A 53,965-nucleotide genomic window follows, 5' to 3' on the forward strand; every position below is an offset into this window, starting at 1 on the left:
ACTTTAAGGAAAACATTTATATATATTTTTTGCTCACATAAAAATAGAATGTAAATGTATGCATGAAGGGGCCTGTAATAGAATAAACTTGGACAAAAAAAGTTTGTAGAATTAATAAATGCATTTCTATAGCTTCCAAAATATTTTTTACAATGGTGCCAAGATGGAGGCACGGAGGCTTCAACACAGCGCCCCCTATCAGTCATCTAGTGTATATATATAAACTGAACAAAAATATAAAGCAACCTGCAACAATTTCAATGATTTTACTGAGTTACAGTTCATTTAAAGTTACAGTTCATAATAAATGAATTAGGTCCTAATCTATGGATTTCACATGACTGGGAATACAGATATACATCTGTTGGTCACAAATACCTTTTTTTTTAAAAAGGTAGTGGCATGGATCAGAAAACCAGTCAGTATCTGGTGTGCAACGCAACACATCTCTTTCACATACAGTTGATCAGGCTGTTGATTGTGGCCTGAGGAATGTTGTCCCATCCCTCTTCAATGACTGTGCAACGTTGCTGGATATTGGCGGGAACTGGAACACGCTGTCGTACACGTCGATCCAGATCATCCCAAACATGCTCAGTGGGTGACATGTCTGCTGATTATAAAAAATAAAAGTCTGCTGAGTATGCACCACGTGCTCTCACCACTGGTGTCCCCCAGGGCTCAGTTCTAGGCCCTCTCCTATTCTCTCTATACACCAAGTCACTTGGCTCTGTCATATCCTCACATGGTCTCTCCTATCATTGCTACGCAGACAACACACAATTAATTTCCTTTCCCGCTTCTGATAACCAGGTGGCGAATCGCATCTCTGCATGTCTGGCAGACATATCAGTGTGGATGTCGGATCACCACCTCAAGCTGAACCTCGGCAAGACGGAGCTGCTCTTCCTCCCGGGGAAGGACTGCCCGCTCCATGATCTCGCCATCACGGTTGACAACTCCATTGTGTCCTCCTCCCAGAGTGCAAAGAACCTTGGCGTGACCCTGGACAACACCCTGTCGTTCTCCGCTAACATCAAAGTGGTGACCCGATCCTGCAGGTTCATGCTCTACAACATTCGCAGAGTACGACCCTACCTTGCACAGAAAGCAGCACAGGTCCTAATCCAGGCACTTGTCATCTCCCGTCTGGATTACTGTAACTCGCTGTTGGCTGGGCTCCCTGCCTGTGCCATTAAACCCCTACAACTTATCCAGAACGCTGCAGCCCGTCTGGTGTTCGACCTTCCCAAGTTCTCTCATGTCACCCCGCTCCTCAGCACACTCCACTGGCTTCCAGTTGAGGCTCGCATCTACTACAAGGCCATGGTGCTTGCCTACGGAGCTGTGAGGGGAACGGCACCTCCTTACCTTCAGGCTCTGATCAGACCCTACACCCAAACGAGGGCACTACGTTCATCCACCTCTGGCCTGCTAGCTCACCTACCTCTACGGAAGCACAGTTCCCGCTCAGCCCAGTCAAAGCTATTTGCTGCTCTGGCACCCCAATGGTGGAACAAGCTCGCCCAAGACGCCAGGACAGCGGAGTCACTGACCACCTTCCGGAGACACTTGAAACCCTACCTCTTTAAGGAATACCTGGAATAGTATAAAGTAATTGCCTACGGAGCTGTGAGGGGAACGGCACCTCCTTACCTCCTACCTGATTTAGGGGACACAGTGAACAGTTAGGGTTAATTTCATCCTAAAACATTTCCTTGGTGTTAAATACAGTCTGTGAACAAACTTAACATGTATAAATTGATGGTTCGGATTACAGGATTCCAAGGTCATATTTTTCCATATTCTGTTTCAGATGAAGGGTTGTTCAGATTCAATTAGATCTGTGGGCCATACTTTTTTAATAGCTAGCTCAGAATATGAGCTTTCCAAAAGTTGTTTATATATTAGATAAATTCAGTCCTTTTGGGAGCCCAGATCATTTATTGAAATGTGATATACAATATTGAAATGACACCACAAACCAGATAACAATCTTGAGAAATGTACAACTTTATTGAGCTATATATTTTTGAATACATAGAATTAACATCTTACAACATTTATATATTCATGACACTTTACCATACTTGAATCGTAACAAGTACAGTGCTGTGAAAAAGTATTTGCCTCTTTTCTGATTTCTTTACATTTTTGCATATTTTTGATACTGAATGTTATCAGATCTTCAACCAAAATCTGTGTACACACATAACAATTTGATTCTTTATTAAATAAATGTAATAAGTAAGTTATGAAACACTTAATGCCCCTGTGTGAAAAAGTAATAGCCCCCTTACATTCAATAACTGGTTGTGCCACCTTTAGCTGCAATGATTGCAACCAAATGCTTCATTCAGTTGTTGATCAGTCTCACATCGCTGTGGAGGAATTTTGGCCCACTCTTCAATGCAGAACTGCTTTAACTCAGCAACATTTGTGGGTTTTCAAGCATGAACTGCTCATTTCAGGTCCTGCCACAACATCTCAATCAGGATTAAGTTTGGACTTTGACTAGGCCATTCCAAAACGTAAAATGTGTTGCTTTTCAGCCATTCTGATGTAGACTTGATTGTGTGTTATGGATCATTGTCTTGCTGCATGATCCAGCTGCGCTTCAGCTTATGGATGGATGGCCTGACATTCTCCTGTAGAATTCTAGAATTCTCTGATACTGAGCATTGTTACTCTACTGATGACAAGTAGTCCAGGTCCTGAGGCAGAAAAGCATCCCCAAACTATCACACTACCACCACCATGCTTGACCGTTAGTATAAGGTTCTTACTGTACTGCGGAATGCAGTGTTTGGTTTTTGCTAGACATAATGGGACCCATGTTCTCCAAAAAGTATACTGAAGTTAGCCAAAAAACACCTGGAAGATCATCAAGACTCTTGGAAGAATGTTCTATGGACAGATGAGTCAAAAGTATAACTTTTTGGACGACATGGGTCCCGTTATGTTTGCTCGAAAACCAAACACTGCATTCCACAGTAAGAACCTCATACCAACGGTCAAGCATGGTTGTGGTAGTGTGATGGTTTGGCGATGCTTTGCTGCCTCAGGACCTGGACAACTTGCCATCATTGAAGGAACAATGAATTCTGCTCTGTATCAGAGAATTCTACAGGAGAATGTCAGGCCAGCCGTCCTTGAACTGAAGCTGAAGCGCAGCTGGGTCATGCAGCAAGACAATGATCCAAAACACACAATCAAGTCTACATCAGAATGGCTGATAAGCAACACATTTGAAGTTTTGGAATGTTCTAGTCAAAGTTCAGACCTAATCCTGATTGCGATGTTGTGGCAGGACCTGAAATGAGCAGTTCATATTTGAAAACCCACAAATGTCGCTGAGTTAAAGCAGTTCTCAATGGAAGAGTGGGCCAAAATTCCTCCACAGCGATGTGAGAGACTGCAGGAAGCATTTGGTTGCAGTCATTGGCACAACCAGTTTTTGAGTGTAAGGGTGCAATTACTTTTTTTTTTACACAGGGCATTGGGTGTTGCATAACATTGTTTATTAAATAAACTATATAAGTATGTAATTGTTGTGTCATTTCTTCACTTAAGTTCCATTGATCTAATATTAGGTTTTGGTTGAAGATCTGATAACATTCAGTGTCAAAAACAGAGAAAATCAGAAAGGGGGCAAATACTTTTTCACAGCACTGTATGTGGACTCAGTAAAGCAATTTATAGTTTGCAGTGACTTGGAAGAAAATGGCTGACTTAAAGACACACAGAGCAAGTTGACAGCTTCTGAGCAAAGTTTGGAAGAATCATATCATGCAATGTTGCAGATAACTTTGGTATTGGACTGAGGCAAAAGCTGATGGCAGCCAAAAGCAAAGCTCTTTTACAATACACATGGAGGCGTGCATTTATAGCTGTGTTGTACACATTTGTTTGTTGATTTCCCACGGGGGCCCAGTATGAAAAATGTATGCACTCACTAATTGTAAGTCGCTCTGGATAAGAGTGTCTGCTAAATGACTAAAATGTCAATTGGATCACTAAAATGTCAATTAACAGTATATCAACCGGTAGAGACTATGAAATATCTTAATAAATCCAGTCAAAAGGTAATACAATTTGAAATGTACAGATGCAGACAATATAGCATAGCATTATATCACCAAAAATATTTTCTATAAAAAGGAGGAGAATTACACAACCAATGCTGTAATCATCTGTTCAAAATTGTGGTTTGTAAATTTTGAGCTTTTAAAATGAATTCCTCTTTAATGGGGAATATACTAATAGCTCATATAGATTTGACAACATTTGAACAACATTGAGTGAAAGGGAATAGCCTATCTTTTCCCTCTGGTTTTGTAAAATGATGAGTCAATCAAAATAATCTGTCTATAGTATTCTGTCTTAATCCTCCCAATTCACTGGGGTGAGCTAAGAGCGTGAAGAACATTAATACACGCCCATTTAATTAAAGTGAAACTTTGCCTAAATCAAACCTCAGAGGACAATTGCATTCATCAAATACTATTCCGAATGGCATTATTTGTGGATAAGTGTTTGTAGTAAAATGACATTAAAATATTGAGACACTCACAAAGAGTAGATAAATACAGGAGCAAATATTACATTGGCCAGTGACTGTTATGACTGTAAATATGTTCTTTTCCATTACATTGTCTGACAAAATGTATGTAGTTGTGAAGAATAAAGCATTTGCGTGAATTATTTTGCTTCCATAAAGCAAATGTGCCAAGCTCCGTTTTTCAATGTATCTAGTCCATCTGACAAGTCCTGGAAGATTGTGTGTCGCTACCCAGAAGGGTGCTCTCAACAGTCAGCCATATATCTGTGGTATTTCAGTGTCACCGATTAAATAACCACAGCTTCATAATGGTGTGGTATTTCAGTGTGTTACCAATATAATAACCACAGGTTCATAATGGTATTTCACTTGACAATTTACACTGTAGTCCTTTCCAAACTGCTGCTCAGTTGGGAAAAATAATAACTATTGCTGCAATCCAAAGAGCTTTTGAATATCCTTATCCAGTTTTTACACAGTGGATGGAGCCTATTAACCAAAAGCATTCTCTTCACAAAACATCTTGAGCATTTACATATCCATACAATATACACACAGATCTAGAACATATTCAGAGGTGCAGCCATGAAGAACATGTCAGAGAAAAATGTCGGTCTAATGTGTTGGTTGCGCCATAGGCTACATTCCATTTATATCTGCAACATTCTGTAGTGTTATACCTTCTGAATATGGCACAGATTTCCCAACCAACTATAGGATGAACATCCTATCATAATGCTGTGTACTGTTGCCTCCACATTACATTACATTCCTAAATGCTATCAGAGCACGAACTTGTTTGGCAGGCTTCTGCATCAGACATTTGCCAAATGTATTGCTTGTGTTTGTTTAAATTCCTTTTCAAATTGTATGATTTACAGTACAGTACATACATATATACACAAACTAGTTTACAGTACATATTCGTACACCTTTTCAACCTCTTCCTCATCAACACATCACATGCCCATTAGATATGCTGGGTTGTATGGTAAAGTTGCTTCAAAACCAAGACTCGATTGCATTGTCCAATCTGTAATCCAACTCTCCTTGACAATTAAACTAAAGAACACAGTCTTCACATCGGCACATGCACTACACCTTAGAATTGAACTTGTTTTGCTTTCTAAAGAAATGTTAAACAGTTTTATCCATACTGAAAACTACAATAACTTTCTTGTTTCTTGGCTAACAAACAACAAAAAACTCTTAGTCAACATTGATATCAAAATCTCACTATTTGAATCCAAATGTAAAAGTGACAATGGGCAATAAAACAGTCTCCAGTATTTTTTTGTTCTACTTTTAGTTGTGACTTCATTGTTTTTTGTGTTAGATATAAAGTATTCAATCCACTGGTAAATTTGGACAGGGTTCACATACTACATAACTTGTTATTGCGTAGTACAACAGTTATTGCCTAATATAAATGGGACAAGAGGCAACTTCACGACCACAACCTATTAGCCCTTCCATGGCAACATATCCATGCTTCTTATGAGAATGTATTTGGAAGAGCCACTTTCACCATCAGCGAAAACAAACCAATAATAAACATCAAATTCAAAAATCTACACTGATTATGTATTCTATGAACAAACAACCTTTTCTCATTAAAATAATATGAACACAATAACAATATTATCAATGATCATCGTACGAAAATTATATTCTTATCTTAAAAATTACATATTGAGAAGAGGGTCCTCTCATCTCATTGCACAGTCCTCTGCTCTGTTCCGTAAAATAATCTAAGGTTATTTACAACGTGCCATAGTCTTTTTCCACAATATAACACTGCCGTGCTTTACGACACATATCCTCTGCTCTGACCATCTGACTCTCTCACTCTCACACATGCATCCAGACAGCACACACTCACTCATTCACACTTACTAAGTTCACAAGATCTCGCTGCTAGGATCACACCCCAACCCACAGGTTGAGATGGTGAGAATTCATATCCAACTGCATTTGTCTACAAGTTACAGCCTCAATCCAAAAATGTATACTTCGGTTATTTGAGGTTTGAAACATCTATCCCCATTCAAAATGACGAGCCAGAAATTTCAGATGACAGTTTTATGCATGTTCACTTTGGTTTTCAACGATTCCACATACTGAAGTGCTTTAGAACAGTGGTTCCCAACCAGGGGTACTAGGACCTATCCACAGGGGTACTTGAGAAGACTCATGAGACCATAGGCCTACTGGTAAAATGTACATGATGGGGTACTTCACGGGTACTCCGGGCAGAGCAACATTCAGTTGGTGATACAGTAAACTGAAAAAGGTTGTGAACCACTGCTTTCAACAACAGTCATGGTTGATAGGTGGGCTAACTACATCAGCAGGCGATGTAACACTGTGTCTGGTGTACTCTCTCACTCTCCCCAGAATGATGAACACACATCACTCCGTACACAGTGGGGCAATTTGCACAGACTTTGTCTCTTTCACTCCAAACAGGGAGAGATGTAAACACAATTACATTACACCCAACAATACTGTACCCTGTGGCCTAGAGAGTCGTTAAACCTATCAGGGTTGTGATGTTTCACTGTGGAAGCTCAATTTGTATTGGATGCATGTCTATATACTCAATAAAAGAGAACTCGCATCTCCAGGTTTTTGGTTCCCCAAATCCCTGCAAGAATGAGGAGAATTCCTGTAAGTGCTATGGATTCCCTCAGAGAATTGCAAAACGTTGTGTGAAAATAGAACAGAAGTGCTGCATTTCTCTTTCAAACCATTGTACCATATCAGCCAAGCACAGCATTATGAAAATAAATAAATAAATACAACATGAGGATTTCCCCCAAATGCCGCCATGACACTGTTTGGATTAATCTACCTGGTACTGAACTAATCTCCCACTGCAATGCTTACGGAGATGGGAGGGATAGATGGTAAAACCTTGCTGTGGTGGAGATGGGAGGGATAGATGGTAAAACCTTGCTGTGGTGGAGATGGGAGGGATAGATGGTAAAACCTTGCTGTGGTGGAGATGGGAGGGATAGATGGTAAAAACCTTGCTGTGGTGGAGATGGGAGGGATAGATGGTAAAACCTTGCTGTGGTGGAGATGGGAGGGATAGATGGTAAAACCTTGCTGTGGTGGAGATGGGAGGGATAGATGGTAAAACCTTGCTGTGGTGGAGATGGGAGGGATAGATGGTAAAACCTTGCTGTGGTGGAGATGGGAGGGATAGATGGTAAAACCTTGCTGTGGTGGAGATGGGAGGGATAGATGGTAAAACCTTGCTGTGGTGGAGATGGGAGGGATAGATGGTAAAACCTTGCTGTGGTGGAGATGGGAGGGATAGATGGTAAAACCTTGCTGTGGTGGAGATGGGAGGGATAGATGGTAAAACCTTGCTGTGGTGGAGATGGGAGGGATAGATGGTAAAACCTTGCTGTGGTGGAGATGGGAGGGATAGATGGTAAAACCTTGCTGTGGTGGAGATGGAGTGTGGAAGACCAAGGTGAGACACTATAGCCTCGCCATTTTACTCCTCCCTCAGTTAGAAGACAACTCATCACTTATTCAAGCCTCGTCATTTTTCGAATTATTCCTTCATTGTGGTATTATACAATCAAAAATAGAAAGGGTCTAGCTAGGGGTATTGCAATATCAATGTGCATAATTTAAGTGAGTCGAAAACTTTGGTCCAAATCCGTGAAAATTTACGGGTGATGATTATTGCATTCAAAGAATGTCCTGACAATGTCCTGACAATCCTGTCTAAATTGAATTATACAGGATTGCAATTATGTCAGCCTGTAAACTAAACATCACAGTAGCTAGCTATATAAGGAAAAACAGTAAGGCTTTCTTTGCCTGTCAGCATTTACAGTATATGTGATGGTAAGAGTGTGTCTGTGACAGTAAACGCTTCTATTTAGAGGAGAGAGTGCATATTGAGCGCAAACAAATTAGAAAATAACAGTTATCCTCCTCAGCCTCGTCGCACATGTAAACAGCTAGTGACCCTCTCTCAACACTAAGTGGACCAACAATGACAATTCAAAAGGTATAAAGAAGATAAATATGTATCCCTTCATCGCACACGGAAATGTCTCAGCTTCTCGTCCTCTCGTTCATCCGTGTTTCTCCCACTCCACTCAGAAGAGCAGGCTCTGTCGTCGAGATATGCTGTTCACTGTGAGGAGAGAGAGACAGAAGTGAGAGACAGTGAGAGGAGAGAGAGATAGATCCCAGGAAGAACACTCATCCTCATCATCATCACAGGTACTTGAACAGAGACCAGCGGGAGAAGGTTCCATCAGGCTAAGAAAGGTGCTGCTGACACAGTATGAAGACATACAGCACTCACACAGTGATATGTTGACAATGTAAATAAGCAGCACTTGTGTCAAAATGCAACACAAATGCGTGTTTTGTATCCACATAATTACGTTCTAAACCATCATTAATTACCGCTGCCCTCCATGGATGTCCAAAAAATATTTGAAATAAATTAAAGTACAGATATTGGGAGCATTATGGTATTATTTGACACTAGTGCCGTATTTTCACTTTGCATTGTCAAAACAGGGCCCACAATACAAATTCAGTGTTGAAACAGATGAATGTGGGCGTGGGCCCAAAGAAAGAGAGAGCGAGAAGAGCAGGAACAAACATAGGGTTTTGATACAGGACAACTCAGTGGGTTAGGTCCCCACAAGCAATATTTCACATCAGCATTCCCCTTTGGTGTGACAAGAAGGGGAGAAATGCAAATTACTCTGCACTAATCTCAAATACACCAAGTCCTGCGAGGCCGAAATGTTTGCATGTTAAAAATATAAAACTATACGGAGTATTGCACAGTATTAACGTCAAACATAGTTGAAGTAAACTGTAATTTTCTCTTCCGCATTGTTGATAAGCTTAAAGTAGATAGAATAGCAGCAGTGTTTTAAATGAGAATGAGTCAGAGATCCAACCTCTCATTACCATCCCACTCCTCAGGCTAAATCAGGAGTTAGATTACAGGACGGTTAACCCTTCCTCTGTGATATAACAGGAACGAGTTTAGGGTGAGAGAGCAGAACATGCCTTAGAAAGACAGATGAATAATTAATGCAGGAAATTATGTAATCATGAATTTCTCATTATACAGTGAGGGAAAAAAGTATTTGATCCCCTGCTGATTTTGTAGGTTTGCCCACTGACAAAGAAATGATCAGTCTATAATTTTAATGGTAGGTTTATTTGAACAGTGAGAGACAGAATAACAACAAAATAATCCAGAAAAACGCATGTCAAAAATGTTATAAATTGATTTGCATTTTAATGAGGGAAATAAGTATTTGACCCCTCTGCAAAACATGACTTAGTACTTGGTGGCAAAACCCTTGTTGGCAATCACAGAGGTCAGACGTTTCTTGTAGTTGGCCACCAGGTTTGCACACATCTCAGGAGGGATTTTGTCCCACTCCTCTTTGCAGATCTTCTCCAAGTCATTAAGGTTTCGAGCCTGACGTTTGGCAACTCGAATCTTCAGCTCCCTCCACAGATTTTCTATGGGATTAAGGTCTGGAGACTGGCTAGGCCACTCCAGGACCTTAATGTGCTTCTTCTTGAGCCACTCCTTTGTTGCCTTGGCCGTGTGTTTTGGGTCATTGTCATGCTGGAATACCCATCCACGACCCATTTTCAATGCCCTGGCTGAGGGAAGGAGGTTCTCACCCAAGATTTGCCGGTACATGGCCCCGTCCATCGTCCCTTTGATGCGGTGAAGTTAGCAGAAAAACACCCCCAAAGCATAATGTTTCAACCTCCATGTTTGACGGTGGGGATGGTGTTCTTGGGGTCAAAGGCAGCATTCCTCCTCCTCCAAACACGGCGAGTTGAGTTGATGCCAAAGAGCTCGATTTTGGTCTCATCTGACCACAACACTTTCACCCAGTTCTCCTCTGAATCATTCAGATGTTCATTGGCAATCTTCAGACGGGCCTGTATATGTGCTTTCTTGAGCAGGGGGACCTTGCGGGCGCTGCAGGATTTCAGTCCTTCACGGCGTAGTGTGTTACCAATTGTTTTCTTGGTGACTATGGTCCCAGCTGCCTTGAGATCATTGACAAGATCCTCCCGTGTAGTTCTGGGCTGATTCCTCACCGTTCTCATGATCATTGCAACTCCACAAGGTGAGATCTTGCATGGAGCCCCAGGCCGAGGGAGATTGAGAGTTCTTTTGTGTTTCTTCCATTTGCAAATAATCGCACCAACTGTTGTCACCTTCTCACCAAGCTGCTTGCCGATGGTCTTGTAGCCCATTCCAGCCTTGTGTAGGTCTACAATCTTGTCCCTGACATCCTTGGAGAGCTCTTTGGTCTTGGCCATGGTGGAGAGTTTGGAATCTGATTGATTGATTGCTTCTGTGGACAGGTGTCTGTTATACAGTTAACAAGCTGAGATTAGGAGCACTCCCTTTACAAGTGTGCTCCTAATCTCAGCTCGTTACCTGTATAAAAGACACCTGGGAGCCAGAAATCTTTCTGATTGAGAGGGGGTCAAATACTTATTTCCCTCATTAAAATGCAAATCAATTTATAACATTTTTGACATGCGTTTTTCTGGATTTTTTAATTGTTATTCTGTCTCTCACTGTTCAAATAAACCTACCATTAAAATTGTAGACTGATCATTTCTTTGTCAGTGGGCAAACGTACAAAATCAGCAGGGGATCAAATACTTTTTTCCCTCACTGTATCTGTGTTACAAAACAAGTCACACATTCTATCCATGGCTGATATTTGGATTATGTAAGAAACAGGGCAATCGATTTCTCTTTAAATTTTTTACTGTGTGAGTTGGGCATAATTTGAATATTGATTTTCATTGTTGAGCAGGGGTTTAGTAGTCGGTGTTTTATTACATTTAGTAAAAAGTCGTTGTTTTCCTCAGTAAAAGACAGCTCATAAATAGCCAAGAGAACACCAATAATGATTCTCTGATTGTCTGGGTCCAGTGAGAGCTCCTCAGGCGGGAGGTTAAGGGAAGCAGGTTCTTATGAGAAGCTCATTCTCCATCACTACACCGACCAGTGATCAGACTGAGGTGCGCTGACTACAACGCATAATGACCAGGGGACTGAATGCTCCTGAGTCAGAGCTGAGGGCAGGCATGTCAGGTCAGAGTGTTGCTTTCAACCAATCAAACACAACCAGGAAGAACAGGGGACCAACCAGAGACATCCATTTTAGCAAATAAAACCTATAACCATTCAGAGGTGGAGTGTACTGTGCACTAGCCCTGTTGATGTGATGTGACTTGGTGTTTGTTCGAGGATAGTCTTGTATTCAAGGTGCTGTTCAGTGATGCATGCTGTTTGTGTTCATTTCTAACAAATGTCTGAGGCGAAATTGATAAAAAGCTAGCCTAGCGTACATAAATATCTGAGTACACTGCTCTTGCTACTCCTTTCTTAAAAGGATTGTGTATGAGTATGTAGTACGATGAACAGTGGGAATTTCCATTGAAAGTGAAGATCACCTAATGTGCTCTGTATGGATGTACACCTGTAAATAAATGTAAAGTATGTAAAGTACTCTTGACATAACGTAAAGTACTCTTGACATAACGTAAAGTACTCAACATAACGTAAAGTACTCTTGACATAACATAAAGTACTCTTGACATAACGTAAAGTACTCTTGGCATAACGTAAAGTACTATTGACGTAACGTAAAGTACTCTTGACATAACGTAAAGTACTCTTGACATAACGTAAAGTACTCTTGACATAACGTAAAGTACTCTTGACATAACGTAAAGTACTCTTGACATAACGTAAAGTACTCTTGACATAACGTAAAGTACTCTTGACATAACATAAAGTACTCTTGACATAATGTAAAGTACTCTTGACATAACGTAAAGTACCATTGACATAACGTAAAGTACTCTTGACATAACGTAAAGTACTCTTGACATAACGCAAAGTACTCTTGACATAACGTAAAGTACTCTTGACATAACGTAAAGTACTCTTGACATAACGTAAAGTACTCTTGACATACAATATTCTTCTAGCCTCAAAATCTAAGGAGGTGTTTTGAGAATGGTTACATTTTCATTGTTAAAAGTAGTGGGTTGATAGACTTGACACATTGGTGCATCAGAGGGGGAAAAAAGGGGATGGTTCGCAGCCTCCTCGTGAGAGAAGGAAGTGAACTGAATATACCTAAGGTGTGCCGGAACCTTAGGCATCCCTGTACGAGCTCTGGAACACAGTGATGTAGCAATTAAGTTTACATTTCGTACAAAGGAAGTTGGGACATTAAAATAAGACTTTTAGTATATGTGATGAAATACCACAGTAAAGAGAGGAACTTACCCGAGTCAGACAATGAGCTGGCTCTATCTCCGGGCTCCTTCTCCAGCTGAATGTCTTGAAGTGCAAATATTGATGTAGCTAGGAGAGGATACATTCATATTATACATTTATTTACCAATGACATGAGACTACACTGCTGTTAATAATGTTATATTTGTGTGAGTGTGTGTGTGTCATGTGTGGAGGAGTGAAGGAGTGAAGGCCAACTCACTGTCAGGCAGTGTGATCACTCTGTCTCCCAGACTGTGGAAGTATGGATGCCTCATGGCCTCCTCTGCTGAGATGCGCTTCTTTCCCTCAAACTGAAACACAGACGGAAAAACAGATTCACTCTACTGTCGACGTCTACTGTTGATAATGGCAACGAACACCTCGAAGACTATCGGGAGGATTATCTAAAAAGGTGAGATGGGAGTTTGTCAATGATGACAATGTTGTCACAGGTGTGGTCTCACCTGCAGCAGTTTGGACAGCAGTTCCACTCCTTCATTGTCCAGTCTAGGAAAAACAACAAATACACAACAAATTAAAGTAACTCTCATTGAACGAGCAGGTCTAACGTGTCATAAGCAGTCACAGTGATGAGCACTGCATCACCTGGGTGTGTGGTTCTGTAGACAGTCCGCTCTGTACCGGGGGTAGTTGTACGAGACAAATTCCTCATTGGAGGTGATTCCAGGCCAAGACGTCTCATTGGGTGTACCTGGAACAGACACAAAACACACGTGCTTCAACTCTCAAGACATTGAAAAGGAAGGGATCTTTTATGTCCTTAGCCCTCTCAATGGTGCCAAATGGCATTTTCTCCTGTTCTCCTTTCCTTCAAAAGGGCAGGTCCACACCATGGAGCAAGATGGGCAGCGACGGGGGTACAGTCTCACCTAGCAGTTTAAAGATAAAGTGCAGCTCCTCCTCCACTGTGGAGCCAGGGAACAGGGGACGGCCTGTAGACATCTCATAGAAGATACAACCCACTCCCCTACAGAGGCAAAATATAACGTTACTATAACAACTTTACTGACATTTTATAACAGAATGTTATAACGAAACTTCAATATCAACCTGATTGGCTATGAACAATAGTGTATTCCTACCACATATCTATCTGTGTTGAGTAGTCAGTGCTTCCTAGGAGGATGTCTGGGGGACGGTACCATAGCGTCACCACCTCGTTGGAGTATGTCTTGGTGGGAATGGACTTAGCCCGGGCCAGGCCTGAGACAAAAACATGACTCACTATTCACCAAAACGCTTGAAAGAAGCTTAACATTTTAACAGGACAGTTTGTGAAAGAGGCTCTTGGGGCATATTGGCTTATTACACCGGAAAAACTATTTTTGCTACCAACAAAACACTGATGTCCTTTTTTCTTACCGTACTGTTTTGTCGTTACTCTCAACAGACTATTGAGGACGTTAAACTGAAGCACTACAGATAACACTCTGGTTCCACAGAGACTTCTGAGGTGTGGTGATAAGACTCTGTCTGTACAGTTAGAGGAGGTACTGACCAAAGTCAGCCAGTTTGAGCTCTCCGCGGTCATTGATGAGCAGGTTCTGGGGTTTGAGGTCTCTGTGGAGGACTTTGCGGCAGTGGCAGTAGTTGAGGCCACGCAGCAGCTGGAACAGGAAGAGCTGAGGAGGAGAGACACAGTAACAGACAGGAGATCAGAACACTGCAAATACATGACAATACCACAGACACAGACCACCCAGAGACACAGACCACCCACAGACACAGACCACCCACAGACACAGACCACCCACAGACCCCCCAGAGACACAGACCCCCCACAGACCACCCAGAGACACAGACCACCCAGAGACACAGACCCCCCACAGACGCAGACCACCCACAGACCCCCCAGAGACGCAGACCCCCCAGAGACGCAGACCACCCACAGACCCCCCAGAGACGCAGACCCCCCAGAGACGCAGACCACCCACAGACCCCCCAGAGACGCAGACCACCCAGAGACGCAGACCACCCACAGACCCCCCAGAGACGCAGACCACCCACAGACACAGACATGACAATACCACAGACCACCCAGAGACACAGACATGACAATACCACAGACCACCCAGAGACAGAGGGGCACACTGAGACAGACCACCCAGAGACACAGACATGATAATACCACAGACCACCCAGAGACACAGACATGACAATACCACAGACCACCCAGAGACAAAGGGACACACTGAGACACAGACATGATAATACCACAGACCACCCAGAGACACAGACATGACAATACCACAGACCACCCAGAGACAGAGGGGCACACTGAGACAGACCACCCAGAGACACAGACATGATAATACCACAGACCACCCAGAGACACAGACATGACAATACCACAGACCACCCAGAGACACAGACATGACAATACCACAGACCACCCAGAGACACAGACATGACAATACCACAGACCACCCAGAGACACAGACATGATAATACCACAGACCACCCAGAGACACAGGGACACACTGAGACACAGACATGATAATACCACAGACCACCCAGAGACACAGACATGACAATACCACAGACCACCCAGAGACAAAGGGACACACTGAGACACAGACATGATAATACCACAGACCACCCAGAGACACAGGGACACACTGAGATATGAGAGGTATACTGTAGGTGAGAGAGAGCCATAGGGAGACAATGTGCAAAGACAAAAAACACCAATAAGACCCTACTAATCACTAATTACACATTAAAAAAACTATTAGCACCGTGCCAATTCATCTATTGTTAAGGAAATGTATACTTCGGACTGGAATGATAGAATTCCCTGTTTTATGATACATGCTAAAGCATGTAATGTATATCATTTGTCAAGGTATTGTAGGCTGATATGTGCCTCACCTTCACATTGTGCATGTGGATAGAGTTGCCACAGTCCTCCAGATACTGCTTAAGGTCTTTATCCTGCGTGACAAATCACAAATTATTTACACAAATGTTGACACTGGCACAAACAAATACATTTGGATTTGTTTTCATTCTAAATGTAAGGAGCCGACAGATGAACAGTGTGTGTGACGCGTGTCACTCTGTTTTACTTCTCTTTCTTTCTGTGTGGACGATGACTCACCAGGTACTCAAAGACCAGCGTGAGAGACTTCTGCGTGTGGATTATGTCATGGAGGGTCACTATGTTGGCGTGTTTCAGATCTTTCAGCAGAGACACTGGGCGAGAGAGAGATAACCAACGCATGATTAAAAACCAGACTTAACTCTTTCCATATCTGAGGCCAGTTGCAGCAGCAGCAACTGTGTGTGACTGAGGTCAATCCTGTAAATAGCCAGTGCTCCCTTGGCTTGCTCTGGTTTCCACTTTCCAACCTGTTGGGTTTTATTTTTAGCTGGCGGCCCGGGCCCAGGCCCACCCGACACAAAGGTGTTTGGGTACCGTGCCCAGTGCCCGCCCTGTGGTGGCGTGGTGGTCTCACCCTCTCTGATGGCGGTGCAGGGAGCCCCCTCCTCGTGCTCCAACCGGATCTCTTTCAGGGCCACCAGGTTGTCTGTCAGCTTGCTGCGCCCTTTGTATACCGTGGCATAGGTTCCCTGGGGGAGAGAGACAGTACTTACATACAGACTACAGTACGAGCACATAATGTAAGCAGTAAACGTACATACACTACATGTGAATAGTAGCAGAAGCAAACCTCAACACTGCCAGGACAAATGTTTGGCAGCAGAGGTTGAGAGTAAATCAACAAGGCCTGAGGGGTAATGTGAAATGTATATGTGTGTAACTGCATACCTCTCCTAGCTTATCCAGCTTCACATAGGTCTCCAGCTTCCCAAAGCCAATCTCTGACTGAGAGAAAAAACACAGTATATCTTTAGATGATTATAGAAGTCTTACCACGTGTAAAATCACAGAATGAGAACATGCTTTGTTATTCACAAATATGACAGACAGACAGACTCCAGAACATTGTTACAAACTACGAGACTGGCTTTATCCAGGAAGGTGAACTACGAGACTGGCTTTATTCAGGAAGCTGAACTACGAGACTGGCTTTATCCAGGAAGCTGAACTACGAGACCGGCTTTATCCAGGAAGATGAACTACGGGACTGGCTTTATCCAGGAAGATGATACAATGAAGGTCAATCTCATCAAGACACGTGCAACCACTTCTGTTGAGATGTCTGGCAGTGAATGAATAAGCTCCGACCTTGAATAAATATGAATGAAAGAAAATGGTGGAGGAACAGGATAGCAAGGCATAACAGCAAGGGTGAACAAAATTGTAGTGCACATGAAAATACAAGAACTAAAATGCAGGAGGGAGAGTCTTAAGAGCTTAACACAAACAGGGACAAGACAGCTCATGAAAAAAGACAGAGTGAGCATGGGCCAGACAGAGTGAGCATGGGCCAGACAGAGTGAGCATGGGCCAGACAGAGTGAGCATGGGCCAGACAGAGTGAGCATGGGCCAGACAGAGTGAGCATGGGCCAGACAGAGTGAGCATGGGCCAGACAGAGTGAGCATGGGCCAGACAGAGTGAGCATGGGCCAGACAGAGTGAGCATGGGCCAGACAGAGTGAGCATGAGGACATGGAGCAGGTTTGAGAGAGGGAGGGGGCAGTAACCTACCAGGGAGACTCTCCTTAGCCTCCGGCTCAGAGGCTTGTCAAAAAGAGGACTGTTCAGACAGAACTTCTCCAGGTAGCCGTCTGGGAGACGGATGTCCGCAGGCAAGGACAACCGCTTGTTTATATCCTAACAGAAAAGATGCAAGGTTAGAGTTTAAAGGTTAAAGGTTAGGATACAACACCTCATGTGTTATGAGAGAGAGTGTGTGTGTGTGTGTGTGTGAGAATGTATGAGTGTACCTCGGTGGATATCTTGCGTACAGAGTTGTTCCTGAGGCGGACCTTGACAGGACTGTGTACTTCATCAGAAGAGGTGGCCGAGACCTGGTCACTCTCCCCATCAGAGCCGATCTTCACATCTTCATGGACTATCTCTGTACAAACACACAGCAACACACTCAACTCCTGGTCCACATAGAAGAGTGCTAGGGTTACCAGCTCTCGATGTCCTATCGCAATCTAACTATCATAATCTTACTACTATTGACAATAACTTTTTACTCGCCCTGTGTCTGTTCACTTTCTTTATATGTTTGCTTTCTGGGAAAACCGGGGAAGCGTTTTGGTAAAAAGGCACTTGGAGTTGAGCATGCGGTGTATCTGCTACTGCCATCACAGTAAGGTTTGAGTGCTAAAGCACATCTTCCCTGATGTCTTAGCGTTTGTTTCTTCACGGTTCTCTCCCACTACAACTATTACAGGTTTCACTCACTGTTGTTAACTTGTTATACAGCACTGGTGTGATGTGCTTATCAGCTTTTACACCTACTCTCCAAACAGTATTCAAATACGTAATTAACTTAATCCCATAAGAGGACAAAGAAAAAAAACTGGCATAAACAGTGCATTCAGAAAGTATGCATACCCCTTGACTTACTGCACAGTTTGTTGCGTTACAGCCTGAATTCAAAATGGATTAAAACATTATTTTTTTTTACCCATCTACACACAATACCCCATAATGACAAAGTGAAATGTTTGCAAATATATTGAAAATGAAATACAAAAATCTAATTTACATAAGTATTCACACTCCTTTGCTATGACAATCCAAATTGAGCTCAGGTGCATCAAGTGTCCTTTGATCATCCTTGAGATGTCACTAAAACTTGATTGGAGTCCACCTGTGGCCAATTCAATTGTTTGGACATGATTTAGAAAGAAACACACCTGTCTATATAAGGTCCCACAGTTGACAGTGCATGTCAGAGCAGAAGCTATACCATGAAGTCCATGGAACTGTCCGTAGATCTCCGAGATATAATTGTGATGAGGCATATATCTGGGGAAGGGTATAAAACAATTTCTAGAGTGTTGAAAGTTTCCAAGAGCACAGTGGTCTCCATCGTTGGGAAATTGAGAAAATATGTAACTACCCAGATTGCCTAGAGCTGGCCGTCTGACCAAACTGAGCCACCGGGCAAGGGCCTTGGTCAGGGAGGTGACCAAGAACCCAATGACCACTCGGACAGAACTAGAGTTCCATGGCTGAGATGGGAGAACCTGGTAGAAGGACAACAGTCTCTACAGCACTTCACCAATCTGGGCTTTATGGGAGAGTGACAAGACGGAAGCCACTCCTGAGAAAAAGGCACATGACAGCACACCTGGAGTTTGCAAAAAGGCATGTGAAAGACTGAGATCATATGGCAAACAATTATGTGATCTGCTGGGACAAAAATTGTACTCTTTGGCCTGAATGCAAAGTGCTATGTCTGTAGAAAACCAGGCACAGCTCATCACCCATCTAACACCATCCCTACCGTGAAGCATGGTGGTGGCAGCATCATGCTATGGGGATGCTTTTCAGCAGCAGGGACTAGGAGACTGGTAAGGATGGAGTGTAAACAACCTTAGACTGGGGCAAAGATTTACATTCCAACAGGACAATAACCCCAAGCATACAGCCAAAGCAACGCTGGAATGGCTTCAAAACAAGATTGTGAAAGTCCTTGAGTGGCCCAGCCAAAGCCCAGACTTGAATCCCATTGAAAATCTGTGGAAAAACGTAAAGATTGCTGTTCACTGCCTCTCCCTATCTAACTTAAGAGCACGAGAAAATCTGCAAGGAAGAATGGGAGACAATCCCAGAATCTAGATGTGCAAAGCTGATACAGACATACCCAAGACGACTGAAAGCTGTAATCACCGCCAAGCAAAGCTGATACAGACATACCCAAGACGACTGAAAGCTGTAATCACCGCCAAATGTGCTTCTACAAAGTATTGACTCAGGGGTGTGAATACTTATGTAAATGAGATATTTCAGTATTTAATTTTCAATACATTTGCAAACATTTCTGAAAACATGTTTTGACTTTGTCATTATGGGGTATTGTGTGTAGATTGGTGAGAGAAAACAAAATCTATTTAATCAATTTTGGATTTAGGCTGTAACACAACAAAATGTGGAATAAGTCAAAGGGGTATGAATACTTTCTGAAGGCACTGTAAGTCTACAGCATTACCAGTCATAACATGACACACCCTTAACATATACACTCACGCACTTGTGGCCAGAGGTCACACACACACTCCCAGAGCAGACACACACACATTCCCCTTCCCTGTGTGGGCCAAGTGTTTTGTACCCAGGCGTGTGGTGTGGTTGAGATAGGAGCTGAGGCTGCGGCCCAGGCTGCGTGGTCGGCGCAGGGCGGAGCCGTACGACTGGAGCAGGGAGTGCATGCTGAACGAGCCTCCACCACCACCGGCTCGCACTGAACCCCGCAAACTGCCAGTGCCACCGCCCCGCACTGACATGGTCTCTGGGAGAGAGAAGGGTGGGGAGGCAGAGACACAGGGGGAGACACACACAGGAGGGAGGAATGGGGTACGGGTGGGAGACACGAAGGACAATGCAGGTGGAGGTGGGTTTGAGGTGGTGTGGTGGAAGGGGGACACAGGGTACGGCAGGGCATGATATGATGGGGGACAGGGGTACAGACATCAAAGGAGGCCAAAGCAAATGAAAGAGGAAACGGATAATGATTGGGATGAAGACAGGACAACAAAGGGGGGAGGAGGTGTAGAAAGAAAGAAGAGAAAAATAAAGAGAAAAACAAATTAAAGTAATGGATGAAGATGTATTATTGGGGAAAATGTTACAGAAGTAGTGAAAATGTAACAGAAGTGGTGAAAATGTTACAGAGGTAGAGAAAATGTAACAGAAGTGGTGAAAATGTTACAGAGGTAGAGAAAATGTTACAGAGGTAGAGAAAATGTTACAGAGGTAGGCAGTAACATTTGGCAGAGAGGAATATAGTAATGGTGGTTAAGATGAGAAGAAACAGGGAAGGAAAGACAAGAAAGAAAAAGAGCAGGTAACTTTAAATGAAAGGATCAACCAAATGAACAGGGAAAACACGTACACACGTCCATCTTTCAGAGCATGCGATTCACTTTCCAAAAGAGGTTAATACACACTGGAAGACAAAAATATATGGGGTCAATTGACACGGAAAACATTCAGTATTAGCAACAGGGTTACTGAGAAGTTTCTGAGCTGCATGAATTGGCTTCATTGTATTGTACAGGCCAGATGTGGCCCGTGCTTACCGCCTCTAATAATCTCTTATGGACACAATTGATGGTAAATTATGTTACGCAACAGCACTTTATTCATTACTTCACAAAGCCAAATTAATTTTCATTCTAAACTGTTTTTTATTTTTTATTTTATTTAAATGTTGATTGGTTTTATTGCACAAATTAGTTGTAGTTTTTTTTTTCCCACCAGGGAGTCAAGTTGAGGCGAGTAGACTGAAGTCGTTTCATTGAAACCTCCTGAGACAGCATCAATACAGCCAGTATTAGAGCACAGAGAGCCATGCTGGAAGAGACATGCGTCGGAATTAAATGAAGAATAGCAAGCAGGAACCAGAAGCGCCGTTATCCCACACACACACTCCCCCCATCCCATCCCATCATCACCAGATCCTTCAGGAGGGAGCCATATAGGATTTGGAATAGTGTAGCTAGGTCTATTTTGTGTGTGAATCTGTGCGTGATGGTATACCGCTACCACTACCCTAAACCATGTATTCCCTGTAGCAGAGAAGCCTTAGAAGGGTATAGTGTGTGCACTGCAGAGCTTTGCACAAGAGTGACACTACTCCGTGGCATGTAAAGTACTCCCACAAATGATACTGAGTCACCGTTGGTTTGAGGTCGCCCAGTCATGTGTGACATGCTTGTATAAGGAGAAAGAAATGTAACCTTTTACAGCAGACCTAATTGAAATATTTATGAGTATAGTTCTAAACATTTGGAGATTACACATTTTGTCTCTGGTAAGAATATCAGTTGAGTCACTCAATTTGAGTGCTGTGCGATAAGGGCAAAACGCTTTTCATCACACCGTTTTGTTTTTCATATCACCATTATGAAATGAAGGATAAAATAACTCCCACCTTCAGCATAATGATGGTCCAAACTAAACTAAATATTCTGCACATTGAACTACAAAGCTGTCCGCAGTTTCACTTGTTATTACTTCTTTGACAATTAGGCCTAATTGGTCAAAGATATTGCCAGATTAGTTGTTACAGTGTAATAATTAAGGGTTGTGGTAGCCTACAGTTGTATTGTGTTGGTAACTTGGTAGGCGTCAGCCGGTATTGGAGTCACTGTATTGTGTACAGTGTTTTCGGAAAGTATTCAGACCCCTTGACTTTTTCCACATTTTGTTACGTTACAGCCTTATTCTAAAATTGTTTTTTTTCTTCATCAATCTACACACAATACCCCATAATGAAAAAGCAAAAACAGGTTTTTAGAATTTTTTGCAAATGTATTTTAAAAAAAAACAGGAAATATAACATTTACATAAGTATTCAGACCCTTTCCTCAGCACTTTGTTGAAGCACCTTTGGCAGCGATTACAGCCTCGAGTCTTCTTGGGTATGACGCTACAAGCTTGGCACAACTGTATTTGGAGAGTTTCTCCCATTCTTCTCTGCAGATCCTCTCTAGCTCTGTCAGGTTGGATGGGGAGCGTCGCTGCACAGCTATTTTAAGGTCTATCCAGAGGTTTGATCGGGTTCAAGTCCAGGCTCTGGCTGTGCAACTCAAGGACATTCGGAGACAAGTCTCCAAGCCACTCCTGCGTTGTCTTGGCTGTGTGCTTAGGGCCGTTGTCCTGTTGGAAGGTGAACCTTCGCCCCAGTCTGAGGTCCTGAGCGCTCTGGAGCAGGTTTTCATTAAGGATCTCTCTGTACTTTGCTCCGTTCATCTTTCCCTTGATCCTGACTAGTCTCCCAGTCCCTACCGCTGAAAAACATCCCCACAGCATGATGCTGCCACCACCATGCTTCACCGTAGGGATGGTGCCAGGTTTCCTCCAGACGTGACACTTGGCATTCAGGCCAAATAGTTCAATCTTGGTTTCATCAGACCAGAGAATCTTGTTTCTCATGGTCTGAGAGTCGTTAGGTGCCTTCTGGCAAACTCCAAACAGGCTGTCATGTGCCTTTTACTGAGGAGTGGTTTCCGTCTGGCCACGCTACCATAAAGGCCTGAATGGTGGAGTGCTGCAGAGATGGTTGTCCTTCTGGAAGGTTCTCCCATCTCCACAGAGGAACTCTGGAGCTGTGACCATCGGGTTCTTGGTCACCTCCCTTACCAAGGCCCTTTTCCACCGATTGCTCAGTTTGGCTGGGCGGCCAGCTCTAGGAAGAGTCTTGGTGGTTCCAAACTTCTTCCATTTAAGAATGATGGAGGCCACTGGGTTCTTGGGGATCTTCAATGGTGCAGAAATGTTTTGGTAACCTTCCCTAGATCTGTGCCTCAACACAATCCTGTCTCTGAGCTCTACGGACAATTCCTTCAACTTAATGGCTTGGTTTTTCCTCTGACATGCACTGTCAACTGTGGGACCTTATATAGACAGGTGTGTGCCTTTTCAAATCATGTCCAATCAATTGAACTTACCACAGGTGGACTCTAATCAAGTTGTAGAAACATCTCAAGGATGATCAATGGAAACAGGATGCACCTGAGCTCAATTTCGAGTATCATAGCAAAGGATCTGAATACTTCAGTTATCTGTTTTTTATTTTTAATACATTTGCAAACATTTCTAAAAACCTGTTTTCGCTTTTTCATTATGAGGTATTATGTGTAGATTGATGAAGAAAATGTTTTATTGAATCAATTTTAGAATAAGGCTGTAACGTAACAAAATGTGGAAAAAGTCAAGGGGTCTGAATACTTTCCAAATGCACTGTAGGTAACTTTGTATGGGTCAGCCTGTACTGGAGTCACTGTATTGTGTTGGTTTGTATCAGCCACTGTACCGGAGTCACTGTGACTGTGCGCTGTGTCCTGAGGGCTGATGGTCTCGCTGGTCTTGTCCCCACTGTTGCCCCCCCTCAGGGTGAGGGACAGCTGCCGCTTGATCTTCCTCATGCGGTCCATCAGAGGGGGCAGCGGGGGGCGAGACGCAGAGGGTGGGGGGCGAGACGCGGAGGGCGGGGGCCGAGACGCAGAGGGCGGAGGGGTAGCCACTGTTCAATCTCTCTGAGGGCACAGATAGACAGACACAAGCAAACAAGCAAACACATTGTTAAACAGTTGTTAACCTGTCCTGTCCTGTAGGGTGAACTACTAACAAAGACTGACACATCCTAATCATTATCCGCTACAAAAGTCAGAGGATGACAGGTCACTCACTCCTCAGTAGTCAAATAAGAGAAATGTTTAGGCCTAGAGATGAGAAGAGAAGCTGCTTCATTTGGATTACAAACTGATGAGAGAACTCAGTGGTTGGATTTGACTCTAATGATAGTCTTTTGTTATTAAGGGAGCTCCCATCATTCAGACTTTGCCTATACTGGGTGTTACACAATGAATGGACAAAGCCATTGATCACGTGACACATTTACATTTTGGTCATTTAACAGACGCTCTTATCCAGAGCGACTTACAGTTAGTGAGTGCATACATTATTTTTAAAAATTTCATACTGGCCCCCCGTGGGAATCGAACCCACAACCCTGGCGTTGCAAACGCCATGCTCTGCCAACTGAGCTACATCCCTGCCGGCCATTCCCTCCCCTACCCTGGACGATGCTGGGCCAATTGTGCGCCGCCCCATGGGACACCATTCTTTCCTATGTGAAGACTCAATAGCGCATTGAAGCCAAATTAAGTCGGTAAAGATGGCGTTTCATTGAGACATAACATGCGCAGTTTGAGCTACTCTAGGAAGTGACGTTGAGGTTAGCTCAATGCTGCCCCCTCTCATTGAGTAACTCAAGTTGAAGGCTGACCAGGGTACTGCAGGCTTCCATTAGCAACTAAATTATCCTTATAACTTCTTCTGTGTCTGACAGAAGGACATACATCTAGTGTTTTAGAATCAATTATTGGTACCATGATTGTATTAAAAAATATATATATTTACACGAAGATTGACCACAAAGACTGCCATTTTTCCATTTACTATAATGGAGGATCCTGTTTTCTGCTAACAATGCCTGCAGTACCGCGGTCGGACTTGAACTTCCGTGGCTTCAATAAGAGTGGGCAGTCGTTCTCCCCTGGCATCACAGCACATGTATTGATTTCACTCTGCATTGCAATGTAAAGCAAACCGCTAGAAAACAGAGATGTTCAATGACCTTGAAAACTACATCTCAACTTATCTTACAAATAGTACTGGAAAGGTAAATACTAAAAACCAGTGGAAAACTAGCAGTTAGTCTCTTGAGCATCTGTGCGATATTCAGGACTTGGCCAACTACAAAAGTTGTGCCAAACCTCCAGAAGGCCATGTTTTTGCCTTGTGACTAATGACTCAATTTGGCACAACGATGCCCAACAGTTTCAGTTCCAAAGCTGCTCTTTTGAAGCCTAGACGCTTGGTGACCCATACAATTGCATATAGGCCTAAAAATCTACAGTAAACAAGGGAGTTCTTCTGTATGCACTCTGAACACTGACCATCCGAGGAAAATGGACACTTCTAGGCTATCTGGTGACAGTTGTGTTAGTGCTGTAGACGGCGGCGGCAGGGGGTGAGCTGGAGGGCGGACAGGGTAATCTTATGGGGCTTAGATAGCCCTGGTGTAAGAATTTCTTTGTTTATACTAAGACCCTGAGGCATGTTGAGAATGTTCTCTCATTTGGAATGTCATCATTATCACAACAATCTAAAGTGGTTCTACTGTTGGAAAGGCTATTGGGTATGTCACTGTGACTGACCATTAGCTAACCTAATCATATTTTTCACAAAGGATTCACAGAGAAAACGTTTGAAATAGTTGGAATACTTTGGATGGTGAGAGTGGTGTAAGGTTTTCCTCTCATTTGGCATGCACTGCAGGGAAATCTAGAAGTGAAATCTTAGATGAAGACACTCCGAAGAGGTACTTGATTTTAAGAGGCTATTTACTTTGTTGTTTCAAACATTAAACTTAACTTGTCTTGTGCAGTTAGGCTAAATGTAAAATAAAACAAAGTGCCTGCCTGAAGAATTCTTAGAAATATTTTTCGGCAAGAGACTTTGGGTCCTTGAAAAGCGCTAGAGCCCATTCAATTTTAAATATTAATAATATGAATAATAATATGAATAATAGTGATGAATGGGCTCTAGCGCTTTTCAAGGACCCAAAGTCGCTTGACAATTGTAGAAATAAAATTAAAAAACTAAAACACAGCAGGAGCACAGAAACTGTCCGGGTGCACTGGCATCCTCTCAGATAGGCCGAGTTGTCCCTATGTGTGTGTGTTCACATCCTTTTAAAACTGGTGCATCATGAACCTTGTTGACATAGAGGGGTGTGACCATGAGCATCAGACAGGGCTGCCTGCCCGCCTGGTACTGATGGGACAGCTCAACATCAAGATGACGTTTTGAAGGCAATGCCCAGGTTGTCAACAGTAGGTGACTAGCACCCTGGAGGTTTGTGCCTGCAGTTCATCAACAACATAGCAGCTAGGCATGTATCATTAGCTCATATGTAACTGGGGTAATCATGACAAAAACAAGCAAGAAACTAGAAATTGCATGCAATCAGGCAAATTAGCTATTCACACAGTGCAGGGGGTCTCCCCAATGCCATCCCAAAAGACCCTGAAGTTTGCTGGTTTCCCATCTGACAAACACTAAACAAACTAACTGTAGCTAGCTGACCAGGATAGGAAAATACCCGGTACGTCCATCACATTATGTACGCACGATTTATTTTGAAGGCAAATCATAAATAAGGATTTGTGACCTAGGTTTAGCTGGCTAATCTGTTTAGCTTTATGTGGTTTCGTAGCTACAATGCAAGAATCATTCTGCTAATGCGTGCAATAGAAACCAATGGTACACAACAGAAAAGTAACCGCCGTTAACAAGTTAATGATCTAGTTAGTTAGCTATAGCTACCAAGCTAGCTTCAGTGGTTGCGCACAGCTCGGCCCTTGCTAGCTAAACTACAGCTAACTCGCAACATGTTTCATTTACGCATGATTATGCATTGGAATGAAAGCGATTTAAAGTCTACGAATGATTAGAATGCGGTGATCACGGACATTCCATTGGACATGTTTTATTCTTCAACAAAGACGATGTTGAATAATTGTAATACGTGTGATTGAAGAGATTTAAAAGTGGGAGGTACAGTATCCCGATCTTTTGACATCAACAGTGGTGGCTGCAACAAGCTATCAAGTCTTTTCGGCGGTGTAGCCTACTACAGTATCTAACTAACGTAGCTATTGACAAAAAAAATTAAAAATCGTATTGTAGCTAGCTAACCAACCCGGTGTAAATACCGTTTCGCGCAACAAGGACAGATTGCTTGGTCGCTTACCCGAGGACGCGAGATCCCGTATGCCCTTGTAATCTTAGCAAAAATATCCCAAAGCCAGTGTGCTCTCCCAATAGTCTTCAGCCATTATTCTGCTGGTTGAGATACAGCACCGGTTCGCCCCTGTCTGATAGCATGCCCTGTTCGCATTCTGAAAAATTGTTCAAACGTTTTAGCAGCTGTTCAGTTCCAAATGCGGAGGGTAGTGGAGCAGCTGCGAATAGATTCTGGAGTCACTCACTCCGGCTGATTGGAGAGGTGGAGATCCGTTAATTACGCATTCGCTTACCAGCCCCAAATCAGGTCGTGTGACATTCCACAGTGTTTTTTATTCTTTCTGTTTTGTCTGGGTATATTTAACAAAGTCTCTATCAATGGAAGCTATTCAAAATTAATATAAATACCTCACATTACCCTTATAGAATAGGAAAGGCTTACAGTGGAATGACCCAAATTCCATTCAACAAGCTAAGACTGTGGACTGTACCATTGACTTGGCGCACTCGGGGGATATTGAGTGCAGGGGCGCGTTCAGCAGGACACAGCGTTTTGGAACATTCAGATAGAAATATGATCAATAGAACAAACATGCCTCACCGACTTGTAAAACAGGGACTCATGTCGGCTCTATTAATTGAATTTCTATCTGCAACGTTCGACAACTTTGGCAACTGAATGTGACCGGGGTAAGTACGAGCAAAAATCTTTGTGAATAGGAGATTGACGTAAATGTTTACATCTGCTGAACTTCTGTGTTGACCTGTAAAAACGCTAAAATACGCAATAAATAGGGTTTCAAATGAGCGTTAAACCTCTGAAGACCTTTTACATGGTAGTTAAAGGTAGGTATAGGTATACAGCTCTGGAAAAAATTAAGAAACCACTGCAAATTGTTCTTAAATCAGCATCTCTACATGTATGACAGCCATTCCATTCCAGTGTCTGTTGAATTCCAACACAGGCACACCTCATTCTACTGAATTAGGTACTGATTAGGTGATCACCTGAACCAAATTTTATTTAACGAGGAAAAGTATAAAAACCACTGCTGTGGTCATCACTATCCTCTTGCAATAGGACCAGCTGGATGGCAAAAACAGTGCTAATAGTACCTCAAAAGTAATATTAATCAAAAAATAACTATTGACCATGCCAAAAGAGTTGAAAAGGAAAGTTTTGAGTGAGGAAAAGAAGGGTTCAATTCTGGCTTTACTGGCAGAGGGATACAGTGAGCGTCAGGTTGCTTCCATCCTTAAAATTTCAAAGACGGCGGTTCATAAGAACAAGGTCAAGCAGCAGACATTGGGGACAACAAAGCTACAGACTGGCAGAGGGCGAAAACGACTCTCTACTGACCGGGATGACCGCCAACTCATTCGAATGTCACTCAACAACTGTAGGATGACATCAAGTGACCTACAAAAAGAATGGCAAACGGCAGCTGGGGTGAAGTGCACGGCGAGGACGGTTCGAAACAGGCTCCTAGGGGCAGGGCTGAAGTCGTGCAAAGCTAGTAAAAAGCCCTTCATCAATGAGAAGCAAAGAAGAGCCAGGCTGAGGTTTGCAAAATACCATAAGGATTGGACCGTAGAGGACTGGAGTAAGGTCATCTTCTCTGATGAGTCCAATTTTCAGCTTTGCCCAACACCTGGTCGTCTAATGGTTAGACGGAGACCTGGAGAGCCCTACAAGCCACAGTGTCTCGCACCCACTGTGACATTTGGCGGAGGGTTGGTGATGATCTGGGGGTGCTTCAGCAAGGCTGGAATCGGGCAGATTTGTCTTTGTGAAGGATGCATGAATCAAGCCATGTACAAGGTTGTCCTGGAAGAAAACTTGCCTCCTTTTGCTCTGACATTGTTCCCCAACTCTGAGGATTGGTTTTTCCAGCAGGACAATGCGCCATGCCACACACCCAGGTCAATCAAGGTGTAGATGGAGGACCACCAGATCAAGACCCTGTCATGGCCAGCCCAATCTCCAGACCTGAACTCCATTGAAAACTTCTGGAATGTGATCAAAAGGAAGATGGATGGTCACAAGCCATCAAACAAAGCCGAGCTGCTTGAATTTTTGCGCCAGGAGTGGCATAAAGTCACCCAACATCAATGTGAAAGACTGGTGGAGAGCATGCCAAGACGCATGAAAGCTGTGATTGAAAATCAGGGTTATTCCACCAAATATTGATTTCTGAACTCTTCCTAAGTTAAAACATTAGTATTGTGTTGTTTAAAAATGAACATGAACTTATTTTCTTTGCATTATTCGAGGTCTGACAACACTGCATCTTTTTTGTTATTTTGACTAGTTGTCATTTTCTGCAAATAAATGCTCTAACTGACAATATTTTTATTTGGAATTTGGGAGAAATGTTGTCAGTAGTTTATACAATAAAACAAAAATGTTAATTTCACCCAAACACATACCTATAAATAGTAAAACCAGAGAAACTGATAATTTTGCAGCGGTCTTTTATTTTTTTCCAGAGCTATATATAGCAGATACAACTACATTGAATTGTAGCATGCACAATTTCAAGGTTGCAAATAAACAAACACTGGAGATAACTGATCAATTCATTATAATGATCTCAATATGGAGGAACTTGGGTGATTGATAGCAAAAATTCCCGGTCAGTGCTATCCAGAATCCTTGGCGTGCCTACCCTAAACCCTAACCTTAACCCCTACCCTAACCATAACCATAACCCTTACCTAACCTTAACATAACCATTTTACATTTCAAATTAAATTGTATTTGTCACATGAGCCAAATACAACAGGTGAAAACCTTACCATGAAATGCTTACTTACGACCCATGAACTAACAATGCCCTTAACTAAAAACTAGTAACACAATAAATAACAATAACAAGGCTATATACAAGTGGTACCGGTACCAGTCAATGTGCGGGGGTACGGGTTAGTTGAGGTAATATGTACATGTCGGTAGGGGTAAAGTGACTTGGCATAGATAATTTACATTTTACATTTACATTTTAGTCATTTAGCAGACGCTCTTATCCAGAGCGACTTACAGTTAGTGAATACATATTTTTTTATACTGGCCCCCCGTGGGAATCGAACCCACAACATGTTCTATCAACTGAGCTACATCCCTGCCAGCCATTCCCTCCCCTACCCCAGAGTAGCAGCAGGGTATGTGAAGAGTGTGAAGGAATGTGAGTGTGTGTGTGTGTGTGTTGGAGTGTCAGTGTGGTATGTGTGAGTGTGTGGTTAGAGTCCAGTGAGTGTACATCGAGCTAGTGCAAGAGAGTCAGTGCAAAAAATAATCATAATAAAATAAGGGGGTCAATGCAAATAGTCCGGGTAGCCATTTGATTAACTGTTCAGCAGTCTAATGGCTTGGGGGGTAGAAGCTGTTAAGGAGTCTTTTGGTCCCAGACTTGGATGGCCATACGCACTACCCTCTGTATCGCCTTGCGGTTGGATGCCGAGCAGTTGCCATACCAAGCGGTGATGCAACTAGTCAGGATGCTCTCGATGGTGCAGCTGTAGAACTTTTTGAAGATCTGAAGTTCCATGCTAATATTTTCAGCCTCCAGAGGGGGAATAGGCATTGTTGTGCCCTCTTCACGACTGTGTTGGTGTGTTTGGACCATGATAGGTTCTTAGTGATGTGGACACCAAGGAACTTGAAGCTCTCGACCCGCTCCACTACAGCCCCGTCGATCTGAATGGGGGTGTGCTCGGCCCTCCTTTTCCTGTAGTCCACGATCAGCTCCTTGGTCTTGCTCACCTTGAGGGAGAGGTTGTCCCGGCACCACACTGCCAGGTCTCTGACCTCCTCCCTATCAGGCTGTCTCATCGTCGTCGGTGATCAGGCCTGCCACCATCGTGTCATCGGCAAACTTAATGATGGTATTGTAGTCGTGCGTGGTGGATGTGTTGTTGCCTACCCTCACCACCTGGGGGCGGATCATCAGGAAGTCCAGGATCCAGTTGCAGAGGGAGGTGTTCAGTCCCAGGGTCCTTAGCTTAGTGATGAGCTTGGAGGGCACTATGGTGTTGAATGCTGAGCTGTAGTCAATGAACAGCATTCTCACGTAGGTGTTCCTTTTGTCCAGGTGGGAAAGGGAAGTGTGGAGTGCAATAGAGTTTGCGTCATCTGTGGATCTGTTGGGGTGGAATGCGAATTGGAGTGGGTCCAGGGTGTCTGGGATGAGGGTGTTGATGTGAGGCATGTCCAGCCTTTCAAAGCATTTCATGGCTACAGATGTGAGTGCTACGGAGCGATAGTCATTTAGACAGGTTCCCTTGGCGTTCTTGGGCACAGGGACTATGGTGGTCTGCTTGAAACATGTAGGTATTACAGACTGAGTCAGGGAGAGGTTGAAAATGTCAGTGAAGAAACTTGCCAGCTAGTCAGCTCATGCACTGAGTACGCATCCTGGTAATCCGTCTGGCCCTGCAGCCTTGTGAATGTTAACCTGTTTAAAGGCCTTACTCACATTGGCTACGGAGAGCGTGATCACACAGTTGTCCGGAACAGCTGGTGCGCTCATGCATTGTTCAGTGTTGCTTGCCTCGAAGCGAGCATGGAAATCATTTAGCTCATCTGGTAGGCTCACGTCACTGGGCAGCTCACGGTTGGGTTTCCCTTTGTAATCTGTGATAGTTTGCAAGCCCTGCCACATCCAACGAGCATCAGAGCCGGTGTGATAGGATTCGATCTTAGTCCTGTATTGGCGCTTTGCCTGTTTGATGGTTCGTCGGACGTAGCAGGATTTCTTATAAGCGTCCGGATTTGTGTTCCGCTCCTTGAAAGCGGCAGCTCTAGCCTTTAGCTCAGTGCGGATGTTGCCTGTAATCCATGGCTTCTGGTTGGAATATGTACGCACAGTCACTGTGGGGACGAAGTCATCGATGCACTTATTAATGAAGCCGGTGACTGACGTGGTATACTCCGCAATGCCATCGGATGAATCCCGGAACATATTCCAGTCTGTGCTAGCAAAACAGTGATGTAATTTAGCATCCGCTTCATCGGACCACTTCCGTATTGAGCGTTTCATTAGTACTTCCTGTTTTAGTTTTTGCTTGTAAGCAGGAATCAGGAGGATAGAGTTATGGTTAGATTTGCCAATTGGAGAGCGAGGGAGAGCTTTGTACGCGTCTCTGTGTGTGGAGTAAAGGTGATCTAGAGTTTTTTTTTCTTCTCCTGTTGCACATGTGACATGCTGGTAGAAATGAGGTAAAACAGATTTCAGTTTTCTTGCATTAAAGTCCCCGGCCACTAGATTAGCATTTTCTTGTTTGCTTATGGCCTTATAATTTCAACGTCAATGGGGTAGGGATGTCCCAAGGATCCCGGATAGCACGGACCAAACATTTCCTGGCCCAGTTTCAAGTTAGTACAGAACACAAACTCCTGACAGTAATCATTCAGTCTGAAATAGTCTATGACTTGAAAACAGACCTAAAAGTTAGCTCAATAACCATGGAGACGTCCAGTTAGTCACTCCTGTGTTGTTGTCCAGGCAGAGACATCCCTGCAGCACTTCTCTCTAAACATGCCAGAGAGACTTGACAGAAAACCGTCAACATGGAAAACCCTCGACCCTGGAAGACTAGGGCTAACATACCAACCATGACTGTTGAGCTCAGCAGCCCAGTATTACTTATAATACTGGCAAGTCCTGTACTCTGCAATGGCCTGTAGTTATACGGGGCGCACAGGTTTATGGTTTATGTTTATTTTTTGTTGTTGCTGAGAACTCATTCCAACTGACATATTCAATGGACTGAACAACAGCAAAATACAGTGCTATAGATGGTTTATTAATCTGAGTAATGGAATAATGAAAAACACTGGGACTGGGTAGTTAAGTAAAAATGCAAATGTCAACCTGGAGTACAGTATCGTAGGATGATACATCCACTGGCCACCAGATGTCACTGTTTAGCCTGGTGTAGGCTCAGAATAAAATATCAATAGCCTAGTGTGTGTGTGCATGTGTGTATCAATATCCCACAAGCAATAAGGCTACCTCTCTTCCTACCGATATGTGTAATGGGGCAGCTTTAGGAATAAAACACTGGCAAAACCTGGATTTATTTCTCTGTGCTGCAGATAATGACAGTACAGTATTATTATTTATAACAGGGGGAAATGCACTACAATGCAGCATATTAGTTAAATAGAGATTATTTTCAAAAGTGTAGTGTGTGTGATGCTATCATGTTTTAGAGGCAATCACACTAAATAACAGAGTGTGTTTCTCCAGTGTGTGGGGATGCACTAGCTGGGAGGGAGTATCTGTGTTCAAGTGTGATGGAGATTGCGGATGGCAGGTACAGAGAGAGAATTATGTTGTGCCTCTCCACCCTCTGGCCCTCCCGGTGCAGGCCCATAAGGTCAGGCAGGGTATGGTGGTCTGCAAAACAGCGTCCAGGGACACTTACATGTAACTGCCATTCCCACTGCACAACTGCCATTATTGAAGATATTTTAACCATGTTTTCATATTTTATGTCTTGTTTTCTTCTATTTTTTTTATTTTTATAATGAAGTAGTATTCAAGCTCTTTCCATTCAGGCTCTTTTTATACATCCTGAATGTGAAAAAAAGACTGTCCATATAGGGTGTAGTTCTCCTGCTGTTCTCTCTTGATCTATTTTACAGAATGTGTGAATTATTGTAGTAAGGGGAGGGTGTAAAGGGGGAGGGGCAGAAAGAGAGAGATAGGATAGGAAGATAAAGAGAGAGAGTAGCATGCTAAGAGGAAGAAAGAGAGAGATGGGATTATTACATGATTGGCTAAAGAGGGATTTAAAACTCTGCCCAGTTGGCTGTTGATTAGCCTTTCTCTCTTTGTGTGGGTGTGTTTTGGGGCTTATGCTATGTCACCGTCAGTGTGTGTGCAACTGAGCCAAGCTTTGCAGTTTGACCTATAGCTGCACATTCCTTTCAGCTCACATCAAAGCTGCCTGGGAGAGCGAGAGCGAGAGAGAGGATAGAGCGAGGGGGAGAGAGAAAGAGAGAGAGAGAGTGAGAGAGGACTGTGCTCATAGTGTAGTTAGGGGCTTAAAGGAGAAACAGGCAACAAAGGATAAGAGGTTGTGGAGAAGCAGCTCTGAGCGTGGAGACATCAGCAGGAAGTAAGATATGCCTCTGTAGGAAATTACGTTTCAGAATTATGTTCAACAGTTTGTCTGTCCTTTCTTTGTTGTGTTAAATTCCATGAAAAGCCATGGTGAGATTGCTTTCTGTGTGCATGTTGCTGTTTAGGAAATGTGAAAATGTTAACTTGAAACTCCCCCCACCACAATAACAGTATTGTTTGTGGTGCTTTGCCTTGACCTGAAACAAGAGATCTTACTGACATCTGAGAACATGTATAATATGTTAGTTTAGAATTACTTCAATTCATATGTATATAATAAATATAGATATATTTGATATTGCATGAAATGGTCATTTGCAGAGCTAAATATTTGTACTTGTCTGTGTAATGTAGCTTGAACATGACTTCAACCTCTCCCAAAGAGATTAGGATAATATCATCACATGCTTTATTATCCATGTAAATTAATATTGTCTCAGCTGACAGATTCCTCACCGCCTGTCTGCTGTTGCTGCTATCTCATCTACCTGCTCAGTTCAAGGTCTATTTTTGATTGACATTTGGTTGAGTTGTAAACTAACGTGAATTCAAGGTGAAATCCAAAAGTTGGGTGAAAAAAATACGAAATGTCCTTATGTTGATGACTTTTTGCAAATCCAGTCAGTTTTCCACGTTGATTCAACGTCATCACATTTATTTTGTTGTTGTTGAAATTTGTGGAAACAACATTGATTCAAGCCGTGTTTGCCCAATGTGTGATAGCATCTTTAATTCACTGTGTGACATTTCTCAGGCACCTCTATTGTTCTTTTGAAGCCGTGGGCCGTGAAGTCCTCCTTTGTTGGTGTCTGCTGCTGTCAATATGCTTTGAGATGGCTATTCCCTCAGCGACTCTTGACAACAACAACAACTGAAAGGAGACTCCGGTCAAAAGTGTATTGCTGCCTACTAATTAGGGAGGGTTGTAATGTGACTAATTTGTCGTTGTTCTATATTGGCTAAACCCTGATATTGTAATAGGAGCACAATTTGATTCCCTTGCTAGTTCGATTTACATCTGTTCAATTGTTCAATTGTCAAAGGACTTTGTAAACGTAGATTTTCGAGGTTATAACATACATATAACATATTTTGTCACCTTTCAAAGCTGTCTAATATATTATTCTGCTTACAAGTATAGCAGTTGAGAATCACGATAACTCATTGCTATTGGATCGTTCTTGAATTACGGTGCCATTTGGGCATGGCATTTTGGAAAATATTAACTACATTTTTCTAGTTTGTATTTATTTAAATATATCTTCCCATTCTAAATCAACTAATATGGCAGCTTAATGACTTTAAATAATTTGTACCATTATGATAACATTGTGCCACTGGTAGGAGTAGTAACACCAATGACGGTAACACCAATAACACCTTTTTTGGTAATTGGGGATTTTCTGAAACGGATGCCACAAATGTTCAAATCTAAGGTCATCAAACAAAAAAAGAATTTACTAAAGTGATATGATTAATCATTTTGCTCACAATATTAGTTCTCTTCATTTAAATTGACTAACACCAAGTGACCCTTTAGACACACAAAATTATCAATGGAATCCTCACATTCATGACATAATAAAAGGTGTGATTAGCTAATCATTTTCTTTATAGACCCCTCCTCAGATAAGTTTGCCACTGGAGAGAATGCTCAAGGTCCTTATATATCTTTGTAATCAGTGATTTTAAAGGTGGTAACACCAATGACATACAACTGAGGGACACATCATACTAGTAAAAAAGTATTTTAATAGCCTTCTTTGTTGCCTTCTTTGTTTTTATTGATCTATACAATATATTAAATATGTTTGCTCACTGTTTAGCATTCAAAGTAGTATACTACCAGTCAAAAGTTTGGACACACCTACTCATTCAAGGGTTTTTCTTTATTTTTACTATTTTTTACATTGTAGAATAATAGTGAAGACATCAAAACTATGAAATAACACATATGGAATCATGTAGTAACCAAAAAAGGGTTAAACAAATCAAAATATCTTTTAAATGTGAGATTCTTCAAATAGCCACCCTTTGCCTTGATGACAGCGTTGCACACTCTTGGTATAGCTTCACCTGGAATGCTTTTCCAACAGTCTTGAAGGAGTTCCCACATATGCTGAGCACTTGTTGGCTGCTTTTCCTTCACTCTGCGGTCCGACACATCCCAAACCATCTCAATTGGGTTGAGGTCGGGGGATTGTGGAGGCCAGGTCATCTGATGCAGCACTCCATCACTCTCCTTCTTGGTAATATAGCCTTACACAGCCTGGAGTTGTGTTGGGTCATTGTCCTGTTGAAAAACAAATGATAGTCCCACTAAGCCCAAACCAGATGGGATGGCGTATCACTGCAGAATGCTGTAGTAGCCATGCTGGTTAAGTGTGCCTTGAATTCTAAATAAATCACAGACAATGTCACCAGAAAAGCATCCCCACATCATAACACCTCCTCCTCCATGCTTTATGGTGGGAAATACACATGAGGAGATCATCTGTTCACCCACACAGCGTCTCACAAAGCCACAGCGGTTGGAACCAAAAATCTCCAGTTTGGACTCCAAACCAAAGGATACATTTCCATCGGTCTAATATCCATTGCTCGTGTTTCTTGGCCCAAGCAAGTCTCTTCTTCTTATCAGTTTCCTTTAGTAGTGGTTTCTTTGCAGCAATTCGACCACGAAGGCCTGATTCACACAGTCTCCTATGAACAGTTGATGTTGAGATGTGTCTGTTACTTGAACTCTGTGAAGCATTTATTTGTGCTGCAATTTCTGAGGCTGGTAACTCTAATGAACTTATCCTCTGCAACAGAGGTAACTCTGGGTCTTCCATTCCTGTGGCGGTCCTCATGAGAGCCAGTTTCATCATAGCGCTTGATGGTTTTTGTGACTGCACTTGAAGAAACTTTCAAAGGTATTGAAATGTTCCGTATTGACTGACCTTCATGTCTTAAAGTAATGATGGACTGTTGTTTCTCTTACCAAATAGGGCTATCTTCTGTATACCACCCCTACCTTGTCACAACACAACTGATTGGCTCAAACACATTAAGAAGGAAATGAATTCCACAAATTAACTTTTAAGAAGGCACACCTGTTAATTGAAATGTATTCCAGGTGACTACCTCATGAAGCTGGTTGAGAGAATGCCAAGAGTGTGCAAAGATGTCATCAAGGCAAAGGGTGGCTATTTGAAGAATCTCAAATATCAAATATATTTTGATTTGTTTAACACTTTTTTGGTTACTACATGATTCCATATGTGTTATTTCATTGTTTTGATGTCTTCACTATTATTCTACAATGTAAAAAATAGTAAAAATAAAGAAAAACCCTTGAACGAGTAGGTGTGTCCAAACTTTTGACTGGTAGTGTATATATAAATCCCCAAAACATGTCACTACACCTCTTCACATCACCAGTGGGACAAGCCAACCTGCTAGCCCCCAGTAGTTTCTACAATGCATACAAATAGACGTGTTGCAGTATAAAGGACTTACATATGGCGAGTGGCGCAGTGGTCTAAGGCACTGCATTGCAGTGCTAGCTGTGCCACTAGAGATCCTGGTTCGAATCCAAGCTCTGTTGTAGCCTGCCGCGACCGGGAGACCCATGGGGCGGCGCACAATTGGCCCAGCGTCGTCCAGGGTAGGGGAGGGAATGGCCGGCACGGATGTAGCTCAGTTGGTAGAGCATGGCGTTTGCAACACCAGGGTTGTGGGTTCGATTCCCACGGGGGGCCAGTATGAAAAAATTAAAAATAATGTATGCACTCACTAACTGTAAGTCGCTCTGGATAAGAGCGTCTGCTAAATGACATTAAAAAAATAAAAAAGTATTATTTGTAATGTTAAATAAAACAGAAAACTTATTATTTGTAATGTTTTTGTCATTTTAAAGTGTTTTTACATGGTGCCAAAGTCAAGGGAAAGCTTTTACCACCGCAATTCAAGAATAACCCTATTGTGACTTTACTGTGACACAGTTCTTAACCCTGGGCTTGAAGCCAATTTTCACACAATACATGCAGAAACAGCACCTCTAGACCCAAGCAAAACGATTGCACCCTTTCCTTCATTCACCTCTTTCATGTGCAAGGAAAGAGCTGAGTGCGGTGCATTACACATTTTTCTTACTTTCCAGCAGCTCTTCCCACTGCAGTTTCATTTGAAATGTATATTTAGTTCTATTTAATTGTGTCTACAGAGGGTTATTAGAAATTATTTATGATTTCATATGGGTCGCGTACCGTTGGGATTCATAGGAAGAGTTGCAACATATTAACCAAACACCAGTGACGCACTATTCAATATCAATAGTGTTTTATTTATGATATGCATAATTCACAAGGCTGTCTATCTTCATAAGACTATCTATTATCTTAATGCACAGTGCTGTAGTAAGGTTTACTAGCATGTTGTTCATCATAACTACAGTGGGGGAAAAAAATATTTAGTCAGCCACCAATTGTGCAAGTTCTCCCACTTAAAAAGATGAGAGAGGCCTGTAATTTTCATCATAGGTACACGTCAACTATGACAGACAAATTTAGGAAAAAAAATCCAGAAAATCACATTGTAGGATTTTAATGAATTTATTTGCAAATTATGGTGGAAAATAAGTATTTGGTCACCTACAAACAAGCAAGATTTCTGGCTCTCACAGACCTGTAACTTCTTCTTTAAGAGGCTCCTCTGTCCTCCACTCGTTACTTGTATTAATGGCACCTGTTTGAACTTGTTATCAGTATAAAAGACACCTGTCCACAACCTCAAACAGTCACACTCCAAACTCCACTATGGCCAAGACCAAAGAGCTATCAAAGGACACCAGAAACAACATTGTAGACCTGCACCAGGCTGGGAAGACTGAATCTGCAATAGGTAAGCAGCTTGGTTTGAAGAAATCAACTGTGGGAGCAATTATTAGGAAATGGAAGACATGCAAGACCACTGATAATCTCCCTCGATCTGTGGCTCCAAGCAAGATCTCACCCCGTGGGGTCAAAATGATCACAAGAACGGTGAGCAAAAATCCCAGAACCACACGGGGGGACCTAGTGAATGACCTGCAGAGAGCTGGGACCAAAGTAACAAAGCCTACCATCAGTAACACACTACGCCGCCAGGGACTCAAATCCTGCAGTGCCAGACGTGTCCCCCTGCTTAAGCCAGTACATGTCCAGGCCCGTCTGAAGTTTGCTAGAGTGCATTTGGATGATCCAGAAGAGGATTGGGAGAATGTCATATGGTCAGATGAAACCAAAATATAACTTTTTTGGTAAAAACTCAACTCAGTCGTGTTTGGAGGACAAAGAATGCTGAGTTGCATCCAAAGAACACCATACCTACTGTGAAGCATGGGGGTGGAAACATCATGCTTTGGGGCTGTTTTTCTGCAAAGGGACCAGGACGACTGATCCGTGTAAAGGAAAGAATTAATGGGGCCATGTATCGTGAGATTTTGAGTGAAAACCTCCTTCCATCAGCAAGGGCATTGAAGATGAATCGTGGCTGGGTCTTTCAGCATGACAATGATCCCAAACACACCGCCCGGGCAACGAAGGAGTGGCTTCGTAAGAAGCATTTCAAGGTCCTGGAGTGGCCTAGCCAGTCTCCAGATCTCAACCCCCATAGAAAATCTTTGGAGGGAGTTGAAAGTCCGTGTTGCCCAGCGACAGCCCCAAAACATCACTGCTCTAGAGGAGATCTGCATGGAGGAATGGGCCAAAATACCAGCAACAGTGTGTGAAAACCTTGTGAAGACTTACAGAAAACGTTTGACTTGTGTCATTGCCAACAAAGGGTATATAACAAAGTATTGAGAAACTTTTGTTATTGACCAAATACTTATTTTCCACCATAATTTGCAAGTAAATTCATAAAAAATCCTACAATGTGATTTTCTGGATTTCTTTTCTCATTTTGTCTGTCATAGTTGACGTGTACCTATGATGAAAATTACAGGCCTCTCTCATCTTTTTAAGTGGGAGAACTTGCACAATTGGTGGCTGACTAAATACTTTTTTTCCCCACTGTACAGTGGCTTGCGAAAGTATTCACCCCCCTTGGCATTTTTCCTATTTTGTTGCCTTACAACCTGGGATTAAAATGTATTTTTTGGGGGTTTGTATCATTTGATTTACACAACATGCCTACCACTTTGAAGATGCAAAATACATTTTTTTTGTGAAACAAACAAGAAATATGACAAAAAAACAGAAAACTTGAGCGTGCATATGTAAGGTTCTGTATTTATTTTCTTAGTTCACCTTGTGTTCTTGAACATAGCCCTGTTTCTTTGTGTTCTTAAACGTAGCCCTGTCTTTCATTTTTGTTCATTGATTTCACCTGTGTTGTTACTCACCTGGTCTCATCAGCTCCTTATTTAGTTCAGTTCATTCTGTTTGTGCCCTGTGAGGTATTGTTCATTTTGACTCTACTAAGCCTTTTCCTAGCTTGTTTGTGAGAACCAGTTATAGCCTTCAGTCCTAGTTATTGATTCACCTGCCTGTTTGCCTATCTGTGTATGACCATTGCCTGCCTGTGACCACGATTCCTACCTTCTGTGAAGGCGAAATAAACACCTGCCACGCTCTGCGCGTGAATCTACACCTTTTTCTCCCTGAGTATTCATTACAGCAAAACTATTCACCCCCCCAAAGTCAATACTTTGTAGAGCCACCTTTTGCAGCAATTACAGCTGCAAGTCTCTTGGGGTATGTCTCTATAAGCTTGGCACATCTACCCACTGTGATTGTTGCCCATTCTTCAAGGCAAAACTGCTCCAGCTCCTTCAAGTTGGATGGGTTCCGCTGGTGTACAGCAATCTTTAAGTCATACCACAGATTCTCAATTGGATTGAGGTCTGGGCTTTGAATAAATAAATGTTTCCCCTTAAACCACTAGAGTGTTGCTTTAGCAGTATGCTTAGGGTCATTGTCCTGCTGGAAGGTGAACCTCTGTCGCAGTCTCAAATCTCTGGAAGACTGAAACAGGTTTCCCTCAAGAATTTCCCTGTATTTAGCGCCATCCATCATTCCTTCAATTCTGACCAGTTTACCAGTCCCTGCCGATGCTGCCACCACCATGCTTCACTGTGGGGATGGTGTTCTCGGGGTGATGAGAGGTGTTGGGTTTGCGCCAGACATAGCGTTTTCCTTGATGGCCAAAAAGCTCAATTTTAGTCTCATCTGACCAGAGTACCTTCTTCCATATGTTTGGGGAGTCTCCCACATGCCTTTTGGCGAACACCAAACGTGTTTGCTTATTTTTTTCTTTAAGCAATGGATTTTTTCTGCCCACTCTTCCGTAAAGCCCAGCTCTGTGGAGTGTACAGCTTAAAGTGGTCCTATGGACAGATACTCCACTCTCTGCTGTGGAGCTTTTCAGCTCCTTCAGGGTTATCTTTGGTCTCTTTGTTGCCTCTCTGATTAATGCCCTCCTTGTCTGGTCTGTGAGTTTTGGTGGGCAGCCCTCTCTTGGCAGGTTTATTGTGGTGCCATATTCTTTCCATTTTTTAATAATGGATTTAATGGTGCTCCGTGGGATGTTCACAGTTTCAGATATTTTTTTTATAACTCAACCCTGATCTGTACTTCTCCACAACTTTGTCCCTGACCTGTTTGGAGAGCTCCTTGGTCTTCATGGTGCCGCTTGCTTGGTGGTGCCCCTTGCTTAGTGGTGTTGCAGACTTTGGGGCCTTTCAGAACAGGTGTGTGTGTGTATATGTATACTGAGATCATGTGACAGATCATGTGACACTTAGATTGCACACAGTTGGACTTTATTTAACTAATTATGTGACTTCTGAAGGTAATTGGTTGCACCAGATCTTATTTAGGGGCTTCATAGCAAAGGGGGTGAATACATATGCACGCACCACTTTTCCATTATTTATTTTTTAGAATGTTTTGACACTTCACCAATTTTGACTATTTTATGTATGGCCATTACTTGAAATCCAAATACAAATCAATTTAAATTACAGGTTGTAATGCAACAAAATAGGAAAAACGCCAAGGGGGATGAATACTTTTGCAAGGCACTGTACACATGTTGCACCACCATGACGTTAAAGATTCACTCTGGTACAAAGGCCAGAGCCCTTTTCAAAAAGTCATGACTTTACCCTATTTGTGTTTGCCTTACACCCATTTTGAGGTTGTTCAGTTACACACACAAAAAAGCCTATTTAGCAAATTGCTTAATCAGCGTTATTCTGGGAGTTGAGTGTACTTCAAATGGACAAGAATTTGAGCTAATGTGTTGTTTACTCAAACTCCGCTCGAAGTGAGCTGAATTTGAAAAAGCTTGTTGCTTAAAATGACAAATTCATGTTTGCCTTTGGAAGGTTAGGCAACAGTGTATGTTGGTTCAGCTATATGGCCAAATGTTGAGCAAATTCACAATCCTATTGCAGCTGGTTGCCTTACAATTGTACGTTAAATCAACAAACTCTGCTTGTTGAGTGAAATTACAAATGTCTGTTTGCTCAAAACCACGCCCAACATTATCATATTCCTATATGTTTTTGCATTGGTTGGTTAATCTTATGGAACATAAATAACATGCATTTTTCTAAACTAATCCAATCTGTTAGTAATTTAATTTTACACTGGGAAATATGCAGATAAGGTTGAATAAATTCTCAAGTTGAATATTATGTTCACTCAACCTAAAATTCTAAGTTGAGTGAACATACAATTCAACTTGAGAATGTATGTTGGTTCAGCTATATTCTAAAATGTTGAGCAAATGCACAATCCTATTGCAGCTGGTTGCCTTACAATTGTACGTTGAATCAACATATTATTATAGTGTTGTAGCAACAGAGGTCAACTGAGGACAAACATAGGGAAACAGTACCCTAGTGTGCTCTCCTGTAACAGTGTGCCTGGTCTTTTCCTCCCCAGCATGTTGCTGTCTTTCCTGGCTTTGTGTTGTGGCGGAGCAGCTGTTCTGTATGGCCTGTACTCCTGGCTGATCCCTGCAGCTGTGCAGTACAACGCATGGTGGGCCCTGCTCTGGCACGACGCCATTGTAGAGAGGGCTCTCAACACCCTCACCCGATCCACCCGACCCCAGGTGACCTCCTCTCTGACCTTTCACCCTTCAGAACTCACATTTACTCGTTTATTAATGCAGAAAAGTGATAGAAGATTAAGATGTCATAGCTTCTTTTGGATCTTTCACCTGTATTAATGTCCGAGGTTTCTTCTGGTCTGGTTCTTTTTTTTTCTTCTCACTCAAACCCTCATTCTCCCTCTGATGCCCAGCGTCTTCTGAGAGCTGTTCAAAAGAAGGCCATCAAAGGAGACCCTCAGAGTGTCATCTCTACTATCGATTACTTCTGCAGGCATTCTGAATGGGCCATGAATGTGGGAGATGAGAAAGGTATTGTACTCCTTGTGTTCTGCTTTCACGTGCATTTCCTATTTGCCTGCTCTCTCTCAGTGTGTTTTTACACTCTCTCTTCAATGTTGTCCTGTGGATTCTTCCCTCCCTCTACAAGTCTATCTTGTTTCGTGAGAGAATAGCCTCAAGACTTATCACAGCTCAGTCCTGAATGTGATCTGATGGAATTCCTCTGCGTCAATAAGACATCTGCATGACTGCACATGCATAGAGGGGTACTTGACACACACACACGTGCCAGAAGCACACACCACAAGCACAGTCAGTCAAATAACCAGTTACTTTTGAATATATTCCGCTACAGTTATTTTACTGCTGCTCTATAATTATTTGTTTTTTATTTTTATTTGTTATGTTTTACTTATACATTTTTTACTTTACACTTATTTTTCTTAAAACTGCATTGTTGGTTAAGGTAAGTAAGCATTTCACTGTAAGGTCTACACCTGTTGTATTTGGCGCACGTGACAAATAACATTTGATTTGATTTGCCGTATGTTTCCAAGGAAATGACACAAAGAACTGTGTAGTTATATTAGTCACATTATTGTCCTGTCTGTGTATTTAGGGGTCATCTTGGACTCTGTGGTGTGCGAGGTTAGTCCATCCACTGCCCTGGAGCTGGGTACGTACTGTGGCTACTCCACTGTGCGTATTGCCCGCCTGCTGCCCCCTGGCACCAAGCTCATTACCCTGGAATTCAACCCAGACTATGCCGCTGTGGCTCGCCAGATCATTGAGTATTCTGGGCTCCAGGACAAGGTGAGGGTGCTGTGGACAGACAGGGGCTGAATTCAATAGAACACACATTGTGGTCTTTATGTATGCTTAAACATTGCTCTGGTGTGATGACTGAATTCCAAACAGGGACACAGTAGATAGAGTCAATCATATTTCTGTTATTATAACTCCCATGATGTTTTGGCAGATTTGTCTGGTGGAAGGAGCCTCAGGAGATCTAATCCCCAAGATGCAGGAGCTATTTGGGATTAAAACGTTTGATTTTGTCTTCTTGGACCACTGGAAAGACCGCTACCTGCCCGATATCAAACTTCTGGAGGTAACAAACAGCTGTATATGTCTGTAATTACCCTGTATATGTACTGTATTACTTTGCATGGAAATGAACAGCAGCCAATTTTTCCTTTGTTCCTTTGCCTCTTTCCTTAGGAGTGTCAGCTGCTGAGGAAAGGCTCCATACTGCTGGCAGACAACGTCATCTGTCCTGGAACCCCTGACTACTTGGAGTATGTCAGAAACAGCCCCCGCTACGAGAGCAAATATTTCAAATCCCACCTGGAGTACACTAAAGTAGAGGATGGCCTGGAGAAATCTGTGTTCTTGGGATAAAGACGTGACAGGCCTTGGTTCAGATTCAATAACGCCTACCACACCAATGTTTATGCAGTGTCTTTGTTTACTGAACTACTGCCCATGCACACACTAAGGAGTGGCACTGTGAAAACAAAACATCTATCCGTTAGGGTCTGTGCTATCCGGGATCCTTGGGACGTCCCTGCCCCATTGAAGTTGACATTTAAAATGGTTAAGGTAAGTGTTAAGGTTAGGGTTGGTTAAGGGTTATGGTTAGAGTTAGAGTTAAGGTTTAGGGTAGGGACGTCCCAAGGATTCCGGATAGCACTGACCTATCTGTAAGGGAGGCCTTCCTGCTACTTTTAGAGGGCCCAGAACCATTTTGACTCTACTGCGTAAATACTGCAATGTGGGTTTAATTGAATTGAGCTCTCTGTATCCTTCTGTCTGCTATAGTGGAGTACAAAAGGAAGACCGGGTGTATTGGCCCTCTTCACAAAGCCTTTATTTGACGGTTTAAAACTACTTAGTGTTGTGTAACAGTAGTCAAACCAACCTTAATAAAATCAGGAAGTCATCTTATTAGAATATTTCTGATGTGATTACAGTAAAATGCAGTGCTTTACATTATATTCTTTATGCTTCACATATGTTGTTGTATATTACATTTTAGTCATTTAGCAGACCCTCTTGTACAGATGAATTTACAGGAGCAATTAGGGTTAAGTACCTTGCTCAAAGGCACATCGATCGAGTTTTCACCTAGTTGGTTCGGGGATTCAAACTCCAACGCTCTTAAACGCTAGGTGCTAGGCCCTATAATTTAATCTATCAATTGTAAACCTTGCTTGCCAGGCATCAATTGTTTAATACTTGCGAGATTTGGTGAACATTCATATTTTTTATGAAGGGTTTTACTCAGATTATTTTGAACCCTTCTTTGTAATGACGGGTTTGGAGTTGTGATGGTAATGAAGATATTGAGAACAAATGACAAATGCTTAAATCCAATTAATGTCTTTATTAACGTCGCGAAGGAAGTGTCATGCTCAAACTAATACCTTGCCAAACCTAAGTTTTACATCTCTCTATATACTGTCAACTTAAACAACATGTACATCCTCATTGATCATTACAGAAACATCCAGTCAGTTACAGTGCCTTCAGAAAGTATTCATATCCCTTGACTTATTCCACATTTTGTTGTGTTACAGCCTGAATTCATGATTGATTAAATTGATTGTTTTTCTCACCCATCTACATATCTACACACAAAACTCCATCATAACAAAGCGTGATAGCAAAAATATCTAGATGATGTCATAATACTGTTATTGCATCAAATGGTTGTTTTCTGCAATAGAATAGGGTTCTTAGAAACTCTCATGTGTCTGTGTTAACACTGACAATAGATTTACGATGCTTTTGGTGATCAAACCGACAGCATGCATTCCATAGAATGAATTGGTGTTTGTGTATAATGAGATACCAGGGAGAGATGGCTCGGGTATGGATAGTGATGACAGGAAGCTTGTTTTGTAGCAAATGCTATCTGGCTGGGGGTATTATTAAAAGTATTATTTGGATTTCATGTAATGGACATATACAAAATAGTCCAAATTGGTGAAGTGAAATGGAAAAAATAACTTGTTTCAAAAAATTCTAAAAAATAAATAACGGAAAAGTAGTGCGTGCATATGTAGCCCCTAAATAAGATCTGGCGCAACCAATTACCTTCAGAAGTCACATAATTAGTTAAATAAAGTCCACCTGTGTGCAATCTAAGTGTCACATGATCTGTCACATGATCTCAGTATATATACACCTGTTCTGAAAGGCCCCAGAGTCTGCAACACCACTAAGCAAGGGGCACCACCAAGCAAGCGGCACCATGAAGACCAAGGAGCTCTCCAAACAGGTCAGGGACAAAGTTGTGGAGAAGTACAGATCAGGGTTGGGTTATAAAAAAATATCTGAAACTTTGAACATCCCACGGAGCACCATTAAATCCATTATTAAAAAATGGAAAGAATATGGTACCACAACAAACCTGCCAAGAGAGTGCCGCCCAACAAAACTCACGGACCAGGCAAGGAGGGCATTAATCAGAGACAACAAAGAGACCAAAGATAACCCTGAAGGAGCTGCAAAGCTCCACAGCGGAGATTGGAGTATCTCTCCATAGGACCACTTTAAGCCGTACACTCCACAGAGCTGGGCTTTACGGAAGAGACATACCCCAAGAGACTTGCAGCTGTAATTGCTGCAAAAGGTGGCTCTACAAAGTATTGACTTTGGGGGGAGGGGTGTGAATAGTTATGCACGCTCAAGTTTTCAGTTTTTTTGTCTTATTTCTTGTTTGTTTCACAACAAAACATATTTTGCATCTTCAAAGTGGTAGGCATATTGTGTAAATCAAATTATACAACCCCCCCAAAAAAAATCCATTTTAATTCCAGGTTGTAAGGCAACAAAATTGGAACAATGCCAAGGGGGGTGAATACTTTCGCAAGCCACTGTTTCAAGTCTCACCTTGTGACCCATTCCATACATCTGTTATTTGTCATGTAGACTAAGAGGGTGTATCGTTGCTATAAAAGATCTTTGTATTCTTTGTGTTGGGGCTCTCAGCACAACAGTCAAGACTGTTGGGCGGACCAGCCTCACTTATTACCTTATTAATATACGTTTTGAATAAATTAATATCCTGATTGGTGATTGACCCTGTCTCTCCTCATTATTGATTAGAATTTCCACTACAAAAGTGAAAACATGTTTTTAGAAATGTTTGTAAATGTATTGAAAATGAAATACAGAAATATCTCATTTACATAAGTATTCACACCCCTGAGTCAATACTTTGTTGAAGGACCTTTGGCAGGGATTACAGCTGTGAGTCATTCTGCACAATCCACATCTGGATTGTGCAACATTTTCCTATTTTCTTTTTTAAATTCTTCAAGCTCTGTTAAATTGGTTGTTGATGATTGCTAGACAACCATTTTCAGGTCTTGCCATAGATTTTCAATAGATTTAAGTCAAAACTGTAACTCGGCCACTCAGGACATTCACCCTCTTCTTGGTAAGCAACTCCAGTGTAGATTTGGTCTTGTGTTTTAGGTTATTGTCCTGCTGAAAGGTGAATTCATCTCCCTGTGTCTGATGGAAAGCAGACTGAACCAGGTTTTCCTCTAGTGTAAAAACGGATCAGAGTTGTGGTGGTAAAAGGACTGTATCTTGCTGTAACTGTTGGTTTGCGTTAGGACAATCGTGGTGGTGTGTCCATTAAAACAAAGAGATGGTGGTTTGCAGTTCAAAGGGTTGTTGCCTGGTTTATTGTTAAGATAATGATGACAGATGATAACATGGTTGAGGATGTAAGGATGGGATGGTTAACAAGGATGGTTACTTGGTCATACACACATCCAAATGACAAAGGAAGGGGTTACAAGAGAAAAGGTGTCTTGTAACAAAACACTTGCAAACCAAAATGGTAAGGTCTGCCACACTGATTAGTGACATCTAGGATTTTGCCTGTGCTTAGCTCCATTCCGTTTCTTTTTTATCCTGAAAAACTCTCCGGTCCATAACGATTACAAGCATACCAATAACATGATGCAGCCACCACTATGTTGAAAATATGTGGTACTCAGAAACTAAACACTTCGTATACAGGACCAAAAGCTAATTGCTTTGCCACATTTTTTTGCAGTATTACTTTAGTACCTTGTTGCATGCAGGATGCATGTTTTGGAATATTTGTATTCTGTACAGGCTTCCTTCTTTTCCACAATGTTGTTGATCCATCCTCAGTTTTCTCCTATCACAGCCATTCAACTCTGTAACTGTTTTAAATTCACTATTGGCCTCATGGTGAAATTCCTGAGCGGTTTCCTTCCTCTCCGGTAACTGAGTTAGGTGAGTTAGGAACGACGCCTGTATCTTTGTAGCGACTGGGTCTGTTGATACACCATACAAAGTGTAATTAATAACTTCACCATGCTCAAAGGGATGTTCAATGTCTGCTTTTTATTTTATTTCTACCCATCTACCAATAGGTGCCCTTTGCGAGGCATTGGAAAACCTCCCTGGTCTTTGTGGTTGAATCTTTGTTTGAAATTCATTGCTCGACTGAGGGACCTTACAGATAATTGTATGTGTAGTGTACAGAAATGAGGTACTTATTCAGAAATCATGTTAAACATTATTATTGCACACAGAGTCCATGCAACTTATGTGATTTAAGCAAATGTGTACTCATGAACTTATTTAGGCTTGCCATTAGAAAGGGATTGAATACTTATTGACTAAAGATATTTCAGCCTAAAACAATTCTAAAAACATAATTCCACTTTTACATTATGGGGTATTGTGTATAGGCCAGTGCCAAAAAAACTCAATTTAATCCATTTTAAATTCAGGCTGTAACACAGCAAAATGTGAAAAAAGTCAAGGGTTGTGAATACTTTCTGAAGGCACTGTACATTTTCACTTTAGTCACCATTGCATTGGTACACCTTATCTTCTTCGTGTTCCATGAGCAGCACAAAGAGGCCCATAGCTCACATTAACATACTGTATGTAGCCTAAGAAACAAGTTTGATGAAATCATTAACTTGCTAGTAACAGATAACATTCATACACTGACTATCTCTGAAACTCACTTAGATAATACATTTGATTATACAGTGGTAGCAATTCATGGTTTCAACATCTTCAGAAGAGACAGGAATGCCAATGGTGGAGGTGTTGCCGTTTATGTTCAGAATCATATTCCTGTAAGGCTTAGAGAGGATCTCATGTCAAATGCTGTTTAAGTAATATGGCTACAGGTTCACCTGCCTCACAAAAAGTCAATTATTGTGGGAAGCAGATATAGACCACTAAGCACTAAAAGTCAGTATCTGGATAATATGTGTGAAATGCTTGATAATGTATGTGATATCAACAGAGAGGTATAATTTCTGGGTGACCTAAATATTGACTGGCTTTCATTATGCTGCCCACTCAAGAAAAAGCTTCAAACTGTAACCAGTGCCTGCAACCTGGTTCAGGTTATTAGTCAACCTGCCAGGGTATTTACAAACAGCACAGGAATTAAATAATCCACATGTATTGATTACATCTTTACTAATGTTGCAGAAATCTGCTTTAAAGTAGTATCCAAATCCATCGGATGTAGTGATCATAATATAGCATGTCCTCTGTAGCTCAGCTGGTAGAGCACGGCGCTTGTAATGCCAAGGTAGTGGGTTCGATCTCCGGGACCACCCATACACAAAAAAAAAATATGCACGCATGACTGTAAGTCGCTTTGGATAAAAGCGTCTGCTAAATGGCATATTATTATTATTAGCCATATCTAGGAAAACAAAAGTTCCAAAGGCTGGGCCTAATATAGTATATAAGAGGTCATACGATACGTTTTGTAGTGATTCCTATGTTGAATATGTAAAGAATATTTGCTGGTCTGTGGTGTGTAATGAGGAGCAGCCAGACGCTGCACATGACACATTTATGAAATTGCTTATTCCAATTACTAATAAGCATGCACCCATTAAGAAAATGACTGTAAAAACGTTTAAATCCCATGGATTGATGAGGAATTTAAAAAAAAGTATGGTTGAGAGGGATGAGGCAAAAGGAATGGCAAATAAGTCTGGCTGCACAGCCGATTGGCAAACGTACTGTAAATTGAGAAATCATGTGACTAAACTGAACAAAAAGAAGAAGAAACTGTACTATGAAACAAAGATAAATTATAGTGAAAAGCTTTGGAGCACCTTAAATGACATTTTGGGCAAAAAGGCAAACTCGGCTCCATCATTCATTGAATCAGATGGATCAATCATCACAAAACCCACTGATATTGCCAACTACTTTAATTATTTTTTCATTGGCAAGATTAGCAAACTTAGGCATTACATGCCAATAACAAATTCTTAAACTACACATCCAAGTATAACTGACCAAATTATGAAAGACAAGCATTATAATTTGAGTGTTAGTGTGGAAGAGGTGAAACAATTATTGCTGTCTATCAACAATGACAAGACATCTGGGTCTGACAACTTGGATGGAAAATTACTGAGGATGATAGCGGACGATATTGCCACTCCTATTTGCCATCTCTTCATTCTAAGCCTACAGGAAAGTGTGTGCTCTCAGGCCTGGAGGGAACCAAAAGTAATTCCGCTACCCAAGAATAGCAAGCCTCAGTAAACTTTTTGGGAAAATTGTGTTTTACCACATACAATGCTATTGGATAAGAGCGTCTGTCATTTAACAGACGCTCTTATCCAGAGCGACTTACAGTTAGTGAGTGCATACATACTTTTTTTCCATACTGGCCCCCCGTGGGAATCGAACCCACAACACTGGCGTTGCAAACGCCATATTCTACCAACTGAGCTACATCCCTGCCGGCCATTCCCTCCCCTACCCTGGACGACGCTGGGCCAATTGTGCGCCGCCCCATGGGTATTTCACAGTGAACAAATTAACAACAGATTTTCAGCACGCTTATAAGGAAGGGCATTCAACATGTACGCACTTACACAAATGACTGATGATTGGCTGAGAGAAATTAATAATAAAACAATTGTGGGAGCTGTTTTGTTAGACTTCATTGACATTATCGATCATAATCTGCTGCTGGAAAAACGTGTGTTATGACTTTACATCCCCTGCTATATTGTGGATTGAGAGTTACCTGTCTAACAGAACACAGAGGGTGTTCTTTAATGGAAGCCTCTCCAACATAAACCAGGTAGTCAGGCATTCTCCAGGGCAGCTGTCTAGGCCCCTTACTTTTTAAAATCTTTACTAATGACCTGCCACTGGCTCTGAGTAAAGCCTGTGTGTCTATGTATGCTGATGACTCAACACTATACACGTCAGATACCACAGCAAATGAAATCACTGCAAGATTTAACAAAGAGCTGCAATCAAGTTTCAGAATGGGTGGTAAGTAATCTATTTTTTACTTAACACTTATTTTTCTTAAAACTGCATTGTCTACACCTGTTGTATTCGGCGCATGTGACAAATACATTTGATTTGAATAAATAATTGTCCTAAATATTTCTAAAACTAAAAGCATTGTATTTGGGACAAATCATTCACTAAACCCTAAACCTCAACTAAATATTGTCATGAATAATGTGGAAATTAAGCAAGTTGAGGAGACTAAACCGCTTGGAGTAACCCTGGATTGTAAACTGTCTTGGTCAAAACATATTGATGCAACAGTAGCTAAGATGGGGAGAGGTCTGTCCATAATAAAGCACTGCTCTGCCTTCTTAACAATGTTATCAACAAGGCAGGTCCTACAGGCCCTAGTTTGGTCGCACCTGGACTATTGTTCAGTCATGTGGTCAGGTGCCACAAAGAGGGACTTAGGAAAATTGCAATTAGCTCAGAACAGGGCAGCACGGCTGGCCCTTGGATGTACACAGAGAGCTAACATTAATAATATGCATCTCAATCTCTTCTAGCTCAAAGTAGAGGAGAGATTGACTTCATCACTACTTGTTTTGTGAGACATATTAACATGTTGAATGCACCGAGCTGTCTGTTTAAACTACTAGCACACATCTCAGACACCCATGCATCCCCCACAAGACATGCCACCAGTGGTCTCTACACAGTCCCCAAGTCCAGAACAGACTATGGGAGGCACACAGTACTACATAGAGCCATGACTACATGGAACTCTATTCCACATCAAGTAACTCATGCAAGCAGTAACATCAGATTTGTTTAAAACAGATAAAAATACACCTTATGGAACAGCAGGGACTGTGAAGAGACACACACAGGCACAGACACACACGATAACATACTCACTATACACACAGGTACATATGGATTTAGTGTTGTAGATAAGTGGTAGTAGAGTAGTGGCCTCAGGGCACACGTAATGTGTTTTGAAATCTGTTGTGAACTGTTTTGTAATGTTTTTTTAAATGGAAAATAACTGCCTTAATTTTTCTGGACCCCAGGAAGAATAGCTGCTGCCTTGGTAGGAGCTAATGGGGATCCTTAATAAATCCAAATACCTTTCAGAGAAAAGTTACCTAACAAACATGCAATGAACATACTACGTGACGTGTCCAAGCAGATATTAGAGGGAGAAGCATGTTTTTGCCACATTAACAGAGATACATACAGTGGGGGAAAAAAGTATTTAGTCAGCCACCAATTGTGCAAGTTCTCCCACTTAAAAAGATGAGAGAGGCCTGTAATTTTCATCATAGGTACACGTCAACTATGACAGACAAATTGAGAATTTTTTTTCCAGAAAATCATATTGTAGGATTTTTTATGAATTTATTTGCAAATTATGGTGGAAAATAAGTATTTGGTCACCTACAAACAAGCAAGATTTCTGGCTCTCACATACCTGTAACTTCTTCTTTAAGAGGCTCCTCTGTCCTCCACTCGTTACCTGTATTAATGGCACCTGTTTGAACTTGTTATCAGTATAAAAAGACACCTGTCCACAACCTCAAACAGTCACACTCCAAACTCCACTATGGCCAAGACCAAAGAGCTGTCAAAGGACACCAGAAACAAAATTGTAGACCTGCACCAGGCTGGGAAGACTGAATCTGCAATAGGTAAGCAGCTTGGTTTGAAGAAATCAACTGTGGGAGCAATTATTAGGAAATGCAAGACATACAAGACCACTGATAATCTCCCCTCGATCTGGGGCTCACGCAAGATCTCACCCCGTAAGGGTCAAAATGATCACAAGAACGGTGAGCAAAAATCC

General features: G+C 42.1%; 2 protein-coding genes across 4 annotated transcripts; one reads left to right on the forward strand and one right to left on the reverse strand.

Annotated features, from left to right (window-relative positions):
* Positions 1 to 3,499: 3,499 nt before the first annotated feature.
* On the reverse strand, positions 3,500 to 28,012 carry cdk16 (cyclin-dependent kinase 16). 2 transcript variants are annotated; one of them, XM_041857082.2, is made up of 17 exons: positions 27,336 to 28,012; positions 23,829 to 24,051; positions 20,124 to 20,300; positions 17,773 to 17,906; positions 17,534 to 17,659; positions 16,690 to 16,746; positions 16,376 to 16,490; positions 16,018 to 16,112; positions 15,789 to 15,851; positions 14,416 to 14,539; positions 14,000 to 14,120; positions 13,787 to 13,884; positions 13,503 to 13,608; positions 13,361 to 13,403; positions 13,117 to 13,207; positions 12,906 to 12,983; positions 3,500 to 8,723 (listed from the first exon to the last, which is right to left on the reverse strand). In XM_041857082.2, exons 2-17 carry the CDS (start codon positions 23,947 to 23,949, stop codon positions 8,686 to 8,688), a joined length of 1,587 nt encoding a protein of 528 aa, XP_041713016.1. In that variant the 5' UTR covers positions 23,950 to 24,051; positions 27,336 to 28,012; the 3' UTR covers positions 3,500 to 8,685. The 2 variants fall into 2 exon arrangements, with proteins under 2 accessions (XP_041713016.1, XP_041713017.1); XM_041857083.2 differs by lacking the exon at positions 20,124 to 20,300.
* Positions 28,013 to 34,114: 6,102 nt separating this feature from the next.
* On the forward strand, positions 34,115 to 45,835 carry comta (catechol-O-methyltransferase a). 2 transcript variants are annotated; one of them, XM_041857081.2, is made up of 7 exons: positions 34,115 to 34,453; positions 34,899 to 34,960; positions 43,374 to 43,545; positions 43,737 to 43,854; positions 44,444 to 44,637; positions 44,804 to 44,935; positions 45,046 to 45,835. In XM_041857081.2, exons 3-7 carry the CDS (start codon positions 43,375 to 43,377, stop codon positions 45,223 to 45,225), a joined length of 795 nt encoding a protein of 264 aa, XP_041713015.1. In that variant the 5' UTR covers positions 34,115 to 34,453; positions 34,899 to 34,960; position 43,374; the 3' UTR covers positions 45,226 to 45,835. The 2 variants fall into 2 exon arrangements, with proteins under 2 accessions (XP_041713015.1, XP_041713014.1); XM_041857080.2 differs by lacking the exon at positions 34,899 to 34,960 and having other exon boundaries at positions 34,117 to 34,453.
* Positions 45,836 to 53,965: the final 8,130 nt, after the last annotated feature.

Source organism: Coregonus clupeaformis, chromosome 30 (assembly GCF_020615455.1).
Source record: "Coregonus clupeaformis isolate EN_2021a chromosome 30, ASM2061545v1, whole genome shotgun sequence".
Classification (NCBI taxonomy): Eukaryota; Metazoa; Chordata; class Actinopteri; order Salmoniformes; family Salmonidae; genus Coregonus; species Coregonus clupeaformis.

Bases quoted from the DNA above. Each gene is read 5' to 3' on its own strand.
- comta (XM_041857081.2), top strand. From the start codon at position 43,375: ATGTTGCTGTCTTTCCTGGCTTTGTGTTGTGGCGGAGCAGCTGTTCTG. The intron at 43,546-43,736 runs GTGACCTCCTCT...TCTGATGCCCAG, and splicing joins CCCGATCCACCCGACCCCAG to CGTCTTCTGAGAGCTGTTCA. The intron at 44,936-45,045 runs GTAACAAACAGC...CTCTTTCCTTAG, and splicing joins CCGATATCAAACTTCTGGAG to GAGTGTCAGCTGCTGAGGAA.
- cdk16 (XM_041857082.2), bottom strand. From the start codon at position 23,949: ATGGACCGCATGAGGAAGATCAAGCGGCAGCTGTCCCTCACCCTGAGG. The intron at 16,113-16,375 runs GTGAGACCACCA...TCTCTCGCCCAG, and splicing joins CTGCACCGCCATCAGAGAGG to TGTCTCTGCTGAAAGATCTG. The intron at 8,724-12,905 runs GTAAGTTCCTCT...CTCTCCTCACAG, and splicing joins CAGCTCATTGTCTGACTCGG to TGAACAGCATATCTCGACGA.